The sequence below is a fragment of the Labrus bergylta genome, chromosome 9 (genome assembly GCF_963930695.1).
Source record: "Labrus bergylta chromosome 9, fLabBer1.1, whole genome shotgun sequence".
Lineage (NCBI taxonomy): Eukaryota > Metazoa > Chordata > Actinopteri > Labriformes > Labridae > Labrus > Labrus bergylta.
Window position 1 is genome coordinate 27,435,560 of NC_089203.1, and position 72,089 is coordinate 27,507,648.

Consider the following 72,089-nt stretch of genomic DNA (forward strand, 5'->3'; position numbering starts at 1 on the left):
CTAATTTATGCACTTAATGAACCTGCACACTGTCTAATGTTGGCATGTGAAAAAAGCATTTAGAAGCTTAAAAGATATTTTCTCAGACGTTTATAGAGACCATGAGGTTGGTCCTGTTGGGGCGCTGGTGGTGCAGTGGTCAGTGTTTATACACCCCGTGTACGGAGGCTGTGGTCCTCCAAGCGGGCGGCCCAGGTTTGAATCTGACCTGTGGCTCCTTTCCTGCATGTCATTCCCCTCTCTCTCTCTCTCTCTCTCTCTCTCTCTCTCTCTCTCTCTCTCTCTCTCCCTCTCCTGACTCTATCCAATGTCCTGTCTCTAGAATAAAGGCTCAAAAAGGCCCCAAAATAAATCTTAAAAAAATAGAGATTAGTCCCGTATTTAAAAAATTAAAGTTAATCTCTTATCCCTTGTGATTACATTTATATTTGACATTTCCATATGCAGTAAATGCTCAATGTCAGTGTGGAAAGTTGTGTTTCCTTTTGCAAAGACTCCTTCCAGAGGAGTGAGTGGACTCGTACAAAGTTCACCTTTTCATTAACAATAATCTCTCCAAAGTTTTAACAAACTGTATGAGCACACCTTAACTTTAGTTGCTTGTTTGTATTTTTTGCATTACTCACAAGTTTCCTTTAACCCAATCTTTAAAGTTATTACCGTGCACAGTGCTTTTGAAGGCAGAAGTTTAAATCCTGATCATCGTCCACTATCTTCTCAAGAAGTCCGGTCCAAATGTAAATAGCTGTAGAGACCCAAATCAAAAAGAAGCTTCAAATTAAAAGACAAAAATGAACAAAGCAATCCAATAACAACGACAACAACACATGGGATCTAAATAGAATACAACCATTACTTCATGCACACTGATTTATGAAATGACTGTTTTAAATCTCTGGCTTATTATTAAACTGAATTACATCATATTATTTTAACTTAACAAACCATGTTAACTGTGATGTTGTTGAGGACTCCAGGCGCTCTTCTGGTTTCTTGCTGTGTTTGAACGTCGTCTTGTTTGTCATCATGTTTTTGTTCTTGTGAAGCCAAAGACAATTTTTCACAATGTGGACAAATAAAGTTTTATTCTATTCAATTAAATATCAAACTTTTGGATCTGCTGGTTCAGCTTGCATGATTAAACTCTCCATACTGCTTTTAAAGCGATACTAGAACAACAATAGGATAGAAAAACAATCTCTATCAGAGCTTTATTCTTATCTTAAATTTGAGCTGTGCATCTCAAACAAAATCCACTTTTGCTTCGAATACTTTCCCTCTTCCTTTCATCCTCAAAAGAGAAAATCCCATCATGTCATTAAAACATTTTTCCTACATTGTAAGAGAAGGTCTTCATGCAAAGCCTCATGATTACGTTCTGGTACAGTATATAAGACCTTTAAATCCTCACACACACACACACACACGAGGGAATGTGCACGCCCACAAACGGATGTGGAGAGAACATCTGCAGGCTTTATGGATTTTCTCTGCAGTGGTATTGACAGGCGAGTCAATAAGCCAGCAGGGTAAAGACAAACCCAACCTTACTATTCACTTAACATTGACTTTAGCTGAATCTCCTGGACGACGCAGTGAAGAGGGCTCAGCTCTGTCAAAATACCCAAATGTCAAAATGTTAGCGACGAGTGTCAAAACATTTAACATTTCAACATGGCTGATGAAGTCGATATCACAGAATGTAGGTCCTTCTCTGCAGGTATCCACTGAGTCGTTTAGAGAAAACCCTTTTTCTCTCATGAGGATGATTTGACAAATGGATGACATACAAAGAGACTTCCTGGTGAATGAAGATGTGGAGGAAACGGTTGCTGCCTCCCCGCCCTTCCATCGTTTTCAAATGAAGTGCTTTAGATTTTGTGTTTTTCCGTCTGACTCCGAGATGACAAAGTATGAATGATTCATCGCCCAGCTTTTTTTTCTTTTCCACTTTCCTCAATAAGCTTCATCTGTTATTTCTCATGTTCACAGATCACAGGCGACAAAGCTATCGATGCCTTGTGTGAGACGTTTGTGTTTATTTACAAGAGGAGTCTGTGTGAAAACTGAACACTCAGAGGTTTATCCTGCACACACCTTTCATGTCTTAACCTCATTTGAGCATTCAAGGGACAGTTTTTACTTGTGACTTATCTGGTAACTTTAATATTTTCAAACCAAAGCGGCTGCTCTCCTTAAAGGCTTTATATGCAATTTTTCACACTTAAATGTAGAAATCAAGTATATCCTCTGAAAATAACTCTGTGAGTCATGACTGTCTACAATGGGTGTAACACCCGAGTCCCACTGTCTGTGATGTTTTCAGAGTTTTCAGAGTCCTATCTTCACTTTGTTTACATCGCCAGGACGGCCGGCCGACTCCTCCCCTCGTGTATAAAAGTAGTTTAATTGAGGGACTAGAGAAAAGAAGAATAACATACTGTACTCACTGATTAACTGTGTTTCTAGATCACGCTCATTTCAGGTAAATTTACATGCAGTGTGAAGATACCAGCATAATAAAGATCGCTAGCATTAGCATGCTAACACAACAATGCGGCGCAAGTTGTTTTGGTTTCATGCTGGTGCTCAAGGGCGACATCTGCTGGATCAAAAAATATATATAAAGCCTTAATAGCTCAGAGACTCCAAGAGAAGAGGCAAAATGTCTGCCATTTGACCAACATATAAACCGAAAAAGAGCCGCATGTAAATTCGCTCCCAAATCCACGGCCAGAGATTCATAATCTGTGCTCGCTGAAGATTTGGAAACACGATTTCTCTCAAAGGAGAACAAGGAATGAACTTTTTCCACGACAACTGCATCCGCAAAGTAAGTCCACTTTCTCTGGATTTGAAGGGTACATTTAATGCTTTATTGTGTTTTGCATGCACTTTGTAGTTCTTGTGCGTTTCTTTTAAAGATAGGCTAGCGCATCATCCGCTAACGTTGTTCTCTGAAGATAGAAATTATGTTTACAAAGCCGTGGCCGCAGTTTCTGAAACCGTGCACGGATTATGAATCAGCGAGCACAGATTTACACTCTGCGCTTTTTTATCTTGGCTTACATCACAAAGGTTGTGTTGATTTCTCTTACATGGGCGGCTATATCTTGAAGCTAAGCTAAATAAATTTAAGCTAACAAAAGGTGTTTCTTTTTGTATCTACTGATAAGTAGTCAGTCGTGTTTGAAGGTTACAGGTTGAATTTATTCATCACCTGAAACCACCACTGATTGTTGCGAGTTCATGCTTTATTCCAAACGCTGGTGCATTCTGGGAAATGTAGGAAATCAGCAGCTAAAGTAGAATTAGGAGAATAAAACTCAGAAAAAGTGTGATGAAATATTTTATTGGAAAATGAAACAAACTGAACGTGACAGATTTAAAATATCTATCTAAACATTTCTGTAAGATATATAAAATGTAGATCGTTTCATTGAAACACCTGAACTGCTTACACACCCATTAAACGCACACACACACTTTCAGGCACATAATCACACACACACACAAACATGCAGTCCCCCCTCCCCTCTTGTTCCCATCCAGAGGTCCAGTCAGTGACCTGTTACAGCCGGGGCTGCACACAGTGACCTCGACTGCCCCCCTCACACCAACACCACCACCGCCACCCCGTCCCTTTGCCCCCTGCTCCCCGCCCGAATGCTGAGGCATCACTGCTCCTGAGCACACAGTCCTGTAGCACCCCCCTGACCCCGCGCTGTCCCCCATTATAGAGCAGTCAGAAAGCTTTTAGGGGCTCCGGTAACGCTGAAAGATTGATGGCGTAAAATGGGGTGGAGGAGGGGGGGTGGCGGGGGAAGAGCAGGTGGTTAAGAAGAGAATGTCCTGCTTAATGGGTTGCCAGGAATGTAATTCAATAATTATGAAAAGTGACTCAGGAGAGCTGCTGGATGGATGGATGGCTGGACGACCGCTCGGGGGAAACAGCAGAGATGCAGCCGGGCCTTCTGCACATGCCTGAGCATCCACATCCTCTTCATCCTGCCCGGTGCGGAAACAGGTAAACACATTCTGTTTTCTAATTCAGCTTCAGAGGAACAAAAAACAACAACAGGTTTAAAAATGCTGAGGTCCAAATTCACCAACATAACCCGCCTTTCTTATGTGACAAATACTCATTCAGAGAGTTTATAGACAACGTAGCCTACATAAACAAGTTTTTATTTGTATTTTAAATTTGGCCAGTGCTTCAACTTAACAAGAATAGACTGAATATTGCTTTATCATTTGCCTTTCAATAAAACAAAGTATGTTTTCAGCAATCCAAGGCAAAGAGAAACAAAATAAGAAACCAATAATAAAGAGGAAACCCAAGAGACGAGGCAACAAACTCCAAAATGCACACTTCTGCAAGGTTGAAAGTTGGCATATAAATAAAGAAAAATGCAACTAAATCAAACAGAGACTGAGTGAGAATCTGTCTTTACAGATTCTGGATAAAAATGGAGAAACTGGTATCTAAAGAGAAATCTGTAGTCGAGGTTGTTTTGTCCATATTTAATTTCAGTGAGCTTTGACTGTATGCTGGAAAACGGTCCAGGTGCAGAGTGAAAGGGAAGAAACGTATCCTTTGTTATTTACTTCTGGTACCCATCAGTCATCATGTAAGGATGATATAGCTTTAACTAATGTCTTACAGTAGATACGTGCATACAGGTGTCGCTAATGATGCCCTCTAAGTGGACTTCTTTCATTCTCGCTTCTCAAGTTGCTGCACCGTAAAAAAATCTCAGAATAATGTTTTTCATTGCTGAACGCTGGCTTCACCAAAAGCTCTGAAATGTTGGCAGTGACCCCCAACAGATTTTTCATCCTCACAACATAGGCCGTGGGTTCTTAGGTGAGCAAAGTAGAAATGATATGCTAACTGTTGGGCATGAAAGTACCCCGTTACTATGTTAGCTGGAGGAGCTAACATCATCACAATTTAAGAATTAAGGCATTGTTAAAAAATGTCTTTCGGTCAACTGAAGGTTGTTTAAAATGGCTAAATATTATATTTGAACGTCACAGTAGGCTACAGGGTATAGCAGCCACAGAAAATCACAAACACATTAAAACCAACTGAAACAACACAACACGAGGAAATGTCAACGCTAGCTACAAACAGCAGGTCAAAAAACAAACGCACATACAAGCCTCGTCTTTCAATCCAAACAAGAAATCAAATTTAGACTTTTAAACTTGCGCTAACTTCCCAAACACGAGGACTAAAGTCACCCTTAGTTTTTTTTTTTTTTTCTAACTCTTTTTGCTCGTTAAGTTTCACAATTTAACAAAAACCGATCCGCGTTTCTTTTCATTAGCCGCCCAATGTTTTTATTCCAGGTGCGGAAACAGACGTCCATCCCTCGGTCAAACTTCCACTTTTTTCCTGATGTTTAAGCGCATTTTAAGTTTTAACAACATTTTAACATAATTGTCGGAGTTTTCTCCGACAATTAAAGCAAATGATTTCTGAGCGGTACAGTTGCTCGTGTGTAATTGGTTAAAATGTAAGCATATATTATATTATAAGCAACTCTTATTGTCTTAATGCCAAACAAAGAATGCCTGGCCGTCCTGCTGTTCTGTAAAATCACATTTCAGGACGGATTTGTGAAGCTGTCCATGTTTACTGTCTCTGCCTGCTGATTGGATTAAAGGTATTGGGTTTGCCTCAAACTGTGTGTGTCATCAATTTTTTTTTACAACAAGACCAGATGCAGAACTCTGCAGACCTGCTGCATCGCTTCAGAGCCTGTAAGGAAAACTTCACTTCCTGGTTTGGATGTCCACAAGCCCAGTAAAAAAAACTGTGATAAGAGATAAGACTACGTTTGTTTTTGTGTCATGTGCAGCTGAGGATTTGTTAATTTAAAGTGTGGAAACAAGAAAATATCATCTACTGATGATTGCTGTTTTGTTATTTTTTTAATCTGAGCTGCCAAACAAACATCTGTAACTTTCAGACATGCATTCACAAAGGAAACTGGCATTATTTCCCTTTAAAAAAATTTAGTTATTGCTTTGTTTTTTTTTATATTGAGCAACAGTAAAATTGTGTTTTTTACACACACACACACACACACACAACATTTCAATATATTCAGTGTACTTACTGGATTTGAAAGCTGCACAGTAAGGTCTCCTGTGTGCAGGAGCGAGCAGTATTTTGATGTGATTTACAAACTGTAGCATATACATCTGACCTCAGCATGTCAATAAATCCCCCTTTTCCAGTTGGTGAAAGTCTTCCCATCAACTCTTCCTCATCTTTCATCTGCTTCATCCTCCCCTCTCTCTCTACCCAGGGTCTACTTTGGGCTCTGTGTCGTCTTACTTTTCGCTCTCCGAGATGTATTGATAATTTCCAGCAAAAATACGATTTCAGTTTATTCTGCGGAGCGAAAAAATCTAATAGCCGAGTCCTCAATTGGATTGTGTTTTTACCGGAGTGGAGAACAATAAACAGGGAGGAGGGCTCGGTTCCAGACGTTCACCACCAGATTATTGTTCAAAAGAGATCTGATACGATTACAGGAAGCAATAGATGATAATTACATCAGAACATGGCTTTTCCTCGGCGAACACTTATATTCATCTGGGTTATGCATCGGCCCAAAACTGAAATGTGGCAATGCATGAGATGACAAGGGTCTGCTGGAGTCAGAGAGGAGGAGGGCGGGGGGGGGGGGGGGGGGTGTTTGCAGTCATCACAGGGTCAGGAAGCAAGAGTACATTTAGGATGTTTATTGATACAAAAAAGGGACACTGTTGCATCACATTTTATTTTACAGTTAAATACAGAGTTCTTATATAATTTATGAATCTCCATATTCAGTGAAACTAACAAATCTGACCGGTTACAGCTTCTGATATATGTGAATATTTGCTGATTTCTTTTGTTTTTGATGATGTAAACTGATTAAGCTGGGTTTTTTTAGTAATTATTTTGGCCCTTTTTGCCTTTTTTTTTTGGATTTTTTTGTAGAAGTCTTACAGGAAATGCTGGGAGGAGAGAGAGGGGGACGACTTGCAGCAAAGGGCCGAGGTCGGATTTGAACCCATAGGCACTGCGACGAGGACTTTAGCTTCTGTACATGGAGCGCGCTAGGCTATCGGCTTGGGCGTGGGGGTTCTCTATTAGTTGGACAAAGGAAGCCAGATAATAATGTCAGTAAATGTTTTAGAGGCCAGTTTTTATTGGTGAGTTAACGTGATAAAATCAGTGACATGTGACATTTCACAGGACAAACAGCAAAAAGACACAAAACATAAAGTGATGCAGCAGAGAAACAACTGATAATGAAAAGAATCCTCAGATTCATCAATAATGATTTTATAGCTTTGAATCATACACTGAGACAACTTTCATGAAACAACCATCAATATATAAAAATTACATGTGACATTATATACTTTGTAAAATGTGACTTATCTGTTTAAGTAAATGCAGACATGACAGTAAACAATAAAGGCCTAATCTGTCCGATCTATCAAGACCCAATCTTTGCGGTTTGTTCACAACCAAAAGTGAAAAGTTTTAGAGTCGCCCTGTGGTCCTCAGGGCGAGTGGCCTGGGTTCAAGTCCAATCTGTAGCTCCTTTTCCTGCATGTCATTCCCCGCTCCCTCTCTCCCCATCTTTAAAAAAAAGGCATAAAAAGCCCCAAAATAAACCCTACATTTTAGTTTTATTATGTCTTCTAACGCATCATATTTCAAAATGATATCCATATGAGTATATAGTATATATATATGAGTTAAAGACACATTTAAGAGACACATCTTTAAACATCAGAGACATTTTATTACTTTTCATTTCATAGGTCACATTAATAATGCAAAAGCTGAGACATATTTGAACATTAAAAATAAACGTGCGGCAGTCTCTCAGTCCGTAGGGAGTTCGGTTTGGAAGCGGAGGGTCAAGTCCTGATGCAGACTATAATATGGAAGTTGGTCTGGTAGCTGGAGAGTACTGCCGAGGTGCCTCTGAGCAAGGCACCAAACCCGCAACTGTTTTTGCACACTCCCTGTGTAGCAGCCCCAAGTGCATGTCCACAGCTCTTGTTTGTGTGTGTGTGTGATTCAGCCCTCTGTGTGTGAGAAGCATGTCTCTAAAAAAACAGAGTGTAAACTAGAATTTCCCCTCACGGATTAATAAAGTATAAAAAATTAAAATAAATAACAACTCTACTGAAGAAAAAGTACAGATTCAATATCAGGAAACACTTGAATTATTTTTCTCAATCTAAAGTAAAATCAAAATGTAAGAAAAGCGTTCAGTCAGAAAACCTTAAATTTGTTGTAATGCACAAAGTTTAAAACCTTTCACATCACAGAATCCCACTCATGACAGTTAAAGTGTCAAATAGGTGAAATAATTTAAGACTACTGATGAGAGGAACTAATTTTCACAAAAACTCAAGTTTCACTTTTTAAAAATATTCACAAATGAAGGAGAAATGATTTATTATGCAGCATTAAATGTGTCATCCTCAGTTATAAAACACAATCTTTGCCGTACAAAAACCTGTGGAGAAAAAAAAGCAAAACAAACAAGAAAACAAACAAACACAAACAAAGAGTAATGACCCTCAGTTTGCCAGAGTCGGCATGTTTGGTAAAGAACGAGCGGTGGTGAGCGCCAGGCGGTGAAAGATGGCCGCTTTTACAAGGCCAGACAATGCAAAAGAAAAATAACAAAACTGGCCAACTTTGATGGCCCCTGAATATATTGGCCACTCTGCCTTGTGTGTGTGTGTGTGTGTGTGTGTGTGTGTGTGTGTGTGTGTGTGTGTGTGTGTGTGTGTGTGTGTGTGTGTGTGTGTGTGTGTGTGTGTGTGTGTGTGTGTGTGTGTGTGTGTGCCTGCAGCAGCGGGTGGGGGGCAGAAGGGTTAAGTAGGATAGAAGGCACCCATACTTCAGATTGGCAGCAAGCTGCTGCAAGGATAATCTAATCAGCGGATGCAATTCAATTAGCCGAGGGTCTCTGGGGCCACGGAGCCGGGCAGCCGGTGGCAGCGCCGCTACCGAGGGGGCCCGCTTCCTCCACAGCCCGACACCCCGACGCTGCCTCTGCCGGGGCCCTTGCCTGCTCCGCATGAATGCAGATGAAATTTGAAATATGAAAATCTTCAATAATTTATGGAAGTTGTCAGGAACACGGAGCCGAGCTGCTGCTGCTGCTGCAGGCCAAGGGGAGACAGAGGGGGAGACAGAGGGGGGGAGGGTAGAGGGGTGTTATATATCTATGGAGGTAAATGTCTTACAGCTGCTGCTGCTGTGTGAATGTCATCATTATAACACATCTTATAGTGTGCAATGCTGTAATGACTAAACCTCAGTGTTGTTGTCTCTGTGTTGTTTTCTTTGTTCGCTGTATGTTCTCGATGTTTTTCTCGACCTTGTGCATCAAAAAGTGTAAAACATTAACCACACACAGGAGTCATTTAGAGGGAGACCATTAAAAAAAGACACAGCTGGAGTTTTGCAGGATGATTTCTGATTGGCAGATATTTCTGATTTGGTGCATTTAGATTGTTTATGACTTTAATTAAAAAACATTTCCTGACATCATTGTCACATGAAAGGCTAAATGTTGACACCCTCAGAGCTTTAAAGGCTTTATATGTGATTTTTCACACTTAAATATAATAGAAATCAAGTATCTCCTCTGAAAATAACTCTGTGAGTCATGACTGTCTACAATGGGTGTAACACCCGAGTCCCACTGTCTGTGATGTTTTCAGAGTTTTCAGAGTCCTATCTTCACTTTGTTTACATCGCCAGGACGGCCGGCTGACTCCTCCCCTCGTGTATAAAAGTTGTTTAATTGAGGGACTAGAGAAAAGAAGAATAACATACTGTACTCACTGCGTAACTGTGTTTCTAGATCACGCTCATTTCAGGTAAATTTACATGCAGTGTGAAGATACCAGCATAATAAAGATCGCTAGCATTAGCATGCTAACACAACAATGCAGCGCGAGTTGTTTTGGTTTAATGCTGGTGCTCAAGGGCGACATCTGCTGGATCAAACAATCACATATAAAGCCTTTAAGCTGTAATCAAAGAACAAACAAACATTTTCAAAATGAGTTTGATCTACTGTTTAATCTCACATTCAGTTGCCAGTTAATTCAGATCCTTTCACTGAAACTGATCTTTACATGAACCCTGTAGACGACATTAAGGACTTTGTTTCAAAAAGTTCATGTTCTTCTCTTACATCAAAGAAAGAAACCAAATAATAGAAACACTAGTTTGTAAGAAGCTCTATATTTGAACAGCATGCGACCTTATATCCTGCTCTATAGCGAACAAAAACAATGAACATTTGTTGCAGGACTGTTTTATGACCCTGCATCAGTTTTAACCAGCTGCCTCGTGTTTTCAAATGTTCCATTAAAGTCATCTGAATGAGTTTAAAGATCAGGAGACAGAGGTCGACTCTCAGAGGAAAGTTATGGTCTGCACTGATTTCTTTTCAGGAGTTTCTGTCGTTGATTTTTAATAGTTACATAACACAAGTTATTTTTTAAAGTGTTATTTTGGGGCTTTTGTTTAGAGATAGGACAGTTGGTGAGACAGAAATCAGGGAGAGAAGGAGTCGGAGATGACATGCGGGAAAGGAGCCACGGGTTAGGATTTGAACCTCTTGGAGGACTACAGCCTCTGTACATGAGGCGCAGGCACTAACCAACAGAGAGAGACTACATACAGTAGTTTGTATGTTAATAACACAATATTCATGATCATTTTTAACTTGTGTAACCAAGACCTTTTGGTTCCCTAACCCTTCCTGCACTGTTTCACATCCGTATTGTGATGGGGATAAATCCTAAAGAATACAAATACAAGTCGTTTTGTACACAACAGAGTTCAGACCACAGATTCTTTTAGTGTTATTCGAGTCTCAGAGAGTCTTGTGTCGTTTGTCTGTTGTCGTTTCTTATTTGTTTCACAGAAATTTCTCCAACACTCATCCAAGTTTTATTACTGTAAACATGACGACAAAGGTTAGCTGACTCTTTTCCTTCCCTGCATGTCCAAAACAAAAAAAAAATGAAAATGTGAAAGGTTTTTCAATATCTTTCAATCTGAAACATGTAACTGTGCACTGTACCGTTCATTCATTATGGACTGCTTGACTGCAGAGCGCTGCATGATGATGATGATAGAGGCGTGCCTGCAGCGTCTTAGATTACAGAACAGGAGGATTACTGAGGCTTTGTTCCACATGAGAGGCAAAAACTGTTTTCTTTAAACAAATGAAAAAAATCTGCTGTGCTGTCAGAACATTTTAGTCTTTTTCAAAGTATTTAACATGCTGCAGGAAGTCAGCAAATTTGTGGGAGGGGGGGATTGAAGCATAAAAGAAGAAAAGCCCAATGTGGAACAGAAAGAAAGAAAAATACAATCCGCAATTAGTTGAAATATGTCTAAAAATAACCCTTATATGTTAAACAGATTGACCATTTTCTCATGACACTGGCAGATATTTCATCTATTTCTTTGGATTGTATGCGCCTTCTTTCATGGAGAATCTTTATCTACTGTAAATAACCTGCGATACACCTTTATTGAACTTATCAGACTGGTCTCGGATAAGACTGTAAAGATCTCCCTCCTCCTCTCTCTTCTATCTGTGTCACAGAGCTGTGACATGCACCTCCTCTGGAATAAAAAAAAAGCTGATGAGAGCTGGAGTAGAGAGGGAGGGAGGGAGGAGGGGTGAGACAGGATGAGATAGAAGATGGAGGGAGAAACCAAAGAGAGAGAGAGAGAGAGAGAGAGAGAAGCTCTTAGACAGATTATTGCTCATTAGACGCAGCCTTGCACCGTACCATTATGTCAGGAGGAATCCTTTTTCATTTGCACAAATTTGCCTGGAATTTTTTCTTATTTAGCTCGGCCTCCATTATCAGAGCTGGAAATCGGATTAGCCGATGATTATTCTCCAGCTCGCCTGCCAACGTTTCCCCATGCGACCAACGCCGGTGGCTTGGTTTCGCCTTGGCCTTTTGTTAACCTCTGCCCACCAACAATGCACACAGCAACAACAACAACAACAACAACAACAACAACAACAACAACAACAACAACACAATATGAAATAAATCAGTGATGATATCTATAGCAACAGTTCCCGCTGCACTGAAACACAACATTTCCATGTCAGTAATAAGGAGAACAATGATTTTATCCCTTTTGGATGCTTAAATCTGGATATTCATAAAAGACTAACTTCATTTTAACCGGATGATGTTTTCTCGAAACAGGGTCGTAGATTTAGAAAGTAGTTGAGCAGTAATTCTAAAAAAGGAAATTCTGTCATTTTGAACATCAATCATTTGAGGTTTGAGTTGTATCCTACTGTTGTGTGTGTCTGCCAGAGGGCGAGGCAGCAAATCAGAGAAAAAAAACCCAGTTTGATCTGATTTATTACAAGTTTGAAAAAGACCCCAAAAATCTGTATGCTAGCATATGCTCAGCTAGATGTATGCTAGCCTAGTTTAGCATACATCTTTAGCCTCCTATTAGTCTCTTTTCGAGCTGCTGTGAGCATAACACTCATTAAACTGATGCTGCAGCTCCTCGGAAATATTTATTAAGTTATGAGCACATGGACGTCCCTCTGAAGTCGTAAAGTAGGAAATTCAGTTTTTTTTTCGCCTTTATTAGACAGGACAGCTGAAGAGAGACATGGAAATGTTGGGAGGAGAGAGAGTGGGTGACGACATGCAGTAAAGAGCTGAAGATGGTCTCTAACCCACTGCAACGAGTACTATAGCCTCTGTACATTGGGCGTGCAACATAACCACTAGGACGCTGGTGCACTATTACTTTAGGTATTTTTCAAATTAGATAAAAGTCTAAACTTTCAGGATAAAAAGTCTTCATCTTAACTTCAGTGTTTTATCAAAGAGTGACTCTTTTGCTTCTCAGCTTTCTCCACCTAAAAAAACAAAAAAAACATCTTTATTCTCAGATGATGAAGCAGTGTTTACCCTCTTTTTCATTAACAAGCTATCAGGGTCCAAATGAAGTGAAGAGAGAAAATTACCTTCTAGTTCACAAAATGTGCAAAGATTACATTTTATATTAAAGAATATTTAAATTGTATTGATACACACACACGCTGCAGACATTTGTTTTTCCCCTCCTTCCTTCCTTCCTGGTTAATCGTGCAGAGTCTCGATACCTTCTTGATATTTCTGTGTTTTTGTTTTGTCTGTAGGGAGAGTTTCCATGTGTCTTTATCTGGTTGTATTGGTGCTTTATTTGAAGGTGCACATGTTAACATGAATTTCAAACACTGTTGACACTTTCCAGAAGTAGAGAGGAGAACAGGTGGAATGGTTTCCCATTGCTAAATAATCACTCCAATTAGGCAATTAAAATCTGAAGCAGAATCAGGTTATGGATACCCCATGAATAATCCCCCCCTGCTCTAATCACACATCAATACCGACACGTTTGACTGTAACACTTTCATTATTAACACGTTTTGAACAGACCTTGTGTCTTTAATTGGCTGTAAAGTAATCAGGTGTAATTTGTTGTTAGATGGAGAGTTTTAGGTTCATTAGTTAATAGTTTGAGTCGTTGATTATAATCATGAAAGTATTGTTTGACTTGTTGAGTCAGCAGGGATGTCACTAAAGACTGCTGCTCGATGCTCCTCAGGTTGCTTTAAAGACAGATTCTAGTTTTTTATTAGTTACAAGATTTCATGGCAATAACCCTAACCCTAAGTATTTATACCTTTTTTAAATCTCCTGAGGTTTGCTTAGAAATTCTCCTTGTTGATCTGTAATTTCTTCCTGCTTCATGATCATCAAAACATCCTGATGCTCTTCATCTCTGATCGTCTCTAAATTTTCAACACTTGTTAAAGGCTTTAAATGTGATTTTTCACTCTTAAATATAATATAAATCAAGTTTATCCTCTGAAAATAACTCTGTGAGTCATGACTGTCTACAATGGGTGTAACACCCGAGTCCCACTGTCTGTGATGCTTTCAGAGTTTTCAGAGTCCTATCTTCACTTTGTTTACATCGCCCGGACGGCCGGCTGACTCCTCCCCTCGTGTATAAAAGTTGTTTAATTGAGGGACTAGAGAAAAGAAGAATAACATACTGTACTCACTGCTTAACTGTGTTTCTAGATCACGCTCATTTCAGGTAAATTTACATGCAGTGTGAAGATACCAGCATAATAAAGATCGCTAGCATTAGCATGCTAACACAACAATGCACACAAGTTGTTTTGGTTTCATGCTGGTGCTATATTGCATATAAAGCCTTTAAGTACTTCACTGAAGCACCAGTTCTTCACTTCTACTCCTGTACATCTCAGAGTCAATAATTCTACCTCTTTAGTTCACCACATTATCTGACAGCTAAAAGGTTTGTGTTTTTATTTTGAATATTTAGGACAAAAAGGGAGAAAGTATGGAGGTGTCTCACTGCTTTAGCTCAGCTGGTCGTGCAGGTGTCCCACATACAGAGGCAACAGTTCTTGTTGCACTGGTTTTGCTAAATGTTGCTAAAGGGCTCATGATGGCTTAAGCTCGGTCTTTGAAATAAAACAATGAGTAAGGTCTTTTACCTGCTTTTTGTAAAGTGTCTCGAGATAACACTTGTTATGAATTGGCGCTATACAAATAAAGATTGATTGATTGATGATTGGTTGCAGGTTCAAATCCTGATCCTGCTGTGATTTGGTGCATGTCTTTCTCCCCATGATTCATATTTCTCTCTCAAGCTGTCGTGTCTAATAAAGACATACAAGCCCAGAAAATAATCCTTAAAAAGGATTTATGTATAATTATTAACATGAAACCCTGAAAATCCTAACTCAGAATGACAGCTGTGATGCAGTTCAGTGTTAAGGATGTGTCCCTTTGTCTATTTGTTGGACTGGGAGGGTTGTTTATAGGGAGAAGTGAGACTGGGTTTTAAATGTTTCTGGGGAAAAAAAAAGAAAAATGTTGACTTGAACTTGATTCTGATTTTATGATTGAAGTTGTTTATTATTAAGTCATACCTGATTGGCCCCTGCTCTCTGCTTTGCTGTCAGCCTCTTCAGAAGAGGTTCAAATGAGCCCTTCTATTCCTAACTTGGACAAAATATTGAGAAAAGTATGTGAGAAATGATCGTTCATATCCTCGGAAACTAACTTGATATCATAAAGGTCAAAAAATCTGCTTTGACTTGGTGATATAATTTTAAAAACTTAGGACACAAAAGACACCTGCTTCTAGAGTCATAAGGCAATAATCAGTAATAGAAGTGTTGGTAGCTCAGTCTGTAGGATTGGGAACCGGAGGGTCGGCGGTTCAAGTCTGTTGTAGACCATAAATGGTCTGACAGCTGGAGAGGTGCCAGGTCACTTTCCCAGCCCTGCCGAGGTGCCACAGAACCCCCAGCAGCTCCCTCTGTAGCAGTGTGTAGCAAGCATGTGTGTATTTCAGGCCCATGTGTGTGTGAAGCTTGTCTCTCAGTAGCAGAGTGTAAACCAGAGTGTTCCCCTCAGGGATTAATAAAAGTAATATTAAAAAAGAGAAATTAAAAATGTTATCACGCGGGGAAAGTCGAGTGTTGCAATTGCTCTTGTACAGAATAGAAGAATGAAGACATAAGAAACAAATAAGATAAAGAACATACAATTCAACAGAACATGTAGAGATATAGGAATAAACTAAGAAATATAGCATTACTTTACACAGTTTACACACTCTTCCTAAGATCCTTACCCGTACCCAGAAACTCTGCTGGATCAATGCATAAAAGAGCAGAAAGAAAGAGACAAAAACTGTGATTTTGTTAACAATTTGTAGCTTTATTTTCTTACAATAAATAAAAATAAAAGAGAATATGTCTGAATTGTAAAAAGCATTGCAATAAAATAAAATAAACACTTAAAAAAGAACATTTTCAGAGTGCATTAGAGGTCATTTTAGATTTAAAAAAAAGATAATAATCCAGACTTGTGCTGCATCTTTTAAACTGAATCCATTTTGTTGTGAATTTAAATCAGCTCAGCTCAGTTAGATACTTTAGATAAAAAACATTAGTGCAACATATGCAGGGTCTGCAGCCGTATAGGCGATGCGTCATGATATCTTTCATCTCTGTGATTCCATGCCGAGTGAAAAACGACCATCAGGCCATCACTCTGCTGCTCTCTCTCTCTCTCTCTCTCTCTTTGGCCTTCATCCTGCCAACTTCCAGCATGGAGGGTCTGCAGGACGTCGTGTATCCACGCTGGAGTCGCTGAAAGCCGGCTTGGTGGGAGCAGATTGCTGCCTAATTGTGCTTTTCAGAGCTGCTGTGCTGCTGCGGGGTTGCGACAGGGCTGCGTGCGGTCTGAGGACGCTGCACCGGTGGAATCCAACCAGGCAGGGTCTCATTGATCTGCTGAAGCAAAGGTCAGCACGGCCACCAGAGAAGAAGACGAAGAGGAGAGGACTCACACATATCGTGCAGGTTGAAGGCACTTTTTTTTTTGGCAACTTTTTGGCTTTTCTAGCATAATGTGAAAAGCTGCTTTGCAGATCTCGTCTGCAGGTTTGTTTATAACACTTCCCTTTTTTTCCCATAATGCATCCGCAGGCTCCGTTTTTTTCTTTCACTCTCGCTTCATATCCTCCCCCCCCCCACCGCCCCCCCCCCCCAGCTCTCCACCAGCCAACCCCTGCTATTTTCACCCCACACACATCCGTTGCTGCACTTATCCAGCCTCAGACGGCTGCTGGCTCGATAGCTAAACGGATTATCCAACAACAGAGCACCTCTCCTTCTCCTCTATCTCTCTCTCTCTCTCTTTCTCTCTCTCTCTCGCTCTCTCTCCATGCACTCCTCCAGCCGTGGGTCCTCAGAGGCGGTGGGGGCCCTATTGAGCGGGGGCCCAGGCTCTCCACTAGCCCAGGCTCTTTATTGAGGCGTCTATGGGGCTTTATGCTGCCAGCGCTCGGCCTTGCCCTCACCATCATCAATCATCCTCGGCTCCAGGGCTGCTATCACAGACCCCAAGACAGGCAGCCAATCACAGCCTTCCAGGAAGCTCTATAGGAGATGGAGAGAGAAGCATAGGAGAGGGGAAAACTAGAGAATCTGTGTGTTTCTGTGGGCTGCCAGTCTGATGAGATTGACATGTTCTGGGTGCATGACAACACCGCTATGAAGCAAGACTAGATTAGATCATGAAATGAGAGTTTGACTCATGAGAGTATATATAACCACGTTACAATAATAGTTATAGAAGCCATTTGGCAGCAATAACAAAGCTCCTTATGAAGGATCTATATTAATCCTATGAGTTTCAATTTTTAGATGAGGGATGCAGTATAGAAATATTGCAGCAAAACTACAAATTCCCAAAGGAGTAAAGGGATATTCTGCCAGATTACACACTATAGTATCACTTGTATGAGTGAAAAATGTAAGTTTATATAAAGAAAAGTACAACTTGAAAGTGAAGAATTTTACGCTGAAGCTCACTTTTCCTCTTTTTCATCAAGCCTCCACAGTATGTCGAATTTCTCCCAGAGTCTTAACTTGATTTTTATTTTTTTTGTTTCTTTTCCTTTTTGCCCATCTCTCTCTCTCTGCAGCCCCGGAGCTCTCATCCCCGCTCCAGGAGGAATAGGCAAAATCTGATTACCGACCTATTTTACAGCAGACGCCGGGGCGCAATAAAGGGGGAGAGAGAGAGAGCACGGAAACGGGACTCTGCCCATCAATTAGATCTCTATTAGCAGCCAATGCAGACCTCACCTCAGGAAACGCCGGGGCCCTGAAATTAAACAATTCTTCAAGCTCGACAAGCCAAGTCAGCTCTGAAGAGCGAGAGGAGGGGTGGGTGTCCTTACAAAGAAAACTATCCAACAAACGCAGCTATAAATCCATTAAAAATGCACAGTATGGACCATGAGGAGTGGCTTCAAAGACACAGGATAATAAAGAGGACACGACCTATAATATGAAGCCATTACTGAGTACCAAACACAGCCCCATAAATCCTTATTCTAATACCATAAAAATGATGTAATGACATTATACACAAACACTATCTGCTACCACAAACACAACAACAGATATCTTAATAAAGTACAATTACAAGTCATGTTACTGTGACTTTTCTCTGCTGCCTTGTCCTGTAATCTTTCAGGCCCATTAATCTCCAACTGTTGACCCTCTGACCTGAGGCGGGACAAAATGTCAATATTGGATAATTAGCTGCAGCATCAAAGCCGTTTAGGGAAAACACATTAGGAGGCGTCAGTGCCGTTGATTTAAATGCATTATGCTCTCTCAGAAAATTAAAAGTTTGAATTAGAATTACTCTGTTTTTTAAACCAGGTCTGCTACTGCAACATGCTAATTGGGTTTTGTCAGCAGGATTTGGTTTCTCCATATTAACAGGGGGTTTAATAGTGGGGAACATGCACAGCTACTGGACCAGCATTCTTGACGATTTGTATGTTTATGTGTTGGTCTTTATTTTGTTTGTAACACAGAGAAACCTGGCGGGAAAGTATATTGATATTCATACCTGTCAGTCATTCACTGGCTGCTTTTAGTTTGGATATTTGGACTTATTTTATGATGAAATTGGATATATATAGATGAGTTTAGAGACATTTACTCTACTTGGGCTTTATTCTACTCGTGTGAAAATACGCAAACCTTCTTCAAGTCTGGTTCTGACGAAGGGCTTTGCGTCAGGAGTCTCTCAGATTCTGTGGCACGTACTTCTCCATTTGCTCAATCAAAGGATGGCCATTTATCATCGAGAAGGACAGCTTCGTATTTTTCTACCTTGCCCGCTCGGTTCCAGGACCAAATCTAGCATTTTTATGGAAAACTGCAGTCATTTTGATTGATGAAATCCAAAGATGTCCAAAACAATCCGCTGGATCCCCAACTGTGGCGCACCGGCGGGGTGCTCCACTGTTGTCATTGTTCGGCGGGAAGAAAGGAGCGCGTCCGGAGAACACCAGGGGCAAAAAAAAAAAATCACGATTTTCAGTTCAAAAGAGGCCAGAAAAGCAGCGTTTCTTTACAGGCAGTGGGAAAGTGCAGAAAAACCTTTTCCACTTGCAAACGGAAACAATGCTTGCTTTGCTTTTTCCTCCTGATGCATTCAGCTATAAAGACACGGACTTATAGAAACAGGCCACAATAATGAATTGATTATTTTACTGTGAGAGTCTGATGTTATTGAAGAGGCTGAAAAGGCTGCAGAAACACATCCCCCTGCATTCATCCGATTTGCGCAAACAGCCTCATTGTGTGTCATATAGCTGCGCAAAGTAAAACAACTTCCCCTGAAACTGATTTCAGACCAGCGCTGCGCACAGCTTGTCTTGTTTGCAGTGATTCATAATGTCACCACAAATGTCACCTGTCTGGCCTAATTGGCACCTTCTGTTATTAATACCCGGAGTGCGGCTCCCTTTTTGCACCCGCGGAAATCAGCCTGATATTGCGCTACTTAATACAGCGTCACCCAAAGGGAGATTCAATAAATCTCCCTTTAACGGCGTTTCCCCCTCCAAAACTCCTTCAGGCGAGTGGAGGCCGTTGTCAAGATTGCGATTGTGCGCTGTGTTTAGGACCAGCTGCTCCCAGGACAGACAAGCCCTTGTCAATTAGTCGGTGACAAGCAGGTTCCTCAAAGTGCCTGCGGGCGCTGCAGCAGCCAGCAGTGTACAGGCCCCCGCAATTAGTATCCATTTCTGTCCAGACCTCCTCAGAGCGCGCAGACACAGGCCGGGGGAAATGGCCAAACATTGTCCGAATAACACCGAGAGACACAGTGGGGGAAGACAAACGTTTGACTTTAAACTTAGTATTTACAGTCTATGAGTTTAAGAGGAACAGGATGTAAACACACGATGGGACGAGATAAACAACGGAAACCAAGGATGCCAGTCAGGCCTTGAAAATATAAATCTGGACGTCGTGGAGGATTGTTAGTTTATTGTGAAAGCTTCCTGTTGAATTTCCAATTAATGAAACCTTTACAAATACGAAAAATGCCACTTACAGCATTTTCTAAACGACCTCCTGATTAAAAATATTCAATACTGACTTAGTATTGAAGAGTGAAGAGTGTGAGACAGTTTGTCAATCAATCAATAACAAAAATGCACAAAACATGCAGATATTACTTTTCAGTTTTAGATACATGGCATCCTTTGACTGATTTAATTATAATCTATAGAGTCATGTTTGATCAAAAATCATGTATGAATTGTAGTTTTTTGGATTGTGAACTTGTGAAACCTCTCAGTTCATTTCTAACAAAATCCATTTATTAACCCCTTTTTTAAAAAACATGACTGCAGTGAGTCCATCATTTCAACCCTTTATCAACAGTATAGAATTTTAATCTATCAAAATAAGAGTCTTGATTGTTTCTCTTCAACATTAAAACACACCTCAGGAAATTTAACTTGAGTAATTACATTTGGGATAATTAACTGTTAACAAATACTTTACTAATATTGAAGAAATAAGTCATACACAACTTTTGTTTTTTTTATGTCGCCTTATACAATGATATTATAAGTGTTATTGATTTATTGGTTTTCAGGTTGAATGCGAATAAGACTTTAATTTAGGGATTCATGTGTCATGACTGAAGTTGTCAGTAGATTTTGGTCCAGATATTCTGCAGCCTTTTTTTCTGGAAATGATTGATCAAACAGGCATGGAGAATTTCCATATTTGATCTTATTACTGGCTCATAACTATTCTTAAAAACTAAATTCAAAGGTACATCGACTGGTGATAACCCCAAACATATGGCTCTTATAAATGGAACCGGTTATATGTACAGTAGCAGCAGTTTAGAGTCATTTTAAACTAACTAAATTTTGTGGCTAACTCTTCAAACCAAACGTGCAGTTAGTTGTTGGTCCGATGAGAGAGTAAATAAATGTCTCAGCAGCTCTGTCACAGCTCTGACAGCTCATAGAAGGATTGCTCACCAAGCCTCCTTTGTACACGGTGTCACCGCTAGCAGCTGGTGGTGGCATTCCCGGGCCCTTGGTCGCTGCCCTTTGGCCCCTTGGGGGTTGGACTCCGGACAGGGCGGTCCAGCCGTCTCCACAGCGCCCTGATAGCTCGGGTCAGTGGGGGCCAAGTTTCCAGCAGGAGAAACCGGGGCCAAAGACAGCGAACAAAAAACCCAGAGCTCACCAGGCCAGTGGGATCATTAGTATGAACGTTTGTTTAACTAATTAGCAAGCTGGGCAGCAGAGGGAGGCTTGTATAGAAGACATGGACGTCATATATGGCGAAAGGTGTGGGGATCCGTCAGTGTGCGTCAAAGCTGCGTGAATGCGTATTGTGACTGACGCGAAGACGCTGAGTGAAGGTTGGATGGTGTTGATTTGAAGGCCACAGCTTATAGAATATTATTATAATTCAAATACGATATTCTGGCAGCTATAAAATATTGCACAGTGGCCAAAAACGTACGATAAAATGACATAAAGCCCCTCAATTTGAGAACAACGAGGCACTATTTTCTTGGGAATATTGTTCCGCAAGGGTTCAAAGTACAGGATGGGGACAGGGCAGCACACTGAAGTTCAAGAACAGTGCAAACAGCACATGCCAACAAAAGGAGCCACACAGCATTGAGCTGCAACAGAGCAGGAGGAGCTGGAGGGGGGTGAGGCAGCAGCTCCCGCGTTAAATATGGGAAAGTTTGGGGAACGAGGTCGGCAGGTCAAGAAAAGTCAACAAGAGAGCAGTCTTGATGACAGAAGGAATTTAATATCAAAAATACATAAATCTTCAAGTGAGGGCAGGCGCACAATGGGCACAAAGGAGGCGAGTGTTAGAGTCAACACACATGTGTTGTTGGCGATTAAATGGATTGGGCCAAGTTGTTAACATTTAACACAAAACGTTGGCACTAGAATGGAGGTGGAGCAGAAAAGAAGGGGGTTTCCTGGATGGAGCATGGCTGTCAGGACGCGCCAAGAGAGACGGGTCATGTGCAGGGATGCGCACTGATCTGATCGTGCACCAAGTTATCAGGTAAATGTTTGGGAAAAAAAAACGTTTAATACACTGCTAATATGAGTTTCCCCTTAGATTACGTACATGGGCCACTCTTGGGATTCTTGCGTATTTATGCATCAGTGCATTCCTCCTGGATGCACATGAGGCTAAATCAACATGAACTTGTTCAATAACAGTGACGCAACAAAGGTATAATGCAGAGATTCATCTAGTCGTTTAAGAACAGGGTCTATTTGTTCTGCATATTCCCTGTGATCGCAGTGTAACGATCTGCACGTTTGCAATTGTGCACCAAAGCAGAAGGCAACGTTTGTGAAATAAAATCATCTTCAATCTCATTTAAGTTTCATTTGTTGAACAAATGAGATAAACCTTGAGCTGAACATTACATTTGATGCCCTGCTCATTTGAGTTGTCTCGATGGAAGATGTAAAAAGGGACACTTTTTGCACTTTTTACGCATCAATTTTACGCATTTTCTTTCTGACATCCCGAGGACGCAAAGGGCAGCTAAACCACCCAAAAGCTTGTTGAATCACAGTGTCACTGCATAGACATCATTCATCTGGTACAATGTCGAGATTAATCTTCCCATCGTGTAGGAAACAGGCCTATTTGTCTCTCCACATCCCCTCTGACTGCTGCGCCACACTGGCCGCTGCGCTGAGAACTCTGTCTGACCTTTAGCCCTCAACCCTGCGAAGCCCTGCAAGTTCCCCGGCCGTCGCAAACAACTCTGAATTCCATAATTCTTCACGAAAAGGCACTATTAGGGAAAAATCCTTCCTTTTTGACAATTTAATAGTGCAAACTAATCATGTGGTTGACACGGGTCATTCATCTCATGCACAGGCAGACAAAGACAAGGCCTTTGCCATAGGTTCGTCTGGATCCTGCAGTCAGACCAGCCTCTATTTTGAGATCAAGTGCACAATAAAAGCATTGTGACTGCTTAATGGCTATGTTTGTGAAGCCACCCAAAACCCAGTGTATTAAATGCATTTTTCTTTTTTTTTGCAAAGAAAGAAAAGAGGCCATGGTGGACTAATGACCGCAGAACTGAGAATAAATCCAAAAGCAGAAATAACAAAACTTTGTTTGGCTGCTTTAAGCAATCCAAACAAAAACAAAAACAAAGGAAACGATAGGAGATTAAAAAATATACTCGCCGTAAAATTGCTTAAACCCCCCCAAGTTATGAATTCGTTTCTGAATCAATTTAGCGTTGCAGGCATTTTCCAAACATCCTCTTGTGGGAGTAACAAGACAGAGAAATTGATCCGGTGAGACCTCACCTCTCGGTGCGCCTCAATAAAAGAGACATCAGCCTCTTTCCACGACTGTATAATTTTTAATATATATGCAATAAATGTTCAATTTGTTTCCAGAAATGACGGGAAATAATAACGTCAAATTTTAAAGCCATCCATTACAGCCAAACAATGCTCATGCATACGTGCTCTGACGCAGAGTGCTTTGATTAATTCACGTTTTGATTGTATTTGATGAAGCAATAACGGTACAGGGCTTCACGTTGGACCATTTAGGCCATTTTCCCCTCTTGTATACAGACGTGATGGTGGATTTTCTTTCAGTTTTAAAATAGTGTTTCAATATCTATTTGATGATTTCATGATGCTTTTTTTCTGTTTTTTGGGTCCATCAGTTTCACACAAATATCCATTTATGAACGACTCTAAATGACTGGTGTCAACCTTTTTCCCAGAGCAGTCTTCATTTAGACAACTCAATCCTGAAATCCCCCACAGAATGCAAAGATGAATATTATCTAATGGGCTCTTATTGGTCACAAAACTCTGAGCCTGTTTTTAGAAATCTCTCCATTTATATAATAAATTAGATTAGAGAATTGCATGCTGAAATTGTCACTCTTAGATTATATTCTGATATTAAGTCTGTGATTTAGAAATAGAATTGGTGACATCATTGCAGTACAGACATAACAAATAAAAAAAAAATCCAATGTATCAAGAAGGAAATTTGGATGTAAAAACAGAGAGATTGCCTCATGCTGAATAATGCACATTCATTTCACTGCAAAAATAAAAATACACAGTAGTTCTCTGCAGGTTGTTAAAGTGATCATTTAGAAGATAGTTATAATAATTTGGGGGGGAAAGGGTCACAAAGAGTTGAGTTTTGGGAGAGAAATTTACAGTCCCAATAAGAATATGTCTGTGTTTTGAGTCTGGTTACAGATCAACATGTGTAGGTACAGACAGAGGCCGGGTCGGGGGGGGGGGGGGGGGGGGGGGTGTCTGGGATCGCTGTAGACCTTGACACAAAGTGCATTAAGTTGGCTGATCTCTCTCAAACCATTTGATTAATTCACTCCCATTCAGGCCCAAAGCGGGCAAGGAGTGGAGGGACGTGACCAATGACATAATAGGCTCTGTCAAACAGCCGTGCAAAAACGCCCAGACCATTTGTGGTGACAATCCTGATGCCATCAGAGCACATTATAAGCCCCCATTCAGCCCAGAAACAAACATCGCTTTGCTCCCAAAAAAGGGAAAAGTCAGCTTTCTGGTGGATTCTCTTTGCTCTCTGTGTCAACAGTGTTTGGCTCAAAGCTCACAGTGGGCACCGAAATCCTCCAGGCTTCATAGAAGTAGCAGGAAACAATGTGCTGTTTCCACAACAAAAGACAAAACAGAGGTTTGTTTCAGACCTAGTCCTTCAAATATTGGAGTGATTACCTTTGTTTTTAATCATTTAATTATTGATGAAAACACGCACTTTCAATTTTACAACATATGCTTTTTCTTAACATATATTTAGAAACAACTAAATTATGTTTCTGCACCATTCATTGAATCTGGATTTAACTTTTTGATTTCTAAGCTCATCTCTATTTTCATGAAATCACTTCAGTGATAACTGATAACTGATAACTTCCATCAAAAGACTTCAGTGAAGGTTTTGTTGCACACTTGCAGAGACAGGTGTGGGATGAATAAAAGCTTGCTGAGAGGCTGTCTGCATCTTTGAGTATAGTTTACACTATATGGAGAAAGTAAGGGACATGTAGAACTATGAGATTTCAGAAAAAGAGGAGCATTTTATGCGAAACAGATCAACTGCATGCAAGGAAAAATCTTACAGGAAAATTGAAGAGGCCAAGACTGCAAGCACATAACAGCTGTAGCAGTGAGGCAAAAACTGAAGCATGATCTGCAGAGAAACGAAGAGGATATCTCCAAAATACTGTGATGGGTTTTGTCAAATTAAGGAGGAACTATTCATAGTGTCAGTTCTCCATAAGATGGCTGAATATTCTAACAAGATCCAAGAGTTGAATTGTATTATTTGGTTCATATATGATAGCATGCAATGCTAGGAACATGTTGCATGATCATATAAAGCCAAAGCTGTGTGTTGAGCTTTCAGAGAAAACATTTTTCAAATAATTTCCTTGAAGAAGCAGTATCTTCTCTTTTTTATTTTCATTTTGTATTTTTCTGCCTACACATCTGGCTGTAAATATGGCATGTACCAAAACATTTGGATTAAAAATCATTGTAGTGTGCCATAAAAAACAAAAGATATCAAAGACAATTATAAATAATTGTTTTACTGAAGTCAACAAAATAATAAGCTCTTTGTTTTCTGCTTCAAAGCGAGCTGCAGAGTTCTCATCAGAACTTTATTTTGCAGAGAATATTCTCATGCTATTTTTTTTGTCCATTTGAAAATAGTTCCTTTTGATTTTTAACAATTGGTAAAACTGCTGAGCATCGGTTGAGAGTTGCTAACAAAGCAAATGTTTAAAATATAATTTATTATGTTTCTGAACTGTCACACAAAATCTGCAATTGTTAAATTCATTATTATTATTTTTAATTCAATCCCATTGAAGCAATTCTTCATAACTTGGCCTGTGTCAATTCTGTAGGCCTTAATCGCAGGAGCTTCATTCCCACTGGAGCCCATCATATAATCGTCCTCTTGTGAAACGCCTTCTCACATCAGCAAACAAAGAGATAAAAGGCGCAGAAGTCTGTTTATAACTCGCTTTATTGTGACTTTAACCGTTCACAGTGAAATGCACCGTGTCCTTCTTTCCCCTCCTCATCACACCGACTCTTTCTTCCCGTCGTCTTCCTCGCTTGTCCCGATTTCCTTCCCTCAACACACCCTTGTTTGTTTAACCGAATAGATCCCGAGACTGAGATGGAGCGATTACAAGCGCATCCTTTCAGTATACAGCCCGGTTTATTTCTCTTAGAAAGCTCTCACTTTGGTGTGTCACTCACTCTCTGCTCTTTGTTAGTTTCTCCTGAAAAAACTGTCGCTACAGAAGCTTTGAGGGAATAAAGTGAAGGAATCAAAGGCGCGCAGGTAGAGCATGTTTCTGTTTACGCATCACTCATATAATGCCTATTATTTTACGTATAAGGGACAAGGCAGGTTTATTTATGTAGCACATTTCAGCAACAAGGCACTACTATTTGAAATGTAAATTTAAGCATCAACACATGTCAATATTTCAATAAACATATGACGACATAAAAGTGGGATCAAATTCAACCAAGTGTTATTTTGCAGCAGCTGAAATAACATAAAGCATCCGATTTTTCTTTAATGCAAAGGTGAGCCTATAAATATATAAGTTCATATAATGCCTGTTATTTCGTTGGTGGATATTTCTGTTTTCATTGAAGCTGCAGTGATTTGTCTTTGTCTTGCGTTTTTAATACGTAGAAATAAAATGCAAATTCCCAAATATCAGTGCTTAAAAAAACGAATATTTGACCCCTGAATGTGTACAAAAAGAGACACTAAGATATTTCTTTAAAAGTGATAGTCTAACTAGAAATGCAATCAGCGTAGCCATATGATTTTGTGAGAATGGTCCTACTCAGATTACTAAAAACGCGATAAGATAACAAAAATGTTCCTTTGATATTTCTTAAATATATTCAGTTTAATTCTGGGAACCCATCCGCATCATGAGGTGACTGTTTGGCTTCAATGTAGACGCTGTAGCAGCAATAAATATAAGAAATGAAGAGGAAATATATCCTATAAAATTTGGTGATACAATGTAGATTTATTTTTTCTTTGTGTCTTGGATGTCCTCCTCAGAAGCCTCCTCAATTTTAAAGTCGAGCAGAAAACGCGTCTCATTTAAATTCTCACCTTCAGCTCTCTGGTGACTGCTGATGGTCCGAGAGGAGCTGACGCTTAAAAAAAATCATCAAGGTCTGTTCTCAGTGCACAAGACCGTTTACTAAGGTCTTCAACAAATTACACAACATTACACAGAGGGAAGAGGAAACACAGACAATAGTGACTATATTTTGCAGCAGGAAAGCAGAATCATCAGTTTGAAAAAAAAGATGTAAAATGCATGCATGGCAGGACGCTGCAGCCCTTACTTACTCTGAGCTGTGCTGAGTCTCCGCAGTTTAATTACGAGCCCTAATTTCCAAACGCAGATAGTGTCAAAAAAGTGCGACTATTTCTCAGAGATTCCGTTTAACAAGTGGAAACTTAGTGTCCTCCTGCACCATTTTATACATGATGAGCCGTCAGTAATGGGATTATTAAACAAAAACGTTTCAGGCGCTGGCGTTAACCTTTTTTAATGCCTAATTAGGTTTTGCAAAGAAATAATTAGATTCTACAGTGCTTACACTGCCTATATTTTCAAATGGCATCTCCAGCAAACACATCATCCTGCGACACTCGTGCCAATAATCTGCGGATATATGCGCTACAGTAGCAGTCAGATGTAAGATTTTAAAACATGTTGGGACCAAATAAGGTGCACTTAAAGCTAAAATAATTATCCAACACAGGCTATAGGCCATTCTGCAGGAGCATGGATAGTCTGGTCCAGCGCGCCCTCTTGTGGCAGAGTTTCAAATCGCTTTTAAATAACTGAAAAAAATCAGCAGCTCATTCGGATAAAAGCGGTAATGTTTAATAAATACTATTTTACATAACAGAAAAACTCCTGGTCCTCGTGTGAGGAATTTCTGTATAACGGGTTGAACTGTATGGTGGCTTTATGACTATTCTTGGTCCAGAATGTGGGCTTTAACCTTTGCGCATGCGCACTGCATTTTTTCTTCTTGGGTTGAGTTTCCTTAGATAGGATGCCCAATAAACTTTCAGCATAAATATAAAGAGGCAAATCGAAACACAAATTAGCAAAAGTTTACATCTAGCTTACTACTATAGTGAATTAAGTGAGTAAAAATAAATGTTTATATCTCTATCCTGAACAATCTACAATTTTATCTCAATTTAACAACAAACTCCCAGAAAACTGCAGAAACTCTCAGCTCTTTTAAATCGAGGTTGAAGACACACCTGTTTACAGCTGCCTTTAACTAAACAATTTTAAACTCTGCACTGTAACTTTTACACTTATTATATAATTATTTTGATATTCTATTTCTTTATTTTACTTCTAATTATTTAAATTAATTTCATTTTAATGATTTTAATTTTATTTCAACACATTTTCAGATTTAATATGTGATTGTGTAAGTGATTATTAAATGTTCTATTTTAATGTTTTTTTCTTTCCTCATGATGCTTTTTGATGTCTTGAGTGGAGCACTTTGAATTGCCTTGTTGTTGAAATGCGTTATATAAATAAACGTGCCTTGCCAATGCCTGTGTGTAAAGGACATCATTTTTACTGAGTTGCATAAATGTAGCTTACATGAGGGTCCAAAGAAGGTGTGAATACATAGCTGACATCAAAGTTACTCATGTACCTGCGTATTCTTATTTACGAATCTATCTTACGTCTACTTTGTTAAAACTTCTCCTACATCAGTCAGAAGAGTAGACTATAGAAACTTATCATCTTCGGTCTCAAGATTATTTTCTTACTTGTCTGTATGAACTGAACTGGGAAAAAAGGGTGTTAAAGTTTGCTGCTCCAATTTCCTGAAACAAATTACAAAAAGACCTGAAACTTAAAGGGCTGCTCTCATTGGATGATTTTAAGTGGATGTTGAATTACACATCTGGCTGTAGATGTTCTGCCTTATATCTTTATGATTTATTTATTTATTTATTTATTTATTTATTTATTTATTTATTTATTTATTTATTATCGATGATTTATTGAGCTTGACAAATATTTGCTATTTTACTTTTTATGTCATGTCTTTCAATGTATTCATGTGTCTTATGTTATGTTTGAAAGGGATGCTAGTTGATTGTTGCAGAGACTTTGTTACCTGTCTCTGCCTGTCTTGATCAGAGCATTCTTTAAAAAATACATTTTTAATGTCAATTCGTTTTTCTCAGTGAGTTTTTCAGTGCAGTGGCGGTTCTTGACCACTTGGCCAAACTGAGGCCAGTTGTTTTGTCAGAGAGGAACATTAAACCCAGGTGAAAAATAGACAAAGATGATCGCTTTAAAAAATATATATTATGCCAAATAATAGTGCACATCATTAAATACCATGATTTATATTTGTTTCAGTAAAAGTATTTAATACTAGATTGTGAGTCCGGTTGTTGAGTCAAATACTGTGTTATTAGGAGGGCGCTTCCTTTTGGAGGGGGGCTACAGGGGGGTCCAAGATCAGTGTTACAGGGGCACTGGCCCCTGTTGGCCCCTGCCTAGAACCACCCATGTGTCTTGACCAGAGTATTCTTTAAAAAAAGATTTTTAATCTTAATGAGTTTTTCAGTGTGATTCGGTTAAAAATTGGTTAAAATGTATCAATATAATTATATGTGTGTGTTTTTTAATAACAATAACCCTTTCCTGTGTAGTTACTGTGTAATTTTCCATTATTGTATTTTTTTTATTTAACTGATGTAAATATGTTTGATTTGATTTTAACTTCTATTTTTATTTTTAATAATTATATTCCCGTCCCCTGTTTTCTGGAGCTGCTGTAATGCACAAATTTCCCCCACTGGGGGAACAATAAAGTTTATCTTTATCTCTTTATCTTTATCTTTATATAACAATTATTCCTACAAAGTGTGTATTTAACTGTAATTTATGGCCATTTCATCATATTAGGTCTTTTTTTGCTATTTTAATTTAATTTGCACTTTTATCTTCGCCAGAATGAAGTTGGCAGGCTTTATTGCATTTCTTTATTTTTCTTTACCAATAGAGGGCAGTGTGGCTCAGCAAACGTGATTCTAAACTATCGCGAGAGTAATTTCCCGTCTTGCCTCAGAAGGTCAGCTGATCATTCACTTCAGTGATTGTCGGGACTCCAGCAGCCTGTCACCGACATAGATCGACGCTGTCGCACCGGTAAGCTGTGCACCTTAAACTAACATATATTATCATCAACCAGGACTATTAAAATATATATATATAATACGAGCTCCTTTTAAACAGCCGGGGCCGCCGTAACCTAGGTGACAAGAAAATCACGAGCTAGCCGAAAAGCTAACGTTAGCAGAGGGTTTAGCTCGCATGCTAGTAACGATGGTAACAGAATCTTCTAGAGCCACCTGGTTTTACATTAGCATCACTAAAACAACCAGCAGAGGTGTTCCCTGGTTATTTACCCATGAGGGTGCAGACTGTTTGGATTCAGTAAGCAGTAAAGCGTTTTGTGTTTGTCACATAAACTGTAAATAAGATAAATATAGTCGGTAATGGTCAAGTCATATCGAAGCTAAGATGCTAACTGAGCTAATGCTGCAGCAACATTACAAATGCAACCTTTTGTTTTTTCATTCTTTCATTCAAGATAATCAACTTACAGGTACATTATTTCACTTTTAAATCCCCCCTGTGATGCTTGATCAGATGTATAATCTGCATGTTGTTCATCAGCAGCAGTCTTTATTACTTTAATACTATAAAATAATAAAATTAAAACAGTTTATCAAGTTGTTTATATGTATGGAAAATCATTGGATTGTAAATATCAAATATAGTATCATAAATATTGTATATAGAGAAAGAAGGAACACAGGAAGTTAATTTAATTTAATAAATATTAATTATTGACATGTGGATAAGGATTAAATAAGTTTTATAAGATAAGATAAACTTTATTCATCCCAGCAGGGAAATTTAGGTGTTCCAGCAGCCAGCGTACATACACACATACATACATACACACACACACACAACACATATATATACACACATACACACAACACATATATACACACAAACACACAACACATATATACACACAAACACACAACACATATTTACACACAAACACATATATACACACAAACACACACACACAACACATACATACATACACACAACACAACACATATATACAAACATACACACAACACAACACATATATAAACACATACACACAACACAACACATATATACAAACATACACACAACACAACACATATATAAACACATACACACAACACAACACATATATACACACAACACAATACATATATACACACATACACACAACACAACACATATATACACAAAAACACAACACATATATACACACAAACACACAACACATATTTACACACAAACACATATATTCACACACAAACACACACACAACACATACATACATACACACAACACAACACATATATACATACAAACACACAACACATATATACACACAAACACACAACACATACATACACACAACACAACACATATATACATACAAACACACAACACATATATACACACAAACACACAATACATATATACATACAAACACACAACACATATATACATACAAACACACAACACATATATACACACAATACATATATACATACACACAACACAACACATATATACACAAAAACACACAACACATACAAACACACAACACATATATACACACAAACATACACACAACACATATATACACACAAACACACAACACATATATACACACACAACACATATATACACACAAACATACAACACATATATACACACAAACACACAACACATATATACACACAAACACACAACACATATATACACACAAACACACAACACATATATACACACAACACATATATACACACAAACATACACACAACACATATATACACACAAACACACAACACATATATACACACAAACATACAACACATATATACACACAACACATATATACATACATACACACAACACATATATACACACAAACACATACATACACACAACACATATATACACACAAACACATACATACACACAACACATATATACACACAAACACACAACACATATATACATACAAACACACAACACATATATACACACAAACACACAACACATATATACACACAACACATACATACACACAACACATATATACACACAACACATATATACACACAAACACACAACACATATATACACACAAACACACAACACATATATACACACAACACATACATACACACAACACATATATACACACAACACATATATACACACAAACACATACATACACACAACACAACACATACATACACACAACACATATATACACACAACACATACATACACACAAACACATATATACACACAAACACATATATACACACAAACACACAACACATATATACACACACAACACATATACATACAAACACACAACACATATACACACACAACACATATATACATACATACAAACATACACACAACACATACATACACACAAACACATATATACACACAACACATATATACACAGAAACACACAACACATATATACACACAACACATGTATACATACAAACACACAACACATATACACACAACACATATATACACACAACACAACACATATATACACACAAACACAACACATATATACACAAAAACACACAACACAACACATATATACACACAAACACAACACATATATACACACAAACACAACACATATATACACACAAACACACAACACAACACATATATACACACAAACACAACACATATATACACACAAACACAACACATATATACACACAAACACACAACACATATATACACACAAACACACAACACATATATACACACAAACACACAACACATATATACACACAACACATATATACACACAAACATACACACAACACATATATACACACAAACACACAACACATATATACACACAAACATACAACACATATATACACACAACACATATATACATACATACACACAACACATATATACACACAAACACATACATACACACAACACATATATACACACAAACACATACATACACACAACACATATATACACACAAACACACAACACATATATACATACAAACACACAACACATATATACACACAAACACACAACACATATATACACACAACACATACATACACACAACACATATATACACACAACACATATATACACACTAACACACAACACATATATACACACAAACACACAACACATATATACACACAACACATACATACACACAACACATATATACACACAACACATATATACACACAAACACATACATACACACAAACACATATATACACACAAACACATATATACACACAAACACACAACACATATATACACACACAACACATATACATACAAACACACAACACATATACACACACAACACATATATACATACATACAAACATACACACAACACATACATACACACAAACACATATATACACACAACACATATATACACAGAAACACACAACACATATATACACACAACACATGTATACATACAAACACACAACACATATACACACAACACATATATACACACAACACAACACATATATACACACAAACACAACACATATATACACAAAAACACACAACACAACACATATATACACACAAACACAACACATATATACACACAAACACAACACATATATACACACAAACACACAACACAACACATATATACACACAAACACAACACATATATACACACAAACACAACACATATATACACACAAACACACAACACATATATACACACAAACACACAACACATATATACACACAAACACAACACATATATACACACAAACACACAACACATATATACACACAAACACAACACATATATACACACAACACGTATATACATACACACAACACAACACATACATACACACAAACACAACACATATATACACACAAACACACAACACATACATACACACAACACAACACATACACACAAACACACAACACATACATACACACAACACAACACATACACACAAACACACAACACATATATACATACATATCCCACCAATACAAAAACACATGAGCCCTTAACAAAGTTTGATATATGCAACTCGGGCTAAAGTTTAAATGTCTTCTGTCCTTACTTCTTCCTACTCCTTTTCAGGCATATCAATTGAATATATGTAATTTGCTTTTTCTTTTTTTGTGAAATAATTTGAACATTGTTTTTTTTTTTTTTTTATTGTATTTTCGTGCTTTTCATTTTGTTTTGTATTTTTGATATTCTACAATTCTACAATTCAGTTAGCAGACTCTTTTATCCAAAGCGACGTACATCAGAGAGTAAGAACAACACAAGCAAGGATCTAGAAAAAAGGGAACAATGTCAGTAAGAGCAAACGATCAGCTTTGAGTCTGATTGGACACACAGGTGCTGACAGGAAGTGACCAGAGGCAAAGCACAACATTGAGGGCAGTTCTTGAGAGCTCTAATCAGTATAGAAACCATCTTATAAGTCGTCGTTATCAAACAAAAACCATCGTCATCATCAATGATATCGATATGTGATATGTTATATATATCTATATGATATGTTTGATTTTATTTGATGTGTCTGAAATAAATGTAATCAATCAATCAACAAAGCTTTGTATGGATTAAAGTTTGTTATATAAGAAACTCACAACATTTTAATGACCATTAGAGTGAAGGACAGGTGGTGAAATGCTGATCCTATCCACCTTCTTAAATGTGGAGTGTTTTTTTTCCCTTCCTTGTCATATCTGATTATCAATTTCATATGTCTGTAATCTTTATGAACATCTGTTATTAATGGTATTAATCAATATGATCTGCTTCGTAATGAAACTAAATTAACCCTTGATTCTAATCCAAGGAGCACTTTGAATTGAAACAAAAACTACTTTGTAGTAGCACTTTGTAATTCTTGTCTAGTCAGTTTGCTTCATGATGTAATTTTCCTCCCCTTAGAGTAATCTACGCTCCCAAAGATGGCTGACACAAACACACAGAGTCCCCCTCCCCAGCTGGGGCCTGTGGTAAGTCTACTTGAACTGTTCAGTCAGTGACCCGCACACTTACACCCTTCAACTATTTGTCACCTTGTAAGTGAGCATGCTCTGCTGATTCTACATACAAAGACTCTCGTCACATGTAGTACTACTCAGCCTGAACGTGTGTGTAGTGTCTTCTCTAGATCTGGAGGGAGATTTGAAAAGTGTCAAATGGTGTAGAGATACACTCTGGTTACAGAAAAAATGAAGTCGGAACAGTTTGATCATAGATAAAACACCAACTTTCTGAAGGGTGTGTTATTTATTTAAAATAAGGTAATTCTCTTTTCATATTGTGCAGGTGTTTCCTTGTTTGTGTCCATTGTGTAAAAGTACACGGGCTCATTTATCTGTAAGAAATATGCTTTAATGTTTTGCATCAACAAAGCACAGCTCTTATTGACTGAGTTGTTGACCAAAAAGGAATTAAACTGCAACTACTTTGATAATTGCGACGGACATTTTCAAGCATGAATGGCAAATATACAAATGCCACATGTTTCCATTGTTACAATTTGATGGTATTCTTTGTCATCTGATAATAAATTAAATTTACTTTAGTTTTTCTGAAGTTGGTCTGACATTAAAGCCTTTTAAAGACGTCACTTTGGACTCGGGGATCTTGCTGTATTTTCCAAAATTTCTGACAGGCATTAAGAACAAAATATTTGATTGTGAAATAGTTGGTAAAACAATCTCTAGTTGCAGCCCTTATTTGTTAGAATTTAGTTTTGGGATTATGGTACATTTTTATTATCTTTATTCCTTTCCTCAGGTTCTGTATTTAAACTAGTCAGGATCAGGAGGATAACAAGATGTCCTCACTCGGGCAATGTTGCACGAAACATCTTTCATGAGATACAGCTGCTTCTTGTCTCCTGACTTTTGATGAGTGTGCTAAGTCTACTGGCAGATCAAATTAAGTTGTTTTTTAGTTTGGCCTGTGTATCCTGACTGTTGAGATGACTTGAAGGTCAGTCTCAGTGGCTGAGAGAGAAAACGAAGATGTTCAGTACTTTGTTTAAAAATATAGCAAAGTAAAATGTCTACATCTTTTGCCCATGATGTTATAATATGTGATGGAGCCACTTCAACACCTATCGTTTAATTTCCTTGAACTTAATTTTCCTAAAATACTAAATCTATCTTTTTTTTTTCTTCCACAGCAATTTTTAATGAGTAGCAAGCTTGAAACTGCAATGTGGCTCTCACGTCTCTTCACAGTCTACTGCTCCGTAATGTTTATTCTTCCAATATTGGGGTGAGTTTACTCTGTGACGCTAAACAGCTGTCACCCTCCCATAATTTGTTCCCGACCAAACAGATGTCAGAACACTTACTGCTTGTGTATTTCAGACCCTATGCAGCAGCTAACTTCTATCAGCGAGCCTTGTTAGCGAACGCCCTCACCAGTGCCCTTCGCCTGCACCAAAGGCTGCCTCGCTTTCAGCTGAGCAGAGCCTTCCTGGCCCAGGCTCTTCAGGAGGACAGCTGCCATTACCTGCTGTACTCACTCATCCTGGTCAACTCCCACCCCATCACAAGTATCCTTTCATCTAAAAACGTCCATCAAGGACAACTGGATAGTTCTCTGCATTCCTTTTTTATCTTACTTTAAAGGATTAATTTGTTTTCTCTTTTAATGCATACATTCACTTTTTTATTCAATGCAACACGTCCATACTCTTAAATCTACCTGTCTCTGTTAACAGGCACGTTTTTCACAAACTGCTTATATCCTCCGACAACTCTTCATGTTTCGTTTCTGTGCCGTTTGTGTATTTTTTTATTTAACGGCTGCGCTCTGAATATTCAGTCATTCGAATAAGTATCACATGAAAGCGCATGATGTTCTGCACTTGGGCTTCATAAAACAAATACTCCAGTATAACCAAACCCCATGAAATGTTGATCATGTATCTCTGTATGCCACCCTGCTACCTTCAGCTAATGAGTTTAGTATGTTTCTTTTTTTTTTTTTTTTTAATGTTTATCCTTAACCCTTGTGTCCAGTGAGCATCTTCCCAGTCTTCCTCTTCTCTGTGCTTCATGCAACTACCTACACAAAGAAAGTACTTGATGTGAGTATAAGGAGAAGCAGTGTGCTTTGACTTCTAACACGGTTGGGTAGAAATGTATTAATAGTATTTCTTGTTTATTCTGTGCCTAAATGAAACTCCCTTCAGATTCTGATCTGATTTTATTTGTCGTTCTTTGCAGTCTGTTGGCCCCAGCAGCCTGATGTTCATCAGAAATCTTCTGGATAAACTAACAGCCAATCAGCAAAACATCCTGAAGTTCATCGCCTGCAACGAGATCTTCTTGATGCCAGCCACTGTTTTCATGCTCTTCAGGTAAATGTACCTGCTGTTTTTTTATTGTGTAGAGATATTTTAGAGCCCTTGAGTAACTTTAAATGTATGTCCACCCATTGGTGTGCTGGGATTAGTGACACATCATCTGACACACATTATTCTTGTATGCAAATTTTCAAGGCAATCTACAAAGACACCCAGAGAGCAGTGACTACAGTAGATTTTGTTACATTTGAGACTTGTGTTCACGTTGTTTTGAAAAATGCAAAACCAAGAAAATCTAGCATGACACTTTGATGAATGTATAATTATGGTTAGTACATTTTTACATTTGTATATTTGACAGTGGCCAGGGGAGTTTGCTGCTGCCTTTCATTTACTACAGATTCCTCACTCTCCGCTACACATCCAGAAGAAACCCATACTGCCGGTAAGATGTTTAATGTTTATTTTGATCATGTTAATCACAACAAGTATGTCAATATCACATGATCAGAGATTAAGACACCCTGAAATGTTTTTTTATCAAGACAAAAATTAAATGCCTCATCTAAACGTATGTCATGAGGCCAAATGTCTCAACCTTGACCTCACAGGAGAGCGATGTTTTCTCAGAATACTCAACTGAAGTAGCAGTGAAATTTGGGAAAAGCAGAAAGCACTCCAGTTTGGAAAAAGGAACCAAAATACTTACTTAAACAGCTGACTTCTCTTGTGTCCACAGGCACTTTTTTAAAAGCTGTGTTCTTTCCACTGACACTCAGTTTGCCTTTCTTGGAAACAGATCTCGTGTGATTTGTTTCACCATTATTAACTAGACATTATTAATCTAATTAAACGTGTTTATTTATAGTATCTTGATCCTAAGTAACACATTGTTCTACTATTCCAATGAATATCTCAGAATGACCTCACTGGGCTTTCAGAGTTGAGTAATAAATCTGTCTCCGTCACAGCACCTTGTTCACAGAGCTGCGAATTCTTCTGGAGCACTTCATCATGAAGCCCGCCTGCCCCGCCTTCTTCAGGAAGATGTGCCTCAGCAGTATCGCCTTCATCAGCCGTCTCGCCCCGACGGGGGTCTGATTACACGACATAAAAAACTTTTTTCTTTTATGTTTTTGTTTTTCCAGCATTTAGGATGTGACTTAAACTCTGATGGGGACAGACATTGCCATCAACAGAAGGAACTGTTTTTTGAATGTCAACTTGACAGTCTGTGCTCCGACTTCTCTGTATGTTCGAGTACAGTTGAAGAGCAGCCAGTAATGCACTGAAGTCTCTCGTTGATAATTTCTTTTCCCATCTTCTTAAATGTGACCTCATTGAAGCAGTGGACACTCCTCACTCTGTTACGTTCACTGAGCGGAGCACAGCAGACATCAGCTGTGCTCCGTATGTATCGGCTGTTATTAATTTTTTTTCTTTTATGACTTTATTTATTCATGAAAATTACTTATTCTATCTTGAAACATTAACACTCTTGAGATTAGTTGCTTAAATGAAAATGTGATTATGCATAATTCTATGTTCTTTTTTTAAAAAATAATGAGCTCTTGCTTGGATAGATGGAAGATGGGGTTTGTTTGATGTTTCTACATTGTCCTATTTCTTTTTTTATGTGCAAAGCATCTGATGCTCTGGTTTGTCTAAATGCCTAACTTTAAATGTATTCTATCAATGCCATTAACTCACTCTTTTAACAACATGCACATTCTATGGAGGTATGATGTCAAAATGAGTGTTGAATTGAGAAACAAGATATCTGCTGTATTTTATAGAATATTTAAAGGTACCAGACTTTTGCTGTAGGATTTTTTTTTTTTTTGAAATGAGTCGCACAATGCACGTCATGTTTCTGAATGCATTCTAACCTTGTTTCTCACTTTGAATGCTGTTTTGATGATCTTTTATTCATTTGTGCTATGTAGCTTCCTTGCTTAATGCATGCTATGATCTTTTTTTTCAGCCATGTTTAATGTGTTCATTTGCATACAAACAAACCACATTTTTATGAAAAGACAGAATGATCTCTTAATTAAACCAATAAATAAAGAAGAATTAAAAAAAATAAAGAATCAGAGTATCTGCCGTCCATAAAAACATGATAAAACTATTTCAGCCCTGACACATCTACGCCAAGTAGATATTACTAAAGGTTCATTTAGCATCATTTAATGAATTATAGACAGGTTTCTACTAATGTAATGCTAGAAGTAATTCACTTAACTAGTTAACATTTTAAAGATGTTTTTAGTTTTATACAGTATTATATAAAACAAGATGCCTTCATATAGGGAACCCGAGCACTCAATGGCAGCTACATTAGCTACTGCTGTAAAATGTAAGGTAGTCCAAGAACAACTGATCAGCTGTAATGTCTATTATACTGACATTTTTTAACAATTAGCTTTACCTCACTAATGGTTTGTGTCCCTACATGTGTGCAAATAGTGAAAACAACAAATTAAAGACTTAATACGAGTTGATACAGTGAAGTTTGACAACTGCTTTACCTTGACCTGTTCACTAATATACATTGAATTATGTCTACATGTCCAACCATCACACAGAACATTCCTTTAAGGACCAATATGTATGATATCTACTGAATTAAATCATAAAATAAACATTAGACATAAGGAAACATGCTATGTTGAAGTGCTGGCGTTTCTGACAACATCGCAGCAGAATTGAAGCATTGCATGAGCATGTAGATAGATAGATGACATGAAACATTAAATTAAACCACAAAACCGACGCCCCCCCTCCCATACATATATATTAACCCGAAAAAAGATTTAAAGAATACCCCTAAATGAATCAAACTTAAACTGTGCAATTAAAAATAGACTTATACAAGAAATGTACATAACCCGTGCAGGGATAAAAATATATGTGTAATTTAAACAAGAACCTAAAAACAGTTGAGGAAACAAATCTGTAATTAAACCTGAATATAAAATACAGATGTGTACCTTAATATTTACAGTTTATGTTGTGTACCTAATGAAGGTATGTAACTACATAACCACATTCCAACCAATCAGCGCACAGTTTGAAATTCTGTCGTTTAATTCCATCCAATGGGGGCGCAGCTTGTTACGATTGTCGAGCGTTGCCATTGGCGACGAGCACTGCGTCCGTGTAGTTCTGAAGCGTTGCTCAGAACCTTCACGTCTCACACTCGCGTTAAACAGGTTTTTGTTTAGTTCCGTTTTACATATTAAAAACAACAAACACGGGCAGCGTATGCTTCCGGTGTGGTGAGGTTTGTAAAGTAGATTTTATAAATAACAGTTGACATATAAATATGTTAACTGAAGTAGACAGCTGACGTGGGAATAAATCGTGTTAGCCAATTAGCTTGCTAGCTAACGTTAGCACGTCAGGCTAATCTCCTTTGCGTTAGATGGTTAATCTCTTCATCTTTCGTATCGTTTTGTAGCTCTGGTGGAAATGTTAACAATAAACTGTGAATAGCAGAAGGTAAAGGTGGTCTACAGCTGGAGATTTAGAGTCGGATAATTTACTTGGAAGGTTTGTTTCTTACTTTTATTACTCTTAAGAAAAGACAACCTGAAGAAAGAAAGAAGATGGACATCCAGCTCAACCGAGTCGATTATATTCAGGTAACATCCTTTATAGTATTCTCAGTATTTATTATTTTAGGATTCTTTTATTATGAAACTTCATTTTAAACTCCTGTATAATCTGGGCTTTTCACTCAAACACCTGTTAGTACTCACTTTGAATAACACTAATCAACAAACTAACAACACTACTTCAGAAGGTCAACACTTTTTATTTTATTATTTATTTTTATTTATTTTATTTTATTTTATTTTATTTTATTTTATTTTATTTTATTTTATTTTATTTTTATTTATTTTATTTATTTTAGTATTTATTTATTTATGTTTATATTCAGGTCTAATTACAGATTTGTTTCCTCAACTGTTTTTAGGTTCTTGCTTTAAATTACACATATATTTTTATCCCTGCACGGGTTATGTACATTTCTTGTATAAGTCTATACAGGGGGGGCGGTTTAATTTGTGGTTTTGTGGTTTAATTTGTAACAAATGTTTCATGTCATGTACGTCTTTGTAACCTGCTACTGGATGCTTTGAATTTCCCTCTGGAGTATCTATCTATCTATCTATCTATCTAATCCATGTTTCCTCCTCATAGGTTGGTGTGACTTCACAGAAAACCATGAAGCTGCTTCCAGCATTGGGGAAAAAGGCAACACAAAAGGTATTTTAACCTCAAGCAACAACAATGTCTGTATAATCACCAACAGATTTACTTGAGTTGTTTTTTAATTAAGCTGTTGAATCTTACAGTAACATGACTTTGGTTGTCTTCTTTTTGTTTCAGGTTGCTATCGCTGATCATGATGGTATACTGACATGTTTTGGGATGAAGAAAGGAGAAGCAGTGGTGAGTGTCCCGGTTAAGACTTTTCTTTCCTTGTCACACAAGAAGCAGAGTATTGTTTTTAGGCACAACAACTTCACCAGCTTCTTTATTAGGCCAGCAAATCGAAACGAGTGGGTCTAATGTAGTTTTTTTTTCCTGTTCACACAGCCGGTTGCTATAAAATATGATGCATTTTACTTTTTATTGTGAGGAATCTATATCTCTGTTTCAGCCTGTGTTCAAAACACTGCCAGGCCAGAAAATATCCAGAATGGACCTCGGAGGAGCGGCAGGAACTCCGCAGGAGAAGATCTTTGTGTGTTCTGGTTCTCAGGTCCGAGGATTTACCAAGAAAGGCAAACAGTTTCTCACATTTGAAGCCAACCTAACTGAGAGCATTAACGCCATGTAGGAGCCAAACTTTTCCTTTTTGATTGACTTACACTGATTTATTGCCACATTCACAATCGTTATTTTATTTATTTTTTACAATTAGGTGTTTGTTTGTTTTTTCAGGCATGTTGCAGGAGCAGATCTTTTTGTGTGTGCAAGTTACATCTACAACCACTACTGTGACTGCAAGGACCAGGACTACTACCTCTCTGGAGACAAGATCAATGATATCACATGTTTGTCCTCTGAGAACCTGACTCGCATTGTCCCAGTCCTGGCATGCCAAGATCGAGTTCTTAGAGTCCTGCAGGTACATCAAGTTAATATTGAACGCTTAGATTTTACAAGAATACGTTTTTCTGCCTTAAAATAATTCTGTTCTTTTTTTTTATTCTGCAGGGATCTGAGCTTGCCTATGACATCGAAGTCCCTGGCCCTCCATCCGTCTTGGAACTGTACAACAAAGAAGAAGGCAAGTTGACCTCATGATTTGCTGGATACCAGAACAGTTAAACCTGAGATTGCTTTCTACAGATGTCAATATTTCTGCACAGGAGACGAAGTCCTCTATGGAACTACGGATGGCAAAATAGGATTGGTCCAGATTGGTAAGCGTTCGGCTGCGACCAAATGGGAGGTCGACAATGACAAAAAGAAAGGAGGTATGTTTTAATGACATCACCAGGCTTTTGAATTTTTTAGCCAATAGAATACAAACCACTGACTTATCAAAATAATAATCCCTCTGTGTAGGAAATGACTTTGCAGGAAGTTAAGAATAGGTCTCTGCATCTTCACTGGTCGTTTAATCTGATTGCGATTATCCCGTCAACGATTCGATTGATTCAATATTTCAATGCATCATGATGGGTTGCATTCTCAATTTTTCTATTTTACTGCACATGGTTACTTTTTCATCGATGAAGAAAAGCAGTCAGATACAAATTAAACTCCCTTTTTTATCATCTAGAAAGCGCTTTAGAAATCATTGTCAACTAAACCAAAATAAATAAATTATAAAGGTCAAGCCACGGACGAAAAATCTATAAGCAGTGTCATTTCACAATAATCGATTATTTTCTGTCACGGCATCAATGCCAAGTCATCCACATTGAGTTTCGTCATAGAAACTATTCATTTCAACACCCTTAGTTATGAATGCAAAAAAAATAACATCTTCAGTGTTTTAATAAGTATCCAACATCCTGATTGTTTCACTTTTCTCCCTTCAGGAATCTTGTGCATTGACACTTATGACATTATCGGAGACGGAGTGAACGACATCCTGGTGGGCAGGGACGATGGGACAGTAGAGGTCTTTGGTTTTGAAAGCACCAATGAGCCCACATTACGCTTTGAGCATGTGAGTCTATGCACCTCACAACTCATCAAATGTTGAGAAATGTACTCACTCCAATTTGTAGTTTTCCAATGCTGAGGAAAACTTTGTCTGCTCAGATTTTAAGTTATTACGTTGTAATGTTTAGTGTAAGTTTTGATCTTTGTCGGGTATCATACAGAAATACAAAGCTGTATGCAAACTCTTCAACTTAACTTAAACTGTTGGTTTGTCAATCACTTTTTAATACCACCACCTGTTTTATTAAGTGTTTCTAATAATCAAAGGGTAAAATAGCTTACATTTTTAATCAATTCAAATCCAAATCACAGTCAAATCCAGTGTATAAGACACTTATAATATCTATTTTCTCATGTTAAATGTAAGCTAGGTCATATGTACTGGTGTGATTTATATTCTGGATTTTACAGCAGTTTTATTTTTCACTGGCCTTCCATTAGAAGTATGTTGACCGGTACATAGTTGATACAGATCATTGATGGCTTAAGTTTGATGTCTATCCTGATTTCAGGTGTTGTCAGAGAGTGTGACCTCTATCCAGGGCGGCTGTGTAGGGAAGGAGTCGTATGATGAAATCTTGACTGCAACTTATACAGGTTAGATTAAAACAAGAAAAACACACTTAACCTAAATGTTCCCAAATGTTGACTCAGAAAGCAAAATATGTCTGTGTTCATTTTCTAAAGTAGTATATCTGGAATGTAGAGCATATTGGGCATTACTGTCACTACCTCTACCAGGTTGGGTGACTGGTTTGACCACTGAACCCCAGAAGGCTGAAGCTGGCCCTGGAGACGAGGTCAGGATGAGTAAGGAGACGCAGTCCAAAGTAGAAGCACTCAGGTACCAGAAAAATTGTGTTTTTATATCTCATCGTTCAGTCCGTCTTATGTCTTTTTCTTTGTTTGTGTTAGAACGTGTTAGATGAAGTACATTTCTATCAGTTCTCCCGTAAAGTCATCATGTCACCTTCCAGGGCCGAGCTGGAGCAGCTGCAGGTCAAAGTCCTGCAGGGCCGTGAGCAGTACCAGCAGACCTCACAGTCCAGCACAGCCGTCTCTGCCGTTCCATTCTTCAGCATCAATGACAAGTTTACCCTCTGCCAGGACGATGCCAGCTACAGCCTGACTCTGGAGGTGCAGACTGCCATCGACAATCTGCTGCTCCAGGTCTGCTTTTTATTTATACAATCCTTATGGTTACAGCTGCTGGAGCCTACACACTCAGCTTCAGAAAATGTAACTTAAAAATGAAACTCCTCTGCAGAGTGACGTCCCCATAGACCTCCTGGATGTGGATAAGAACTCAGCTGTTGTCAGTTTCAGTGAGTGTGATTCAGAGGTGAGCTATAGAAACTGTTTTATTAGACAAACATTGTCTAAACATAAAAACACAAACCTGCTTCTACTCCTAAAACCGGACTCCCTTATTCTGTTTCCAGCAGCCTAATGGGAACTTCCTCCTGGCCACATACAGATGTCAGGCTAACACGACCAGACTCGAGCTCAAGGTAACACACACAATCAAAACTGTTCTTTGTGATATGAATGCTTTGATGTCACAGCCAGTACTAAGCTTTGTGTGTCTCTTATTTAATATAGTTTTTATGTATTAGAAAACAGGCCCTACACATTTTACACTGCAGAATAAAAATGTGTTTTAACCATATTAACTTGTTTCATAGGTGAGGTCCATTGAGGGACAGTTTGGGACCCTGCAGGCTTACATCACCCCCAGACTGCAACCCAAGACATGTCAGGTCCGCAAGTACCAGATCAAACCTCTGTCCCTCCACCAGCGGACACACAGCATCGATCAGGAGAGGTTAATATTTGAATTAATTAAATCTAAACCAACCGTCACTGTGAATATACATAAATGTATATATATATTATTTAATTTAAATGATAATACACGCACACTTATTTATGTAAATACTGTAATTGACATGTTAATTGGCCCATCTGTCACATAACTGCATTTTACTTATCATGTTACTTCAGCATCTTTTGCACTATCCACCACTGCACTGTTTCATGTTTAGTCATGTAAATATTAGTCTTTTCTTATTCTGTTTATTGTTGATATTTAATGTTGTACATGTACATAAGAGAGCACAGTTCACCAAAGTTAAATTCCTTGTGTGTGTAAGCATACCTGGCCAATAAATCTGATTCTGATTCTGAATTAAACTGAATGGCTGCACACATCAGATTTGTTCAGAGAGAAATAAAAGACAGCTCAGTGTTGAGTAACAGGATACCAGAATTGTGGATTCAGGCTCCATTAGAAGCATACAAATCATTTAAAATAGTAATTGTTTATTTCATTTTATTAAAGGAAAACATTCAAACCATGTTTCAAACTAAATGGTGGGCCAAGCCAAGCTCTGTCTTTATAAAAGAATGTCAAAAGGTAGCTTAGAGCTATGTTTTATCCAGAAGTACTGGTCATAAAAACTGCATTTCAGTATTTTTAATGCCATATATTTAACATATAAATCATGAAATTTGTATCAATCTCGTTATTTTAACTGTTAAAAAATGCTGATCTGTCTTTTCCTTTGTCTCAATGCCCTCCTTGCAGGCCCATGAACAGACTAAGTCTGGTGGGACAGTTCAGCTTTGCGGAGATCCACTCCTGGGTGGTCTTCTGTTTGCCAGAGGTGCCAGAGAAAACACCAGCAGGAGAGAACATCGCTTTCTATTTCCATAACACTTTTCTCGGGACGCAGCTTGAAGCCACCTACTGGTAAATAGGAACACAAAGTCAAACAGCTGTTCTCTGCTTTGTGAATAAATCTGTAAAGACAACTGACAATGTGTTATACAATCATCTTTAATGCTCCTCTCCGGAAGTTTCCATAAATGTTTTCTTTATTGCAGGGCGGTTGTGTTATAATTTACTAAGACATCAAATGTGTTTTCTGGTCTTTTAGCAAAGGGGAGGGTCACTTCAGGTCAGACAACATCTCCACCATCTCCATACTGAGTGACGTTCTCTCTAAAGAAGCTACCAAGAGGAAAATTAATCTCAACATTTCATATGGTACATGTTTTTATTATTTCAGTGTTTGCTGGCAACACTCGCTCAGGAATGTCTCGTAAAATAAAACATGTTGAACCGACCATTATTGTGTTAATCAATCGTTCAGATATCGATGATGAGTCAGTGAGCCACACTCTGAAGATGATTCATCCAAAGCTCGAGTACCAGTTGCTGTTGGCGAGAAAAGTCCAGCTAATTGATGCACTTAAAGTAAGTATTGGTCTACCTTTCCATTCTGAAGATGTTTCAGTAAACTTCCTGTTAATGAAGACTTGAAGTTCACAGGGTTTTCTTTTTAGAAAAGGCTTCTAATGTTCATCACTCACTTTGAGCCACCGCTCTGACTTCTCTGATTACTGTGATTGGTAGGAGCTTCAGGTTCATGAGGGGAACGCTGACTTCCTAATCCCAGAGTATCGCAACATCTTGGACGAATCCGCTAATCTCCTCGAGGAGTATAAGAAGCAGCCTGCACACCTCGAGAGGCTTTACGGTAAAGGGTTTTGCACTCTTACTCTGCTAATAGAGCTGAATGTCCTTCCACATTTCAAAGTGTTGTTTGCAGATTCTTTTGTATTTATTTTGTCAATACTCTGGTCTGATAGACAAACGTACAATAACAAAGAAGAGCTTGTTTCTAATATTTTGATTTCTCTTCCCTGTAGGAATGATCACGGACCTGTTCATCGACAAATTTAAGTTCAAAGGCCAAAATGTGAAAACTAAAGTGTCCTCATTGTTGGAGATACTCGATAATTACGACTTAAATTCTCTGTTAGACTTTTTCAACGAGGCATGATGAAATATAGATAAGAGGGTATTTATTTACTTGTATTTAAGCAATGTTGTCTTGTAAATACAAAAAATATATATTGTTTATTATAGCTGCAAGTATAGTAGCAGTGTCAATGCCATTCTGTCATACTGACATGTAGATAATATTTGTCCTAACTTTGGTATTTCTAATGTCTTTAAATAGCATCTAAAACGAAGGTGGTGATGAATAATTCACGACAATGTTGCCAGGATAGTTAAGGGACTTCTTTAATCCCTTTTTGATCATGTTGAAAATGACAATGACCAAATATATGCCAACAAAATGCACAAAGTTTTTGTTTGTTTGTTGCACAATATCATAGTAATGTGACTTCCCCCTCTTGAAATAAACGTTGATGGACCAAAAAATGAATAAAAATACAACTAAGACTATGAAATTCTACAGGAGAAAAAAATGGTTTTGATACTAAAATGTAGGGTAAGATTTTGAATAAAATAAAACTATTGAACCAATTCTATTTTTCCACAATGACTACATCCCGGAAAAACAAAAAACATGATGTAATTTCCATATTTCTATTTTTCTGAATATTTTCCTTGACTGACTGAAGGGACTCTTCAGTTTAAAAGAGAATAGGTGGAGCACTGGGGAAACTTCATTCATTTACCTAATGTTTAGGTACTTTAGTACAAGAGGGATTTCCATTTGACACTGCACAACACTTTTTTCACCATATTTTGGAGGGAAAAATGAACTCTGGTTATACACTTAATTGACAGAAATGGTTTCAATTTATTAAATATGATGCAGTACTTAATATTGAACACACCAACAGTGCATAGGTGCATCTGAACTAGCTACAAGTGGAAAACTACACCAGTGTTAATGCATCAGTATCAATCCCCCACTTATCATCTAAAATAAGCATCAGCATGGGCTGCAAAATAAGCAGTTTGATGATAAAACTTGTGCACTTGGAAGGAACTTCAGCCAAAATAAAGGAGCTGAAATCTCCTACAAAAGATATCAAAGTGGGTTTTTAAGTCAGAATCTTTTAAACGGAATAACCACGCACAGTTATTAACACATGAAATCTAACATAGGAACAAACTAAATAACATTTGTAGTTTAAAGATCAACATATGTTTGGTCTAAGTCAGTGGTGTCCAAACTTTTTCTCTTGCGGGCCTTGTCATGTTAGAATTGCTGGTGGGCCACAGGTTTTGTTTTTAAAATATAGTTGAAAAAATAGTAAGGCTTTGTAGATCAGAATCAAAAGGCTCGCTAAAGAAACCCTTTAATAAAAGGAAATCAAATATTTAGATTTCTTCGTTCTACTTTATTTGTTTTTTTTTCTCAGAATCAAGCCTGTAACGTGGTTCATTTATTTTGGAAAAGCTTTCTGCATTTAGCTCAGGTCATTAAATGGTTAAACAACAGTTTAAGTTTAGTTTCTTAGTTTACAAAAAAAAATGGAAAATAGTAAAAGCTGTAGATTTAAAAAAACAACAACAACAACAACAACATACATGTTACTGAACAGTTTCTATTTTAGGAATATTGTTCAGTCCTTGTTAACATAAAAAAGAAAAATAATATAATGTGCCAATCTTAATCAAAATCTTCTGATTCTTCATTTGATGGATTGATTGATTGATTAAATTTATTTCAGAGATATAAAATAAAATCAAACATATCAAAAATACAAAACAAAATGAAAAGCACGAAAATACAATAAACAAAAAACAATGTTCAAATGATTTCACAAATAAAGAAAAAGCTAATTACATATATTCAATTGATACACCTGAAAAGGAGTAGGAAGAAGTATAAAACTTATTTAATCCTTTTCCACAGCTCAATAATTAATATTTATGAACTTCCTGTGTTCCTTATAATCTCTCTATATATACAATTTGCTAAACTATATTTAAGTCGAGGGCCGCAAATGGCCCTCGGGCCGCACTTTGCCCAACCCTTTTCTTTGTACGGACGTTTTGCTTTCCCCCCCAATGTGTCAAACAAACCGGTTTCGAATTTACAATCAGGCCAACATTGTGCTCTTTCGGCTTCCGTTCGCTTGTGACGTCACGCACCGACTCGCACGGTGATTGGTTGGTTTCAATCATCGCGGGCTACTTGAACTGAGAGAGGAGCGACACCTCTTACATGTTTCTGGGTGAGTGGACTGAGGGCTCAGCAGGTCGGTGGACTCCAAACTGAACACAATGGCGACTTGAAACGCGTTTATTCTTTCTGAAGAAGTAGAAGATATTTTTGCTCAGAACTGTTCGTCTTGTTGTTGTTTTTGTTTTTAATCTGCGCTGTTTGTTCTGTCGTTGCCATCTCAACAGCTGAGATTAGACTGAGCTAGTCCACCTTCCTCTGCAACCTAGCAGCTAATGCTACCCTCGATTTAAACCCTCCATAGTTGATCTTTTTTTACAACTATTCAACCTTTTCTCTGAAGCCCAGGAGCACACCTTTTATTTCTTTAAAAATCAAACCTGCAGAGGCTGAACTTTGTTGTTTCGAGAGGTGGAAATCATCATCATCATGTCGGGAGCTAACAGGGGACAGACAGGCGCGGCTACTGAGAATCACAACCAAGAAAACATGCTGTCAAGACTGAGAGGCTCTCTCAAACCCCGAGCTGCTGCTGCTGCTGCTGCTAACGAGAACCAAGAAAACCAACCACCTAAACCAGCAGCAGCCACCAGAACCGTACTGGGAGCCCTGCAGAACAACCAGAGGAGCAAACAGCAGAACCAGCGCGGCACCAAACAGGTCAGTGTGTGTGTGTGTGTGTGTGTGTGTGTGTGTGTGTGTGTGTGTGTGTGTGTGTGTGGCTACATCTTTAGCTCTCCTAGCTGCAGCTAAGTCAAGATGGGGTTTCCATTGTACGTTTTGGAGGCAACACGTCCTGCACGTAAAGCATTAAATACTGTATTGTTATTAATATGCATTTTTTTTGTTTTGCTCTCTCTGCAAAGTTTAAAAGTTGTGTTGAAGTGCAGGCTTGTCTGTCGTTTAGGTTGTCCGCCATTTTAACATAGCATTATGTTTTACACTCTTCTGCACTTTTGTTTGCTTAAACTTGTAGATTTCACAGGCATATAATGTGAGAAGAGTTTCTTCTGCCTTTAGATATTACACAGAATCTCTCATCTTATTGTATAGTCACTAAATCGTGCAGGAGGGCATTAGGGCGATTCTTTAATTTGGTTAAATGCTCTTGTATTAATAAAACAAAAACTCCTGACTCTGCACATAAAGACTAGATTATTCTTAGTGGTTTATTATTGTTACTTGACCTTTTGTCTTAATGTTCTCCTCATCTCACGGTTATAATGCTGTCTCTCTGTAAAGACCACCTCTCACATGTTAAAGCTTCACTCTGTTTGACAGACTCTGTCATGTAAAGATGAAGAGTTCAGTGAAAGCTGCTCTTATGCAGTTTTAGTTAATCAAACTTGTAGATTTCCCACAGATGTAGGAAGAGTTTCTTCTACCTTTAAGATATTAAACAGACTCATTTTAAGTGCTCGCATCTTCTTGTAAAGTCAATAAATCGTGCAGGAGGGGATTAGGGAGTTTATTTAATTTGCTTAAATGCTCTTGTGTTAAAACACAAACTCTTGACTCTGCACACAAATTACTACTTTTTTGTTGGCGTGAAATTGCATTACTTGCACTAGTGTAGGATAATACTTTATTGATCCTGAGGGGTAATTCGGGCGTTGCAGCAGCGCAGACAAGTAAGCTCAATACAATTTAAACAGATTAGATAAATAAAAATAGGGGCTATATAAAAGTACAAAATGAAGTTAACTATGAAAGAGTGGCTCATTGTCTTAATGTTCTCGTCATTGAACAGTTCTAATGCTGCTGTTCTGAAAAGACTACCACCTCATGTTAAATCTTCACTCTTCTAGGATTCCTCACAGAACCTGTCATGTAAAGAAGACTTCAGTAAAAGCTGTGCCGAGAAGCCCTCCTCCAAGCTGCCCGCTTTCCAGATCCACGTGGACCAGCCCGATGGCGGCGCCGCCAAAAAGAAGCAGCCCGTGGTGGACGCTGTCAAAGCGCCGAAGTCCATCACCGAGGAGTCTCCCCTCGCTATTAACAATGCTGTGGCGCGGCTCCGACAGCCCCTGGCCACCCTCGATTTTCCATCGGCGATGGATGTCAGCTTCGGTGGGTTTAAAAGTGAATTCACTATCGAGTAACACTTTTTTTAACTAATCCTGTCTGACAGGTAATGTGTTGCTTTTGCTTTCAAGTGAGATTTTTAACCTGTGATATGTTTGTCTTTGTTCAGACTCTCCCATGGACATGTCTGTGGTAGAGGGGGAGGAGAAAACAATTGATGTAAACGAGGTGCCAGAATATGCTGCTGAAATCCACACGTACCTGAGGGAGATGGAGGTGAGACATTTGGGGAAATACTACTTCCCCCCCCCCCCCCGAACTTTATGCTAAAACTTGAATCGAATTCACAGATTTTTCTACCTGTGTCTTTACTCCTGAAGCATTTCTAATGAGTTCCTTTAGTAACATACTTGCATTGCTTCAAAGGTAAAAACCAGACCCAAAGCAGGCTACATGAAGAAGCAGCCTGACATCACAAACAGCATGAGGGCCATCCTGGTCGACTGGCTGGTCGAGGTCGGAGAAGAGTACAAGCTCCAGAGTGAGACACTTTACCTGGCTGTGAACTACATTGACCGATTCCTCTCCTCCATGTCTGTTCTGAGGGGGAAGCTTCAGCTGGTTGGGACAGCCGCCATGCTGTTGGCTTCGTAAGTATAATCACTTTTTATGTCTTGTGTTTAAAGAATAACGTACATGTTGAATCCTTGTGATCTAACTTGACTCTCTAATGCAGGAAATTTGAAGAGATCTACCCGCCTGAGGTGGCAGAGTTTGTTTACATCACAGACGACACCTACACAAAGAAGCAAGTGTTAAGAATGGAGCATCTGGTGCTGAAAGTGCTCTCCTTTGATCTGGCTGCACCAACCATCAACCAGTTTCTCACCCACTACTTCCTCCATCAGTCTGTTAGCAAACAGGTGGAGTGCCTGGCAATGGTGAGCGTGCTGCAAATATTGGAAAACTATAAGGCAGAAATGATCATCTCAATCACAGCAACTCTGGTATGTTCATGTCTTTAAAAGATTGGCTTCAACTCTGTATTTTTATTTCTACAGTACCTCAGTGAGCTCAGTTTGGTGGACTCGGATCCCTTCCTGAAGTACCTGCCATCTCAGACTGCAGCTGCAGCTTACGCCCTGGCAAACAGCATAGTGTCTGGTGGCTCATGGGTAAGTACTAAATGCCAGACTTGACTTGTCTAATTTTTGTTTTCAGACGGTGGCTTGGCAAACCTAAAGATTAAAATTGAAAGTCTTAACTTTTGAGACTTGTAAACACAAGTGTAATTCCAGTTTTCTCCTCCTCAGCCAAAGTCTTTGATAGAGATGACCGGCTACTCCCTAGAAGATCTGATGCCATGCATCGAGGATCTGCACCGACTTCACCTCAATGCTGCCCAACATGCCCAGCAGTCTGTTCGGGAGAAGTACAAGGGTGCCAAGTAAGTGTCCCGCTAATAAAGCTGATTTTAGATGTGTTTAAATAAATTTAAACTTCATATTTTTGATTTTAACACCTTTCTGTTTTCCAGGTACTACGAAGTTTCCCTCATCGATGCTCCAGCTAAATTGCAGCTTAACTGACTCCTCCCCCTGTCCATGTAGAGTTGTTCCCCTGTCAGTCTTGTGTATTTTTTCTTTTTTTAATGATGTGTACCACAATTTTATGTCTTGTCCTGCTCTTTTTGGAGTAGAGTCAGATGTTTAGAGTTTTAATGGTATTTTTATACACTCATTCTTACCAGACGCCACAAAGTTTTGGTTAATCAAGCAGTTTTAATAGTTTGACTTTTAAAACAGACAAAATATATATAGGTCCCTGCTGTTTGAACATCCTGCTTTGAGCTACTATGTTCAAGTGTAGCTTGATCTGAGCAGTAAGTGTTGATTACCGATTGGCCTCATGGGATGGCAATTAAAGTGTCTTTTGTCTGTCATGGAGTCAGCTGTCTCATTACATAGGTGTCTTAAAGGACATCTTCTGCACTGTAAGATATGGCTCTTGTAAATAAAAACTCATTTAAAGTAAGACTTAATGTCTACATGTTTATGGTCACAAAGGACTCATGGGGGCAGCAGAGGACCAGTTTTGGATCTCAACAAGTTTCAGCAGATGCATGGGGACCTACAAACATTAATTTATATTAAGTGATTTCATGTCTGAATACTTGGATGTGCAAAAACATTCTCGCTTGCAGAAAGGGTTAAAAAAAAAAAAGGTCTGAAATTTTCACTGATATGTAATGACTTATTGATCTATGGTCCAAAGCTGTTTGTGCAAATCTTTCAGGAGGCTTTAAAACTAATTGAAGGTGAGAATCTTCTCATAAAGGGTAATGTACGATCGTTTAAAGCCCTGGCTACTCGTATGTGGTCCTCAATATTGGCACAAAACACTGTACTCTCGAATGCCTTTTAGAAAAGCAAGAAATGTTGAGCTTGCAAAGAGAATTCCACTAAGTCTGAAAGTAGAGATTTTGAGTACAATTTGCTTAAACGCTTTTTTTCCAAAGTGACATACAACACAAGTAAAGATCTAGAAAAAAGGGAACAATGTCAGTAAGAGCAAACAATCAGCTTTGAGTCTGATTGGACACACAGGTGCTGACAGGAAGTGACCAGAGGCAAAACACAATATTGAGGGCAGTTCTTGAGAGCTCTCACCATCTTAAGTCATCAAACAAAAACCATCGTCAATAATATGGAGACCATCATCAAGTTAGTAGGTATTCATGAAAGAGCTGGGTCTTTAGCTTTTTCTTAAAGGTGCAGAGGGACTCTGCAGATCCAATGGAGTAGAGCCTGTAGGTAAAATACTCCAATTGAAAGTTTACAGAAATTTACTTAATGTTATATGGATGGCATAATCCCCAATATCTATTTGTTCTGGTCAGTATAAAATGAACACATTTAATACTATATGTACATTTCTAGACTGGGTAATTTCTTTTTTTTAATCTATAGTCCATAACCTAACAAACGCATTGTAAGTCATTATACGGGCTAAAATAGAAATGTGGTAAATAATCATTGCAGAGCGTGTCAAGTTGCACAGCTTGCTCTGAGCAATTGTTTGAGCTTTAGAGATATTTAATATTCAAAAATGTGCAAATAAAGGTTTCCCCCTTTCTTTGTATTTCAGTTAATGACAAAGGTCTTGACATTTTCTTCTCATACATCAGTAATTTGATTTTCACTGAAAGTGAAGTAAATACAGCCAGTGGTGTTGAAGCCATCTCTCCGTCTCTCTCTCTCTCCCTCTCCCTCTCGCCTGTGATAAATTGGGAGGCTGGCTCTGTGCGAGGAGTCTGACAGGAGACGAGAAGGAAAACACAGCCCACCGTTTCACTCGCGAGCAGCTCAAAGACCATGCTCACGCTCTCAACAGGTTTGCTTTTTTTTTTGACTGAACCAGCGCACAAACAAAAGGATTAAACCATGGGAACAGATGGGAATTCTATAACATAAGCAAACCTGTTGGATACCAGCTTAAACAATGGCTCCTACAGCTGCCGCACAGCATTTGTGTCACCCCTGAGAAGATCCAAGTCTGGGCAAAAAAAGTGTTTTCTGGAAGAGGTGGGGAGGGCGGGTTGCTGGGTAACCTAAATGCCTGCCCCCAGAAAATTTCTGGTGGCGTCCACCTCGCTGCCCTTTGCTCTGGGCTGGGGCTGGAACCTGAGCCTGTATGTGGGGATGCTCCTCGGACTCCTGACGCTGCTGCTGCTCCTCCTGTGGATGCTCCTCAAGCAGCTGAGCAACTCGGTGGGAAAATCTGTGCTGCAGCCTGCGCGCTCTTTCAGACAGCCTCGCTTTGAACACAGGTTCGAGCACGTGTTGTGAAAACAAAACAAAACATGGAGACAATTCTGCCAAAACATTGCCAAGGACTGAGGGCTTGTTGGATGGCTTGAATGTGCCTTTGCAGGTTCATGTAAGAAAATGACTTTCAAAAATGATTTATGGACTCAAGCCCTTACATTCTGTCAAAAAATAAAATCTGTTCATGTTCGTATTTGTAGAAAGCATTGTCTATTATTTGAATCTTTTTTTTAATCTGAAACAGTATTTTTCTTGCAAATGCACGAAGAAGGGAGTTCAGGGAGTCGTATCTTAATTGTAAGTAATTCAAAAAATCTTGTCGTTTTTATGCATGAGCTAATTCTTTTCATCCCTCAGATGGATTTGCACAGCTGAGCTGAAACATCTAAATGGCAGAGAAAAAAAAGAAAGCACAAGCCAAGATTAAATCTGCATCCCGATTCATGCTGATTAAAGCAAATGCATTCACAAGGTAATTTGCACCCTTCTCATCTCATTGGTGAATTGGCAGGAGGAATATTGAGAATATGCCGCCGATGACAAATATGAAGGGAACTGTATGCCACTTGGTTTCTAGACTCCTCAGGGGAACAAAAATAAATGAGGGCCCTCGAGGCAAAAGGCTTAATACCAACAGCAAAAGGCAACATGCTTGATATTGTTTGAAACTTATCTGGGATTTAAAAGTGTCTACTTAATACAGGCAGGGATATTTGACGCCCCTCTTTTCACTCAGTATGCCTTGGACTGTAAGTATTTATGTGTTTTGGTTTTATTATTGTACAGTCATTACTCAGAGGTGGCCAGGCTGTGTTGCTTTGAATAGTCTGTGAGAAACCAATACTCATTAGCCCTGAGGGTAGCTTTTTAATTAAACACAGTTGAATTCCTTTTACAGCAGCACAATAACAGAGACATCGTTGGACAGTGTTGTTGTGTAAAGCCTCAGTCAGGGATAACGTACAATGAGCTTGCAATTCTTGTGGAAATAAGCCCTGACCCCCTTCTGGGGAATCATTTCTCATTTGATGTAATTAACCTAATTGAAGACATAGAGCGGGTTTTGTGTGTGGCTGCTGTCTCAATCATGAAACAGCTTATTTGTTTACCTGTTTCGATTGATAAAAACTGATACAGCTCTTATGTGAAGTTGCTGAAAAGTTGCTTAGCTTAGCATAAAAAATAAAAATGTGTGACTAATATTAGCCAAGGACTGACTCAAGCTGGTCTTTTCTGGTTTCCAGCTATTTTGCCAAACTGGGCTAGCTATTAGCTCAGCTTAGCATGCAGACTGGAAACAGGGCGGCTCTGTCCAAGGGTAAAATGCAAATTAATTGCAAATATTTTAACTGAATTAAGGCTGTTTTTCCCTGTTTCCAGATTTAGCGTCAAGTTTGGTCGGCTAAGCGATCCAACTGTTGGCTTAAAAAAAAAAAACCCAGCAGGCTGTGCTAGGCTAAATTAAGCCAATTAAGATGTTTTCAGCAAGCTGCGGCTTAGCCTTACTTAGGCTACAGTTCAGTTTGAAACCAACGACCAGGCGGCTAAGATGTTTTATCTACTTGTTTGATCCATTCAGAAATGTCAGTGTTCAATAGTTAAAGGCAGGGTTGGTAATTTTCCAAAAACTAGAATAATTTTGAAAGTAGCATTCCCACAGTGCCCTGTCTGCACCCCCCCCCCCCCCCCCCCCCCCCCCGTTTCAATTGCCCCCCCGGGGACAAATACAGTTTTTTTAATTGAATTGTGCTCCCTCAAAAGCCACGCCTCCTCACTTACATGCACAAGCGCCATTGGTCCAGAAGCGGACCTCAGCTCATGCTTTGAGTGTGGGCTAGAACATGCAAGAGGTAGAGAGCGAGCAGGGAGACAGGGAGGCGTCTGATTGGTTCATCAGATTGGTACCTCATGGCAGACATTGGTCGAAGTTTTACAGGATTACAAACTGATACAGATAACAGATTTTCTTTGTTCCTTTTTCAGAGCACATGAATTAATAACATATGTCAGGACCTAAAGACAATTTAAAATCTTAAAAAGTGTTTCTGGAGAAAATTACCAACCCTGCCTTTAATTTTGGACTGATCCAGGCTAGCTGTTTGTTTCCAGCTTCTGCCCTGATCCTCATATTTAGTGAAGACATGGTCTGGGTATTAAACTTTGCATCTGATTAGATTTCCCAAATGACCTGCTCCTGTAGACCTTTGTCAGTCTGGAAAATACTCTTCACTATTTCAAAACAAGACACCTTGAGGGATTTTTCTTCAACAGTTCTGACCGCAGGTTATTTCAAACTAATCATTTGCTTGTCGTCTCTTTACAGCTTTCAGACTAATGAGGTTTGACACCACGAAAAGCTCCCACAGCGTCACGTTTTTCACCTCTGTTCTTCAGCTGAAATAGCCTGCGTCCTCTGGCACTGCTTTGCCATCTGTGGCTTCTCCATCCTTCTCTAATAAACACACAGTGCCATTAAGTCTGTAAATATAGCACACAGATGGAGATCCCCCCAAAAAATGAACTCAAACATGAAAAGAGTCACAGCAGCTAGAGAGACGGTGCCCTCTGCCTTGTAGATACCTGCTGGGTTTACCCCGCCGACAGTAAAGAGGCAGTGTCTGCTCAAGAAAAGATGAGAGATGAGGAGAGATTGTATTGTTGTTTTCGTCTCATATTCTGTGACCAATTTTCAAGGGAGAGTGAAACTAGTGAGGAAGAGATGAAAAACAACTTCTTCAAGTAACTCATAAAATAAATCAAGGGAAAATCCGGCTTTTGTGCAAGAGAGAAAAAAATACAATTTTACAGCAGATGTTATTCTTGTGGTGGATAAAGATAAACTTTATTGATCTCCATGGGGGACACAACAGCTCAAGAAACAGGAATATAATTATTAAAAATAACAAGAAGTTAAAAATCAAACATATGTGCATCAGTTGAATAAAGGGAGAACAAATACAATAATAGAATAATACTAGGTATGTGCACTTCCACTTGTGGAAATAATTATTATTATTAAAAACACACACACAGTGTGTAGCATTGTTGATATCAACAACCGATGATACCGGTAAGCTTGGGGCAAAATTAATCCCATTTTAGAAGGTTATCCACGCCACAATAACCAGTCGGAATAATCGACAGCAGAAAGCATGCGATCCCACTTTGCATCATAGAAATCTCCGCCTTGAGGGAATACTTAAATGGCTCATGTGTTGCTGTAAACACAGTATTAGCTGCACTTTTTACCTGCATATTTGCTTTCAATTTACAGAGGCAGGTGGAGGTGCAAGATGGGGTGTACTGGTGCGACAGACACGCTTGCCCCCTTTGGCATGCCATCGGTCACAGCCGACTTTTGACACATGCCGCTTCTCCCACATGGCCCAAATATCAGTACGGCAATAAATCATACCTGCCTAAATTGTGTGAGACGAATCCGATCCCTGGAGCCAAATATCAATATTTTAACAAAAAGAAATATGGCGCTCTGATTAGATTTTCTTGCCAATTTGACTCGCGGCGACACCATTTCATAAGTCATGTTGTTGCTTATGACGTGAATCAAGGTAAAGAGAACAGAAGTGAATTGCCCAAAGAAAAAGAAGATCAGGATTCAAGAAAAAGAAGAAGACAAGATAAGGAAACTGACACCAAATTGCAGGGATCAGAAATCGTAATTTATCATAATACGATTGTCTTGCATTACATCAGTCAACGCTGAAACGCTGTTTCATGATATAATTGTGTGTGACGTATCAAATATCATATTGGGAGGTTTCCTGCATTCCTACTCCTTGTAAACACATTCTTTTGTTTAGACAAGGGGAAGGCACCTTGGAGGAGCGTGCAGCAGGAGGAGGGTCTTTGTGGTAATTGTATTTGTGCTGTACAACATGCAGACTTATCCACAATCTGACAGACTGAAAAGCAATGTGCAGGAAACAGAGGTGAGAAGTTCACAGCAGCTCACTGTGTCATGAAACAGATTTCATACCAGGAGGCTGCAAAGAGAATTTAATGTCTGTTCAAACAAATGCAGACATTAGCATTGTCACATGTAGCCCCTCTTGTCTGGACATTTTCAAAGTTGCAGAGCACGTGTGAAAGAGAGGCCAATGGTTACACTGAAACCCAGTCCAAAGTAGCTAATGGGAAATTGAACTAGCTTCCTAACAGACTGTAAGTATGATGGTGGCAATATTTCTTACTCTAGTTATCCAGGCGTCTCTTTTGCAGTAATTCTGTCTGACAGTATGCTAATCGTGCAGGAAGCTGCAGCTCAGCTCAGCTCTAAAGCAAAGTGGTGCTTTAACTCAGAGAAATGGAGAGTTATCTGCAAGAAAAAACCTTTATTTTTTCTCAGTCACTGTCTTGCAAAACTGCCTGAAATATTATGATGTGGTATTTTGTGGGTGTTCTCAAAGGATCCACAGGGGTCAGGTAATATTTGTTGAAATGAAGCCATCTGCATTGATAACACCTGCCCTCAGCGCAGAGAAGAAAAGCAAACAGAGGCGATCAGTGGTGTCTGGGGAGGCCCTTTGATTGATGATGGAGCTCATTGTCTGTCAGTCAGCACCTGACAAATTGAGCTGTCTACACCTCTGTATAGCAGGATGTCCCTTGGTGCTCCACTCAGGAATGAAAACCTCACAGTGATTCACTTCAGAAACTGACAACCAGGGGCTGATAGGAGAAGATGAAGCATCAGTCAGCAGTTTGCAGACTTACTGATACCTTACACTGGGAACAACCAAAACAGCAGTTTTGTAGCTGTAAAGGCTTTATATGCGATTTTTTGATCCAGCAGATGTCGCCCTTGAGCACCAGCATGAAACCAAAACAACTCGCGGTGCATTGTTGTGTTAGCATGCTAATGCTAGCGATCTTTATTATGCTGGTATCGTCACACTGCATGTAAATTTACCTGAAATGAGCGTGAGCTAGAAACACAGTTAAGCAGTGAGTACAGTATGTTATTCTTCTTTTCTCTAGTCCCTCAATTAAACAACTTTTATACACGAGGGGAGGAGTCAGCCGGCCGTCCTGGCGATGTAAACAAAGTGAAGATAGGACTCTGAAAACTCTGAAAACATCACAGACAGTGGGACTCGGGTGTTACACCCATTGTAGACAGTCATGACTCACAGAGTTATTTTCAGAGGATATACTTGATTTCTATTATATTTAAGTGTGAAAAATCACATATAAAGCCTTTAAATCCTATTTCTTTTAAGCAGTTAGATGCTAATCTTCGCAGATATAAGGATGTATTACCTCCTAATGTTGTTCTGTAAGGAGACCATGAACGTCTTCTTAAGCAGTGAAACATTAGTTAACTTTAAATCCTGTTTGAACTAACCTTTACTTAAGTTATGTTAAGTTATTTTGTTCTTTTATGTACATCATCTCATGCAAACTAGTTTTGGAGAGTTTGGATGTGCTGGGTTAAATAATCTTGCATGGGAAGCTTCAGAATTTGACCCTCGTCTCCGCCTTTACAATCTGTCGGTTGTTCTGCTCATCTTATTTCTCCTTCATGAAATATTTCTGCACACTCGAGCCTCGGTCTCTGAAACTTCCTCCTGAAACTTCTTCTATCACAGCATCAAATTTCCATCACAGACCTCCCCACCTGCCCCATCCGTGAAAACTTTCCTTTGGACTCCTTTCATATTTGCTGCATTCTATACCCAGCACAATGAAAATGTGCATATAGCATATTAATGGAAACCCCATGTGAAACCCCTCTAGTGTATAAAAACTTCCACAGTTCAAACTCTTGCTCTTTAAATATGGTGGGGCGGTTTTGTTTGGTGAAAAAAGCAAACATTTGAACCTAACAAGAGAGGTCATCAACAAATGTTGCTTAGAATTAAATTAAAATCTTGGGAAATTAAATATTGAATTGTTTAATTAAGTCTCCATTTAATTTGATTGATTCTCTATTGGCTTCTTCTTGTGTGCTTGTTTTAGGGAAGCCGTCAGTCTGGTGGGAGTGAGATGAAACGGCGAGCGTCCGTAACTGGATAACCTGAAAGAAGGTGTTAACATCTCCTCACAAGTGCTCACTTTAATTAAGGTTAGCGGGGACGAGGAAAGCAATAATGATATGTGAGCAGCGTCTTGGCGCTTAGCTCTGCTGATCTCACCGCTCGCTTCAGACACAAACGTCTCCGGTTTGTCTCCTGTTTGCCACAACACAACACAACACAACACAACACAACACAACACAACACAACACAACACAACACAACACAACACAACACAACACTTTATTACATGAAGCTGGGATTAATCATGCTTGAGAACGTGCCGTCCAAAGAAACTGAAGGCATTAAACACATGTTTAAACATTGAGGCCAGAAAGGGGAATCTGCCTCACTAAAAAAAAGAATGTTAAAGTTAATCTAAACTCAAAATGATGGTTCTCAAACAAAACAGACATAACAAGCTAAAACTCCTCATAGGAGTTTTAAACTTAAATTGACAAACATATCCCTCAGCGGACATGAATCCAAACATTTTTATTCAAACAATTTCCAGTAGTCTTTTTGAGATCTGAAGATAGCAAAGCTGGTTTTATTATAATAACATAATTATTGGCAATCTAGAAAACAAAACAAACAATCTGGTTAATGTGATAGGCCTGACTGACATGCAGTGCTGCCATTGGCCACACTAATGAGGTAAATTACACCCTAAAAGCAGCGGCCGAACCCTCCCTAAGGGGTTCCCATCTGACAGAGCTCACTCTTGTGTCCCTGCTGAATGCTGGTTGGAGGGTTGATTTTTGTGAGGACCCCAACAGACTGTAGAGTCGACACTGTTTGCAACTCTGAGGCCATGCGATAAATAAATCTCAAGAATTATTCCAGATCTTGAAAAACGAGCGGAAATGATTATTTATCACAGAAAACGAAGTAAACAAATTGTATGAATGCATGTCTGCAAAGGACTTCCTAAAACATCATTTTCATGACATAATTCAAACAGTCAAAAAAAAAAGTGTCCCCAACTATTGACAGCTTGCATATCTTTTTCAAAAGAAGGATGCATCTGATTCTCTATTGTTAATTACACTGAATGACCTATTCTGTCCCTGTTGAGTCTAAGATATCATCTACAGGTATGGTTATTTTGGATCTTTTCAGGAAGTGAATTTGATTCTGACATCCTGCAACATCAAAAAAGTTACTGTTATTGTAATATGATGTGTTGGAAACAGAAAGGATAACAACATAAAATAAAAAAAATAGCCCTCACTGAATTATGGGGACAGTCACATCATTGGGAGACACTTTTAACCCCTTGCCACTTCTCCAAAGGACACACAAAGAAACTGAATGCACGAGGTGACGATCTCCTGTTTGAGTGACAGCGAGTGAAACACAACACCGCATGTGGATGAGGAAGTGCAGCCTGACAGCTCTCCCTCCCCTGTGTGACGGTGCAGTCTCCACAGACAGAATAAAGAGCTTCCACCTGAGCTACAGGATCACCTGAGGAGGGAGCGACAGGCTCGGTAAGAACACAGACTCACAGTCACGTCTTTGGATGGATGCTTACACAGTTGATAGCAATTAAATTCAAGTTTTTAGATGGTTGCCTGCCAATTAAAAAACATGATTTTGTGATCTGTTGTAATATCTTTTAGGTTACAACAACAGCTGTCTTCTATCAGGAAAAAAAACAGGATGGTAAGTGTTCCCTTTCTTTGTTTTAATTCAAAAATGAAATATCCTCAGAGGTCGAGAGGTAAATGCTGTGAGACTAGAAAACAACTTGTAGCCACAGCAGCAGATATAACCGACATGTTTGTGTGATGAAGTGTGCCTCGACTCTTCAAAAGGTCACTGCCTTTTCCCAGCCACCCTGAGAACCCCGACCTGCATGATCAGTTCTAAACACTAAACATTGGACCTTGGTTCATTGGTTCTAAACATTACAAATATCTGTCAGCACAGCCAGCCTCCTGATTTGCATAAATCCCCTAGCTACCATGTTTTTTTTTTTTTTTTTTACATAATTTGATTGCTTTTTCAATTCATTTAATCCTCATCTTTTTCAATTTCCTATAAGCTGTGAGGACCTGGTGTGCAGATATGCCGACTTCTAGAGGATCCCTTATTCCCTGAAAGGACTCTCTGCAGCGACGGGCTCATTAGGAAAACATTAGCGCGACTCACTTTGTGCTGTGGTCTCACCTCGGCACTAAAAGAGAAAGAGCGGCTTCATTTGATACTGTTGATTTGATTTTATCCTCCCCGGCTTGTGGAGGGACCTCAGACTGTCTGATGAGGAGGAGCTGATTTAAAAGCGATGGCAAGAACTCCGTTTCAGCCGATGACGCTCGGTCTAATTTGCTCCGTATTGTATTACCGCGTTTGTGAAAGCTGTAGGTGTCATTGTATCCTCGCCGGGTTACAATTTCAGACAATGACTCCCTGATGGTGCTTCGGCTGAATAGAGAAGCACTCTGTACCAATAAGAAGTTAATGCAACAGCCTTTTCTTTTCTTAGAGATTAGCATTAACATTGTCTTAAACACGTGCAGGTTCAAGAGGCCTATACTTCACATTTGTTGATTAGAGTGTGTTAAAAAGAAACAACTGACTATACAGGGAGTCAATAAGAGAAGCTAAGACGACCGTTTCCCTTTTTCATCGTGCTCAGGATGGTGAACTCAAAAGGCTGTTATAATGTGGCTTTATGTTCAGGCGTGCAAGGCGATTGGAAATCTTACAAATTGCTTTCATTTATTTCCTAACTGGTTTATTTATTTTGTCCAGAGATTTCTCGATACAGACTTTTCTCTGTGTTTCTCCATTTTGTCTTGTCTTCTTTTTCTCGTGTAATGTTGGCACCAGAAATAGTTGCATTTGGGTTGTTGAGGCCTTTAGGGGCCATGTGGAAGGGTAGGTGGTATCGGCGTTGTCATTACCTGAAGCTTGCATGTAGGGAGCCTGTAGGTCATATACAGAAGTTCTGTGTGTGGGTGGGCGGTGAGAGCTAGCATGGAGGGGGGTTGGCTCTGGGACGCCGGAGCTCACTGTCAAGCCTTTTTAAGATGTTGTGGGACTAATGAAGTGAGGTTCCCACTTGACAACCCCAGGTGATGTCTCTGCCCATCAGTCTACACTGTTAAGTTTTGGGGGCCAATAGGGGCCATTTAGTAACGTATGTATCGGTGTTGTCACTACCTGGCGAGTCTGGGTCTGTTGATTGTGGCACAGCTGGTTCGGTTGCAGAGTCAACTAAGGGACACAGGTAAGGCAAAGGAGCATAATTTGGTTGGGGTTCAGGGAAAAAGTATCTTGTGTTTAATTCAAATTTTAAAAACAAACCCATCCCTCCTTTATTTCTGCATATCTGTGGTTCGGGTCACAGTGGCACTAAGTTAGCACAAATTTTACACTCCCAGGTGACGTTTTCCTGGGGGATCCTAAAGCATTCTCAGGCAACATGGGATATATTAGTATAGCGGCTAAGCCTAAAACTTAAAGCCACTGAGGGGCTACATGGACAAGCTAATCTAGCCCTATTAATTGACGCGCTTGCCGGCTTCGTTCCAGAGCGTAAGAATTCGAAATAAGACTTCTTTGTTCAGGAATATTTCTTTGTCATTCCATCGTTGTCTTAATTAATGTCACATGTGAGCTGTTCAAACAATAATCCAGACATTTACATTCAGTCTTGTTACCTCATAGCATACAGCGGTCTAAAAAGTGTCTAGCAACACCTGACACCCCAGTGATAGTTCCTACCTATATATATCACCTTAACCTAAAGGCGACACCTGCTGGAACAATTTTCCTAAACATGGCTCCTACAATTAACTAACTCCCAATTCAGGGGTAGCATCCTTTAATACCCATCCTAGGAAGGACCCGGGCTTTGTAGTCTGCTCTGGTCAAACTGAAATGAGAAGGTGTAGTCTGCAGATGTTTTCCTGTTTGCGTCATCACCCTCAACCTTTTCACTTTCTTAGCACAGCCACTGTCGCCTAGTAAGCTAGTAACTGCTGCGACAGAACGAGCTAAAATAACTGACTTCACTCGCTCACAGTGAAGTTCCACACCTGCTGCATTTACACATCATGCTGACTTAATGCAGACTTTTTACTTGGAGTCTGGCTGGAAAAAGTCTGCAGAAAGCCTTGGGAGAAAAATTCAGCTGTTTGCATTCACACATTCATCTCAGCTGGACGAAAAAGTTCAGGAGCGCAGAATTGAATGTCTTCAGCTTTGCAGATATTTGTTATACGTAAAGGTAAAGTTTTGCTTCATGATGTTGGTATATTAAGAGTTAAAAGATCATCTTGTTAACTAAATGCTGTTTCTCCCCCAAAAAAGTAATGCAATATATTTTATGTGGAGAGGTGATTTCGCATTCACAGGAGTTGGATTTAAAAGTGAATGTATCAGCAATGATACATTCATTGCTGAATGAATGTTTTGGTGTACCTTTACCTTGATACCTAGTACCTTTTTGGTGTTCTGTGGCCCTTCAAATGTTTTTCAAACAATTTATAAAAAAGAATCTCCCAATCATTGTGAAGATATTTAACGACCCCGATGTTAGCTATCTGAGAATCCCCAGACAGTTTGGTATTCTCTGACTTACAAACTGGTTCATTCTTTGCTTATTGTTTCCTAGAAGACACAAACATTAATAATAAGATAAGTGCTGATTCATATCCCATTTGGAAAAAAACTAATTACACTAAGAGATAGTAAGAGAGTTTCTGAAGAGAAATTGTGCTGACCAACTCAACCTGAGTTTCTTGAAGCAGAGAGCAACACTTCAGAGGAGAGGAGAGGAGAGGGGAGGGGAGGGGAGGAGGGGAGGAGAGGAGAGGAGAGGAGAGGGGAGGAGGGGAGGGGAGGGGAGGAGGGGAGGAGAGGAGAGGAGAGGAGAGGGGAGGGGAGGAGAGGAGAGGAGAGGAGAGGAGAGGAGAGGAGAGGAGAGGAGAGGTTTGGTTTTCAAAATACCTTTTATTTTACCACTACCTGGAGAAAATTATAACACTGTCACATCATCACTCAGATCAAGAGAAGGAAATAAATAAATAAATAAAAAATAAAACAAGTGCAACAAAAATCACAACATCAACAAAAACAACATTTACTGCATCAAAAATGAATAATCAGCTCTCCATCCCCACCCACAGAGCACAAAGCTTCTTCCACAGCCCATACACTATTAAAGTCTTGCACATTGTCCATCATTTGATAATAGGCAAATTCTACCTTCAGTCTGGCCTTCAAAAGTCCCTCCAGAACCAGCACCGGTTCCACACAGCCAGTACCCTGAGCTCGGTTCTTGCGTGTAAGCCAAATGGCCAACTTAGCCGAGCCAGATAAAAAGTTCATCAGTGTATGTACAGTCTTTTTCTTTGCAGAATACTTTGGCCCAAAAACAAACAATGCATAAGAGAAATCCTCCCCGAGAGCTTCAAACAAGCTTTTCATAAGGACAAACAAGAGTGAGAGCCTGGGACACTCAACAAACAGATGAGACAAAGTTTCAGTTAGTGAACAAAACAAACACTCCTCTCCCACCCCTGGATCAATGTGCGCTCTGTATCTGTTTGTGGCTATAACCCCATGCACAACTCTCCACTGGAGATCTGCTGTTCTCTTCTCAACAGGCAGCTTGTACAGGGACCGCCAGCTGCCTTTCGGGGAAACCTCCGGGCCAAAAAACTCGATCCACCTCGACTCTTTCACTCCCGACAGACCACGAAGATGTAGGACCTTAACACAGGACTGATAGAGTGCCTTTTTCCCTGCATCCTGGAACTTTCCCAGAACAGGAGTACTAAAGGACAGCAGTCCACCTCCTCTTTCCTGCCACTCCCCGACATCTGGGGTAACAGACAAAGATGGGAAGCTGTATTCGCCCTCTTCACTCCACTGCTCACACAGATTCTCAATGTTTAGAAATGTCACAAGTTTTACTGGAAGTGCAGCAAAGACTTCCTCCACCACTCTTTCAACCACCCGGCTGGAGGTGATATTGGTCCTTTCTTTGAGGGCGTCCAGGGTCAGTCTTACCAGGTGACCCAGTTTTGTGCAGCCTGCCTCTCTGAAACTGGCCCGGAGACTGGCTGACTGCAAAGTTGGAGTCCTTATGAAATCATTAAAAAATAACGGTTCCTCAAGGATCCACATTCCCAGACTCTCAGTTTTTTCCCTTTTGAATGTGTACATTTTCCATGCCTGCATTACAGACATATAAAAGGATGTTAATCCAGTGAGATCCACCTCCTCAAGCTTTAACAGAAAGAGCTGCTTAGTGTACCCCAGCCGTCCAGCTCTCCTCAGCAGCAGTCGAGCGATGTCCATCCAGCTGGGACCACAAGTGAAAAGGAGTCTCTGTGCAGTCTGGAGTCTGAATGAGGCAATTTTTGACTGAATGTCTATAAGTCCATGTCCCCCTTCAGCCACCGGCAGGTAGAGGACTGCCGCCTGGACCCAGTGTTTGCCTGACCAGAAGAAGTCCAGGATGGCCCTTTGAATGTCCTCCACCAGCCCTCTTGGAGGTGTCAAAGCCACAAGTCTGTGCCAGAGAGTCGAGGCAACCAAGTTATTGACCACCAGAACTCTTCCCCTATACGACAACTGGGGTAGCAACCATTTCCATTTAGACAACCGAGCGCACACTTTCTCCCTAACTCCCTCCCAGTTTTTACTTTTAAAGCCCTCGGTACCCAAATAAACCCCCAACACCTTCAACCCCTCCCTCCCCCACTCAAGTCCACCCGGCAGACTGGGCACTGCCTGGTCCCTCCACTCTCCCACCAGTAAGGCACCACTTTTTTCCCAGTTCACCCGTGCAGCTGTTGCCCTTTCATACAGGGACAGGGTGTCCCGCAGACACCGAACGTCCCCCTGATTGGAGATGAAGATGTTTACATCATCAGCATAGGCAGAAATTGTAGGGGGACATTCAATGCTACAGGCCGTGGGCAAAGAAAGCCCGCTGAGCCGGTCCCTCAACCTGCACAGCAAGGGCTCAATAGCCAAGCTGTACAGCTGGCCGGAGATGGGACAACCTTGTCTGATCCCTCGCCGTACAGGGATTGGCCGACTCAACCCCGCCCCCATCTTCACCAAACACTGTGCATCCTGATACAACAAACCAACTAATGACACAAAACCATCCCCAAAACCAAAAGACCTCAGTGCAGAAAACAAATACGAGTGATCCACCCTGTCAAACGCCTTCTCTTGATCCAGAGACACAATGCCAACATTTAGATTATAGATTTTACACACATCAATGACATCTCTGATAAGAAAAATATTATCCATGATTGTCCGGTCTGGAACACAGTAACTCTGGTCTTTATGGACCACACTTCCCAGAACGTCCTTTAGTCTGTTCGATAAAGCTCTGGAGAGGATCTTGTAGTCCGCACAAAGCAAAGCAACCGGCCTCCAGTTTTTTAACAATGCCAGGTCACCTTTCTTGGGGAGCAAGGAAAGAACTGCTCTCTTACAAGAACCAGGAAGAGACCCGGTCCTGCAACACTCCATTAAAACACTATGCAGGTCAGACCCAAGGATATTCCAGAACCTCTTAAAAAAGTCTGTGGACAACCCATCTATTCCAGGTGCTCTTCCTGTTGCCATCTGAGTGACAGCAGCAGTGAGCTCCTCCAGAGACAGCTCCCCTTCCAGAAGAGACCTCTCCTCCACACTGAGCTGAGGGAGACCCTCCAGGAGCTCCCTGCGACACTCCTGGCTGCAACTCTCTGCTCCAAACAGATCCTCATAGAACTGCATGGCGTGACTGCTCATTTCCTTTGGATCAGCTGTTATTCGACCTCCTGGCAGTTTCAGACAAGTCAGCAGCTTTTTTTGAGCCACAGATCTCTCAAGATTGAAAAAGAAAGACGTTGGGGCATCCATGTCTTTGAGTTGAAGGAAACGACTCCGCACAAGAGCTCCCTTCACCCTCTCCTGCAGGAAAGAGCTCAACTCCATACGTTTCTCCTTCAGCAGGGTACCAGCGGTGGGATCCACACTCCCATTTAACCCCTCCTCAAGGTTCTTAATGTTGTCCTCAAGATTTTTAATGACTGTTTTTAATCTAGCAGAAGAGTGTGACGTGTACTGCTGACAAAAAACACGAATCTGAGCTTTACCAACCTCCCACCAAAGCTTCAAAGAATCAAACTCAACTTTTCTTAATTGCCACTGATCCCAAAAACACCCAAAGTTTTTACAGAAAACATTGTCCAGTAGAAGCTTGTTATTAAAATGCCAGAAGGACTTAGCCCTTTCACCTGGTGAAATAATCAGCTCCACACTAACAAAATGGTGATCAGTGAAGCCGACAGGCAGAATATTACAATGAATTAATCTGGGGCTGAGAGTTCTGGAGATGTAAACCCTGTCCAGTCTAGCTGCACACACCCTGTTACTGTTCACCCTGACCCATGTATACTGTCTGGATTGTGGATGTTTCACTCTAAATGTGTCCAACAAATCCAGGTGAGAGATGACAGTGTTTAAAGTCTGGGATGAATGTGGATGTGGCTCCTCTCCAATTCTATCCACGGTGAAATCAAGTGTGCAGTTAAAATCACCACCAAGAATGATCTGATCCTGATTATAGATCAGTAACTCCTTTTGGAGGCGGGTATAGAAAGCTACCCTTTCAGCTCCATTATTTGGAGCATAAATATTAGTGAAGCAGAAAACAGTGTCCTCTATTTCTGCTCTTACAATTAAAAGCCTTCCCTTTACAATTTCAGCACAAGAGACGATCTTTACATTTGCAGATGCTCTAAACAAAATGGCTACTCCTGCACTAAAGTTGGTGCCATGGCTAAGGTAGTTAGAGCCCTCCCACCATAAACCCCAATCTGTCTCATCTGATGGTGTGGTATGAGTCTCTTGTAAAAACAAGATATCAATGTTTTTCTGAGTTGAGATCTCAGAGATAAGGCCCCTTTTCTGTCTGTCCCTCCCACCATTAATGTTAAGAGATCCTATCTTAAGACTCCTCATAGAAAGATCAGAGAGAAAGAACAGACAAGTAGACACAAACAGGGAACAGTAGAAGAAGAAAAACACCTTGTGATGCATGATCATTTCTTTGTCTTCTTCACACTCTTACGTCCAACTTTCCTCAGTGCGGTGATGTGCTTTTTAAGACGGAACCGTTTTTTTGCGTCCAGGAGGTCAAACCCAACCTGTCTTTTCAGTATGCTGACTGACTTTATGAACTTTTCAGTATCACTAAAGTAGTCACTGATTTTTACTGATTTGTTGTAAGTTTCATCCATAAACTGATTGATTGACTCTAAAGAATAAAGACCAGAGCCACTATTTGGCAAATCAGCAATGGATGCATTGTCTGACTCATAATCTTCATCCATGTCCTCTCCTTCACATGATGCCTGGCTACAACACACTGTCTTACCTTCCTTCAATGAAACATCTACAACTGCAGAACTTGTGGAATCTTCAGTTTTATCATTATCTACAGTCTGTGATTTTTCTGTAGCCTGAGAGCTGGTCGAAGCCACCTCTACCTCAGCCACGGCCTCAGCACAAGGCGCAGGCGCGGACGCGGCCTCTGCCGCAGGCACGGACGCGGACGCGGCCTCCGCCCCAGGCGCGGACGCGGACGCGGCCCCCGCCCCAGGCACGGGCACGAACGCGGCCCCCGCCCCAGGCACGGGCGCGGACGCGGCCTCCGCCCCAAGCGCGGACGCGGACGGAAAGGATAGCAAACAATTCAATCTCCGCGCCACTCGCAACACCACCACCGTCACTCACACTCACACTCACACTCACCGGAAACCGGAAACGGAAACGGAGAGGAGAGGAGAGGAGAAGGAGGGGAGAGGAGAGGGGAGGGGAATATTGTTTCACTTCTCCCACCTGTGCTGGAGTTTGAAACAAGGCTGCAGCCGAGGCAGATGTTTTATTGCTTTTTCTTCAAATGGCAGAACAATCTCCTCCGAGTGAGACACAGCACATTTATTTTAAATTATCATAAAAAGGCAGCCAGACTTGATTTCAATTATACCTTCCCTGCTTGCCCTGTGTGGATACTGGTGGATGGCCACCTGCTAAATTGTAATAGTGCTGCTACAGGGATCATTCACAGAAATATCAAGTATCTTTCAGGATGTGATGCTCGACATGAAACATTCATTTTGAATGTTTTTACCATCAATGCAACATTTGCACATTTTCCGCCGCTGCTTTGGGCCTCGCTAATGGTCTGGGGCCCAAAGCAGTTGCCTGCCTTGCCTGTTTACGAGCAGCGCCTCTGTTTGCAAAAGCATGAAACAAACAGACATAGGCGTAATTTACCTCATTAGTGTGGCCAATTTTGTATGTTGGGGTCTGGGCCTATCACAGTGACCACCAACCAGTTTCACATCAGGTGAAGTGAAACTGTTAACACCAATTTGA

At 39.6% G+C, this 72,089-nt stretch overlaps 4 protein-coding genes and 1 long non-coding RNA gene across 5 annotated transcripts in view; 4 read left to right on the forward strand and 1 right to left on the reverse strand.

Moving 5' to 3' along the window:
- Positions 1–16,140: 16,140 nt before the first annotated feature.
- On the reverse strand, positions 16,141–27,877 carry LOC136180019 (uncharacterized). Its single transcript, XR_010666947.1, has 2 exons — positions 27,471–27,877; positions 16,141–17,087 (listed from the first exon to the last, which is right to left on the reverse strand). It is a non-coding gene; the product is annotated as an uncharacterized lncRNA (long non-coding RNA).
- Positions 27,878–30,208: 2,331 nt separating this feature from the next.
- On the forward strand, positions 30,209–40,312 carry tmem33 (transmembrane protein 33). The gene is made up of 8 exons (XM_020653015.2): positions 30,209–30,333; positions 35,264–35,331; positions 36,513–36,607; positions 36,703–36,890; positions 37,360–37,427; positions 37,567–37,700; positions 38,008–38,091; positions 38,618–40,312. Exons 2-8 carry the CDS (start codon positions 35,284–35,286, stop codon positions 38,745–38,747), a joined length of 747 nt encoding a protein of 248 aa, XP_020508671.1. The 5' UTR covers positions 30,209–30,333; positions 35,264–35,283; the 3' UTR covers positions 38,748–40,312.
- Positions 40,313–40,840: 528 nt separating this feature from the next.
- Positions 40,841–48,171, forward strand: bbs7 (Bardet-Biedl syndrome 7). The gene is made up of 20 exons (XM_065958832.1): positions 40,841–40,932; positions 41,231–41,293; positions 41,856–41,921; positions 42,045–42,107; positions 42,319–42,494; positions 42,603–42,789; positions 42,879–42,951; positions 43,034–43,141; positions 43,712–43,842; positions 44,351–44,435; positions 44,580–44,682; positions 44,816–45,008; positions 45,106–45,180; positions 45,281–45,349; positions 45,524–45,663; positions 46,426–46,590; positions 46,778–46,887; positions 46,994–47,097; positions 47,257–47,380; positions 47,553–48,171. Exons 2-20 carry the CDS (start codon positions 41,258–41,260, stop codon positions 47,684–47,686), a joined length of 2,142 nt encoding a protein of 713 aa, XP_065814904.1. The 5' UTR covers positions 40,841–40,932; positions 41,231–41,257; the 3' UTR covers positions 47,687–48,171.
- Positions 48,172–49,823: 1,652 nt separating this feature from the next.
- On the forward strand, positions 49,824–53,853 carry ccna2 (cyclin A2). The gene is made up of 8 exons (XM_065958943.1): positions 49,824–50,452; positions 51,601–51,862; positions 51,987–52,093; positions 52,244–52,467; positions 52,554–52,758; positions 52,879–52,992; positions 53,131–53,264; positions 53,355–53,853. The coding sequence occupies exons 1-8, from the start codon at positions 50,222–50,224 to the stop codon at positions 53,404–53,406; spliced, it is 1,329 nt and encodes a 442-aa protein (XP_065815015.1). The 5' UTR covers positions 49,824–50,221; the 3' UTR covers positions 53,407–53,853.
- Positions 53,854–63,103: 9,250 nt separating this feature from the next.
- The window catches only part of anxa5a (annexin A5a), a 28,883-nt gene continuing 19,897 nt past the window's right edge, over positions 63,104–72,089 (forward strand). Inside the window, exons 1-2 of the mRNA XM_065959113.1 lie at positions 63,104–63,172; positions 63,305–63,347. Of these exons, the coding sequence (XP_065815185.1) occupies positions 63,345–63,347 (3 nt within the window). The 5' untranslated portion in view covers positions 63,104–63,172; positions 63,305–63,344. The remainder of the gene's footprint in view (positions 63,173–63,304; positions 63,348–72,089) is intronic.

What these genes read in the sequence shown, in the direction of transcription:
- bbs7 (XM_065958832.1), top strand. Translation starts at nt 41,258, where the DNA reads ATGGACATCCAGCTCAACCGAGTCGATTATATTCAG. An exon ending in GGAAAAAGGCAACACAAAAG is followed by an intron (nt 41,922 to 42,044) that starts GTATTTTAACCT and finishes TTTTTGTTTCAG; the next exon opens with GTTGCTATCGCTGATCATGA. An exon ending in GAGTTCTTAGAGTCCTGCAG is followed by an intron (nt 42,790 to 42,878) that starts GTACATCAAGTT and finishes TTTATTCTGCAG; the next exon opens with GGATCTGAGCTTGCCTATGA.
- ccna2 (XM_065958943.1), top strand. Translation starts at nt 50,222, where the DNA reads ATGTCGGGAGCTAACAGGGGACAGACAGGCGCGGCTACTGAGAATCAC. An exon ending in CGTACCTGAGGGAGATGGAG is followed by an intron (nt 52,094 to 52,243) that starts GTGAGACATTTG and finishes ATTGCTTCAAAG; the next exon opens with GTAAAAACCAGACCCAAAGC. An exon ending in AGGTGGAGTGCCTGGCAATG is followed by an intron (nt 52,759 to 52,878) that starts GTGAGCGTGCTG and finishes TTATTTCTACAG; the next exon opens with TACCTCAGTGAGCTCAGTTT.
- tmem33 (XM_020653015.2), top strand. Translation starts at nt 35,284, where the DNA reads ATGGCTGACACAAACACACAGAGTCCCCCTCCCCAGCTGGGGCCTGTG. An exon ending in ACACAAAGAAAGTACTTGAT is followed by an intron (nt 37,428 to 37,566) that starts GTGAGTATAAGG and finishes CGTTCTTTGCAG; the next exon opens with TCTGTTGGCCCCAGCAGCCT. An exon ending in ACTGTTTTCATGCTCTTCAG is followed by an intron (nt 37,701 to 38,007) that starts GTAAATGTACCT and finishes TATATTTGACAG; the next exon opens with TGGCCAGGGGAGTTTGCTGC.